This window comes from Rosa rugosa, chromosome 4, assembly GCF_958449725.1.
Source record: "Rosa rugosa chromosome 4, drRosRugo1.1, whole genome shotgun sequence".
NCBI lineage: Eukaryota > Viridiplantae > Streptophyta > Magnoliopsida > Rosales > Rosaceae > Rosa > Rosa rugosa.
Window position 1 is genome coordinate 12,883,776 of NC_084823.1, and position 70,700 is coordinate 12,954,475.

At 37.7% G+C, this 70,700-nt stretch overlaps 5 protein-coding genes, 3 long non-coding RNA genes and 1 pseudogene across 25 annotated transcripts; 5 read left to right on the plus strand and 4 right to left on the minus strand.

Moving 5' to 3' along the window:
• Positions 1–1,721: 1,721 nt before the first annotated feature.
• Positions 1,722–6,784, plus strand: LOC133743115 (uncharacterized). Of its 15 annotated transcripts, none has more exons than XR_009862953.1 (11): positions 1,722–2,173; positions 2,552–2,647; positions 2,733–2,774; positions 2,878–2,930; positions 3,022–3,439; positions 3,992–4,134; positions 4,739–4,819; positions 4,937–5,009; positions 5,199–5,283; positions 6,229–6,435; positions 6,538–6,784. It is a non-coding gene; the product is annotated as an uncharacterized LOC133743115 (long non-coding RNA). The 15 variants fall into 15 exon arrangements; XR_009862956.1 differs by having other exon boundaries at positions 1,725–2,173; positions 3,296–3,439; XR_009862945.1 differs by having other exon boundaries at positions 2,878–3,439.
• A 482-nt stretch (positions 6,785–7,266) lies between these two features.
• LOC133746118 (uncharacterized) lies at positions 7,267–9,675 on the plus strand. 2 transcript variants are annotated; one of them, XM_062174279.1, is made up of 4 exons: positions 7,267–7,687; positions 7,832–7,917; positions 8,011–8,243; positions 8,369–9,675. In XM_062174279.1, exons 1-4 carry the CDS (start codon positions 7,404–7,406, stop codon positions 8,489–8,491), a joined length of 726 nt encoding a protein of 241 aa, XP_062030263.1. In that variant the 5' UTR covers positions 7,267–7,403; the 3' UTR covers positions 8,492–9,675. The 2 variants fall into 2 exon arrangements, with proteins under 2 accessions (XP_062030263.1, XP_062030264.1); XM_062174280.1 differs by having other exon boundaries at positions 7,270–7,687; positions 8,038–8,243.
• Positions 9,676–15,907: 6,232 nt separating this feature from the next.
• LOC133744364 (pentatricopeptide repeat-containing protein At4g26800-like) lies at positions 15,908–18,113 on the plus strand. The gene is made up of 3 exons (XM_062172487.1): positions 15,908–16,096; positions 17,195–17,330; positions 17,884–18,113. Exons 1-3 carry the CDS (start codon positions 15,908–15,910, stop codon positions 18,111–18,113), a joined length of 555 nt encoding a protein of 184 aa, XP_062028471.1.
• Positions 18,114–18,671: 558 nt separating this feature from the next.
• LOC133706410 (uncharacterized) lies at positions 18,672–28,614 on the plus strand. Its single transcript, XR_009844517.1, has 7 exons — positions 18,672–18,883; positions 19,007–19,321; positions 19,630–19,725; positions 19,880–19,975; positions 20,065–20,627; positions 20,859–20,897; positions 28,387–28,614. It is a non-coding gene; the product is annotated as an uncharacterized LOC133706410 (long non-coding RNA).
• A 1,011-nt stretch (positions 28,615–29,625) lies between these two features.
• LOC133744365 (NAC domain-containing protein 83-like) lies at positions 29,626–30,543 on the minus strand. Its single transcript, XM_062172488.1, has one exon. It carries the CDS (start codon positions 30,541–30,543, stop codon positions 29,626–29,628), a length of 918 nt encoding a protein of 305 aa, XP_062028472.1.
• A 629-nt stretch (positions 30,544–31,172) lies between these two features.
• Positions 31,173–35,242, plus strand: LOC133741791 (uncharacterized). 3 transcript variants are annotated; one of them, XR_009862144.1, is made up of 4 exons: positions 31,173–31,227; positions 32,296–32,366; positions 34,210–34,298; positions 34,882–35,242. It is a non-coding gene; the product is annotated as an uncharacterized LOC133741791 (long non-coding RNA). The 3 variants fall into 3 exon arrangements; XR_009862142.1 differs by lacking the exons at positions 34,210–34,298; positions 34,882–35,242 and adding an exon at positions 33,561–33,952; XR_009862143.1 differs by lacking the exons at positions 34,210–34,298; positions 34,882–35,242 and adding an exon at positions 32,822–33,952 and having other exon boundaries at positions 31,183–31,251.
• Positions 35,243–36,560: 1,318 nt separating this feature from the next.
• On the minus strand, positions 36,561–39,005 carry LOC133707209 (uncharacterized; annotated as a pseudogene).
• Positions 39,006–41,559: 2,554 nt separating this feature from the next.
• LOC133745868 (xylulose kinase 2-like) lies at positions 41,560–46,679 on the minus strand. Its single transcript, XM_062174031.1, has 11 exons — positions 46,314–46,679; positions 44,922–45,576; positions 44,717–44,805; positions 44,105–44,169; positions 43,861–43,916; positions 43,228–43,348; positions 43,083–43,157; positions 42,949–43,002; positions 42,426–42,523; positions 42,171–42,345; positions 41,560–41,936 (listed from the first exon to the last, which is right to left on the minus strand). Exons 1-11 carry the CDS (start codon positions 46,370–46,372, stop codon positions 41,707–41,709), a joined length of 1,677 nt encoding a protein of 558 aa, XP_062030015.1. The 5' UTR covers positions 46,373–46,679; the 3' UTR covers positions 41,560–41,706.
• Positions 46,680–48,613: 1,934 nt separating this feature from the next.
• Positions 48,614–58,742, minus strand: LOC133743376 (uncharacterized). The gene is made up of 15 exons (XM_062171288.1): positions 58,399–58,742; positions 58,228–58,307; positions 57,375–57,529; positions 56,826–56,890; positions 56,544–56,735; positions 56,340–56,391; positions 53,192–53,431; positions 52,949–53,082; positions 52,137–52,326; positions 51,895–51,954; positions 51,527–51,781; positions 50,781–51,039; positions 50,488–50,693; positions 50,057–50,107; positions 48,614–49,369 (listed from the first exon to the last, which is right to left on the minus strand). The coding sequence occupies exons 1-15, from the start codon at positions 58,578–58,580 to the stop codon at positions 49,079–49,081; spliced, it is 2,412 nt and encodes an 803-aa protein (XP_062027272.1). The 5' UTR covers positions 58,581–58,742; the 3' UTR covers positions 48,614–49,078.
• Between the last annotated feature and the right edge of the window lie 11,958 nt (positions 58,743–70,700).

The window sequence follows — 70,700 nt, forward strand, 5'->3', positions numbered from 1 at the left end:
GACAAGGTTGGTAAACAGGTGTTAGTGCTGGAGGAGGTGAATGGGACTACTCCTTCAGTGGAGCCTACTGTTGTTGAGGGAGCAGTGGAATGTGACGGTTCACATTCTACTACTGTTTTAGTTTAATTCTGTTTTTGGGTCGCAAAAATCAGTGCTTTAGTTGGACTCTTTTATGCAAGCTTCGAGGTTTCTAGATTTTTGTTAGAATAAAGGTGCTTTAATTTATCAAAAGGTGGGTGTACTCGAGATTTTTTGAGATGTTATTTCTTTAGAATAGGGTCTCAAGAGGTTCTAAGGAACGATTATTTCTGTCGACCCCAAAGGGGTGTTTCGTTTTTGTACTGCTTGCTGAATTATAATGAAAGGGCTGACCTATTTCCATCAAAAAACTACATTTTGGTGTACTTTTATCCATTGGCAAAACCAAAAATTGATTCTTGGAATGGCCAAACAAGTAGACAATTATAAAGATTTTTTTTTAATCCAAATCATAATTTTTTGTTTTTTTGTTTGTTTTTTGTTTTGCAATTCTCAAACAAATAATATATATCGACTAAATCTAATTAAAAAGAGTTGAGCTTAGATCTTAATTAATAACAACTATATCAAAATATTCAATGAATATTTTAGTTAGGAAATTCTAAATCAGACTATTTTTTATGATGAATGTCCAGATACTAAATTTGGAGGTCCAACTAGAACCACATTTTATATTTATTGAGATTACACAATATCCCTAAAGACTTTCTAGGCTTAAAAATTAATCCATGTCGGGGGTTATGTCAAAATGCTTCCTCCCTCTGGCCACCAAGAATAGATTGTCATTTAAACTTGAATCAGTGTTGGCGAGATTTGAATCTAGGTGTGGGGGTTCCACACTTGGGATGCTTTTACCAACTCGACTACTTGTGGTGAAAAATGATGTCATTGTGAAAAGTAACATCATTGTGAAAAGTGATTTTAGCTGTTGTTCATGCTATTACTTTCAATCCATAGGATTTAATGATAACGTCATTGATAACATTAAGCTAGGACTATCTTCGATCTCTTAAATAGATATGAGTTCAGTATACACGAGAAAATATTTAGTGTACCGATATGCACTTGCATCAACAAAAATGTATTGTTAGACAACATCAAGTACAACTTATTATTATTAAAACAATTGCCTATAAATATCAATAGCTAAAATCTGTTGAATTTGCTAGTTCACTAGCACGTACCGCCGGTGCATAGAAGTATTTTCTACTATACACACTTACTTTTGTAACCATTGTCATTAGTTAAATGAAAAGTTCATTTTTGAAAAGAAATTATTTCAAATTAATTGAAGTTTTCTTGTTTCTCTAAAAAACAAATATATTATTCAAAAAAAAAAAAAAAAAAAAAAACAAAGTGACAAAAGTAACAAACATGCTAACATTGAACTGAAAAGTTGCCCAGCTCTTTTCTCGTCAAATCAAATCAAATTAATTGGACACTATCTTTGTCTCAGTCAAGCACTCAAACCAGAGACATATTCTAAATATACGAAAGACAAACTTACTGTTCACACCTGTTCATTTTTTTTTTTGAGAAGAGTTCACACCTGTTCATTGGGTGTGGAAAGGACGTTTTTACCCTTGATTTTCACTCACAATCTCAGGCTGCCATTGCTTTGTACACGTATCGACATCATCTTGGTCAGTCTGTCCAAGCTTCCACGTGTAGTGATCAATTACCATACAGCTATCAGGCTCGGTGTCCTTCTAAAGTAAAACTTAGTCGAGATCGAATATCAACTGATACGCTATTCATCAACAAAACCTCTCCTTGCTTTACTCATTCTGCAATGAGATGGGTTTTTTTGTTGTGGTTGATTTTGAATGGGTATGGGTTTTTTTTGTTGTGGTTGGTTTTGAATGGATATGGGTTTTGATGTTTTAAGGGGTATTTTCTCTTTTTCTCTTAAGTTACAGCCCTGCCAAACAGCTCTAGATATTTTCGCTCTCTTTTCCAAAATCTACGAGTTGGATAGAGAGAGAGAGAGAGAGAGAGAGAGAGAGAGAGAGAGTGTGTTTCTTTCGTTCGCACGAGGAGAGAGAGTGAGAGACGGGGAACGTATTCTGTATCTGCTTAGAAGACGAAGGAATTGGGAGAGAGAGTTCAGAGTTTGCAGGAAAGATGATCAAAGGTAGACTCTTCGCTTTGAGTGATTTCAAAACTTTGCTTTTGACTGATATGGTTTTTGATGTTTGTTTGGAATCTGGAACTGTATGGTTGATTGAAAAATTACAAGGTAGAGTTTTGATTTTTTGTTGTTTGAAAATTTTGGGTTTTGATTTCGAGAAGAAGGGGAAATCTTGGGTGGTGGGTACAAGTGATTTTGTCAGTATGGTTTTACTGATCAAGTTGAAATTTTGGGTGATCATTACACTGAAATTTCGCATTTCATTGTTTGATAACCTATGTTTAATGGTGGTAATATAAAATGTTTACATGATTTTGCTAATGCTTAATCTGCTGGGTATTCTTGCATTGCATTCAAAATGCATTCTTTGTCCTTTTGCAGAGTTATAGAAGTTCTTTGAATTAAGGCGACTCAATTGCAATGGGCATTGGATAGAGGAGTTTGTGTGTTTAGTAAAGCATTGGAATTTCTATCTGGGTTAGTGATTTTTTGAGTCACTTTTGTGAAAAATGAAGCAAAGCTTTAGTCTTTCAGTTCCATTTATGATGTCAAAATGTTGTAGTTATGTACCAGTTTGGGTTATTTGGTGCACTTATCTGTGTAGGTGAGAGTTTTTGTTATCTCTTTCTTTCGTTAATTGAAGCTCATCTGATTTGATTGTTCATGTGTGGAATTTGGTTTTGTAACTTCTCTGTTTATGATTGCAGGGATGGAGCTATCCCCGTTCTCACTTTGGCAATTGAAGGAAACCTCCTTAAAGGTATACAATGCCAATTATATATCGAAGTATACATTTCGTAGATTCATGCGTAAGGTAATTGGGTATAACTTGGTTTACATTGTTCTTTTAGGTTTGAGAGGGTAAAAGATACAGAAATCTATTGTTGTTGGGATCATAATCGTTCATTATGTGTTCCTGCCTCTTACGGGCATATTGATCGTTAAAGGGGTGCTTAAATTTTGCTTAGTGTACTCTGATCCATTATATCTATTTATTCTCCTGATTCTGCACTCCCACCTGCAATGAACATATGTAACTATTTTTTGCCTATAGTTATAAGTTCAGTATTTTATTTTTTTTACTTGCTGAGTGTTTTTCTTTTATTTGTCTGTGAGGATCAAAAGGATCTCTTGCCGCTGCATCTCACTGGGAAAATGCATCAATAGGTATGGATTTCAATTGCTATTGTTTTTGGTGTTGAAGAAGAGAAGTTGGTTTGTATCAATTGTGGCGGACATTGTGATTCTGGACACCACAAGTATAACAAGGTAGTTTCATGACTTCTTTAATTCATCCGGAATGAGTTTGTTCATAGTTTTCTGTCCTGAAGCTTATTGATTTATGTATCTGCTATGATTCTCATATTAGTAGGGTGATTTTGTACTTTGCACAAAGTGTTTTAAAAATGGAAACTATGGGAAGAACAAATTGAGTTAGATTTCAAGTATAACGAGCAGTTGAAAAGAGTGGTAATACTGGAGTTGAGTGGACTGAATGAGAAACTTCTTTTTACTCCTAAAAAACTTCACTTCTGTTCCTAAGAGAAGTACTGTTGATAAGGGGAGCAGAGGTTTAGAATAGAAAATTTGTGTGCGATATTATTTGCTTTCTAGGACGTATTCAGAAAACCCTAGAATTGGAATTTGAAATTTTTTGATTGATTGTGTTCCCTTGGGGTTCAGTTGCTCGGAATTTTGGATCCCACACCTAAATCGAAGAAATTTTTGCATTCATTTCCTTTATGGCATTGATATTCGAGTAATTGTTGATTTGCTTTTTGTGTTATTTCTGGGAATTCTGATTAGTTTGTTTTTGTTTAGGGTTTGATCTTGGAATTTCAAGATGCTGGTCAGTTTTGTTCATAGAATGAATGGACCAACACTTTGTGGAGCTCAGTTCGTAGAAGATGTGCAGACCTTTCTCACACAGATTGTAGCTCTGCCCTCTATTTTCTCCAAGAAAGGTATGCTCATTAAGTTATACTTCTTTCTCAAAGCTGAAGTCTTTTTCATGTTGATCATCGCGGTTTTGACTCCGGTAGTTCTAATCGATTTCCCAAGTTTGAAACTTTGCACAGGTGACTTGCTAAAACTTAATTGGGATTGAAATGAATGAATATATGAATCCAACCTCAAAGATAGCCTTTTTTTTTTTTTCTCTCTCTCTTTTAAATCCTGGTTGGATTATACTACAATTCAAATTAGTTGATCATCTCATACACTGCAAAATATTTTCTCCATCAGATGAGGAAGCCTGGATTTGACGGTAGTCTTTTATCATACAATCAAATTCATTTTGTCATTCTGAAGCTAAATGGATTGGATTTTAATTTGTTTAAATGCACAGTATGGAAAAGCATTTATAGTTTTAAGTTCCGATTATGTGAGATCGACATGGGGGGCCAATGCTTTAAACTCATACCATGCTGCGGAGTTTTGTATTCTGTTTTAGTTGATGATTTTATTGTTAAAAAGAAGATTACAGATTTCTATGGCTACTAATTTGTATAGCTTTTGTAATTTGTTTCTTTTGATGATTTTTGACTTTGGTTTTGTTGTTTTTTATAGAGTACTTGAATCCTAAAACAATTATGTCTAGGGTTGGACTTTGTTTGCAGACTTGCGTTTAAAGAATGAATTTTTCTTGAAGTAAGTCTATTATCAACATTCCTCCCATTATTATTAAGAGCTTAAGAGAAGAACACAAACAATTTGTTTTGTGGATATCTTACTTCACCGTACTAACGAGGTCCTCTATTTCATCAGTCAAGGATGGGATGCTTCAAAATTTAATCCAGCATTACCTGTTGTTCCATTGTGTTAAATACTTCAAATGCAGGTAGTTTTCTTTCTAGCTTGATTTGTTATGTTCCTGTTATGTAGACCAGTTGTTATCTGTTGTTCAATAGTTCAAATTTAATCCAGCATTACCTGTTGTTCAATAACAGTTGTTATCTTTGAATCTCTTATTATTTTTTTTATGAGAATCTGTATTCAATATTTACAATATGACTTACTTATGATTCAGCGTGCATTGGGTGAGGTTTTTGGAGTAGACCAATCTGTTGCATTGAAACTACTGGGATCTGAAAGATCATTCGAACCTCTTGAAGGTAAGGTTCTTACAGAGTCATTTAAATCATAACTCTAAAAAGTTGATGCTGATGTTGTGAAAATAAGTAAAAGAAAGAAATACTGCATATAAAAAAGACTACATGCTCGGACTGAGGAATTGAATATGTGGAGGAAACAAATGCCTCTCTAACCTACCAGTAAGTAACGGAATTACAAGACACTTTCAAGTGTGCATAAAATCTTCACAGTGCTCTTTAAGATTTTGATTCATCACAGGGATATTACATGTTTATTAAGCTATAGTTTACTCCGGGACGGAATTACAAGAGACACTTTCAAGTGTGCATAAAATCTTCACAGTGCTCTTAAGATTTTGATTCATCACAGGGATATTACATATATGTTTATTAAGCTATAGTTTACTCTGGGAAGCTCAAATCATTTATGCCTTCAGTGTAACAAACATAATACAATTAAACTTGCCTTCATTCTCACCTTTTTGTATTGTGTTCCTTGCACTGAATATAATGATCTGAATTAGAAATGAAACTCTTGCTGCCCTGTGGGGTTCTGGTTTGATTTATTGTGAAAGTTACTGTAACCTGCATTGATAATCAAAAGCTATTGCAACCTACCTTTTCTGAAAAAAATAAAAATATTCTACTTGGTTCTTAACTGTACGAGTCCAAACTTTTTAGAATTCCATTGCTTGGCAGGCTCTATTGCTATCAAAACAAAGAAATGTATTATATGGATTGCAACTTTAGTCAATAATATAGCATCTCTAACCCATTTAAGAGCAGGGGGAGATATCAGAAATCATATCAAACGTTTAAAATAAAGAATGCAGGTGCATACTAGCAAAATATTACAATTAAATGAAAGAATGGCTCAGCATAACTAGACTACAAAAGTACCACCGTGTCTTGATTTGGATTTTCATTTCCCTGATCCTAACTATAATTGACAATTTTTAAATATAGTTATGGCTTTGAAGACCAGGGCGACGAGGAAAACAAGGTTCTTAGAAAGTGATTGTAGTGCCACTAATTTGTATTGTGCAGAAAGTCATGATAAAAGCTTATCAAGTCAGGGGACTGTGACATGAGCAATGATCAGACTTTCGTTGCTGCTATAGCTGAAAGTTCTTTTTCTTATAGAGACACATCATCAAATCATTGCTAGAACAGGTAGTTAAAAATTGTTAATTTAATTAAATCGATCGTCTGAGCAAAATTTATATTCTACTTACAAATTCGATGTAATTTACGTTGTTTAAGTTCCGTTTGCAGTGATGCAGCCAACAACCAAAAAGAAACGAATGGTGGAAGAACCAGAAGATTTGTACAGTTTTGAATATGAAAATGTAAACGGATTGGCAGTGCTTTGTAAACTCAAAACAATTTTATAGGCAGGAGTAATCAACAAAATGCCAATATCACTGCATTATATATGACTGATCCTCATTGCTTTGTAAACTCAAACAATTTATAGGCAGGAAACTCTCTTATTTCATCACAATCAAGTCCTTTTAATTCATATCAGTCATTATTGTAAACTGTCCTGCGGAAACTATTCAGTTTTGTGCTGCTTGGTTTACATAAACGTTCTGCTATGTGATGTTATAAAATCAGCAATAATATTGTTTACACAAGCAATTACTTTCTTCAACAATCTTCTAAATCCCGCAGCAAAGCGCGGGCATACTCTCTCGTTACTAGCCTATTTGGATTCTTATTATTACTAGTCTTTCTGCACACCGCATGTTTTGTGCGCGTGCAGAAAGGCTAGTAATAATAATAAAAAATCTGGATACTTTTTATTTAAAAGAATGCCACCTGAATGCCATGTATACCTGACGTCATGATCATCTTAACAAGGTACCTTTGCTTTAAGCAACTAAATCGCTTTGGCGTGCATGGATGCACCTTCTCAATCATTGTTGCTTTTAAGCACGTGCTTGCTTATATATTGTGGCTTCATCAAGCACATATGCATGAGCATCATTCCCACACGTTAAAGCCATAACAAATTGAATTGAAATTAGGCGCAACCTACCTACCTGAATTCTTAGCCTTCCATCTCCTTACTAAGTATACGTTATATATTGGAATTCATCTCCTCCATGAAAACTCAGCACATCAATCACTCTACATAAATGGCAAAAAGAGAGTATTTTTGGGGAATTTACAAATTCCGTAGCATTCTTGGAACAACTCTTCATCGCAATAGAGCATCCTGCACTACCTACTTGTCTAATGGTTGTCAAGGACATGAGGTTTCTGCTCCGACGGCAGTATCAAATATGTTTGGGCATCGTGGTTATTCGGCGAATAATCCCTTAGGCTTGCGGTTATTTAGCAGCACCAACAACAAACCATGGACAAAACTAGAGCAACCACTGCCTGCTACAACTTCTTCTAGGCACACCATTTCTAATTGGTATCAAATAAAATTTCATACATTGTGTCATTGTTGTGCCATGCATTGTTCTTCTAATTTCCTGATAGTTATTCAGTACTGTACGCATGAACTGTGCGTACTTTGAATATATACTTCAGCAGGCACATGTTATTTCAATTGCAGGGTAAGATGGATTTTGGGCTCCCTTTTGTCAATTTTGATTCCTGTTTGGACGCACAAGTACTGGGGAAATCTACAAAAGATTGAAGGTATGTATATATATATCCATACTTTTTAATTGATTTGCAGATTACTGGACTGAATAGAAATGGCTATAATGGATGGATGGATCGAATCTAAAGTGGGAAACTATGGATGGATGGGTGTAGGGGAGGCAGAGGTGGTGATGGAAGAGGTTGACAATGTAGCAAAAGTCGTAGAAAGAGTGGCAACTGTGGCTGAGAAGGTGTCAGCTGATGTAGCTGATAAACTTCCAACTAATCATACAAGACTAAAAGAAATTGCTTTGCTGATTGAACGAGTATCCGAACTGGCTGCTCAAGATGCTCAACTAACACAAGATTTTATTCACAAGGTCTTTATTTTTCTTGGTCATATAATATATGCAGATATCTATAATTCTATATACACTTGTTTATTTTAACTCGTCTCTCTGGCTAGCTAGTGAATTTCATCTTGTCCTTTTTATTAATTATATAGGTGGATGCACTGAAGCAAGACCTGGGAGACTTAAAGACACTGGTGGAGCCAGTTGTTGATAAAATAGAAAACTATGAATTTCATGGAAACTACTCTCCAGTTTCTACAAAAGAACAAAATTAAAGGAAACGTCGTATATATATGCATGCTAGCTACTATACTTACAATTCCATCTATTGTAGTTGTACTATGTCGACTTGCATGGCAATTTAATAACATGTGTCTTTACAACTTTTGCAAGTCCGCTATTTTCCATTAACAACCCTTCACTTACCTACCCTTTCTCCTGATCTCTCAATCTTTTTCCGTTTTGGCCAGAATAGAATTTGCGTTTCTTGGTTAGTTAGTTTGGAAATATTATGTATCTGGGGAATCAATGATCCAGCATTCCAGGTAATTAGTTGTGTTTGTTTTCACATAAGGAATGCATTTGGGATTCAGTTCAGATTTCACACATGGCATAGCAATTGCCCACAAGGAACCAAGTTTTAGTTAGTTTATATTGAAATCCAATTAGCCTTTGTCTATAAGAATAACCATTTTAATTAAAATTCGCCTTTGCATCTACCATTGAACTGGTATTCCCATACATATATGTCCACTCTTACTCGAAGCACAATGAACTAGCATGGTATTGCATTCACCTTAATCATCTCAGCATAACCTGGGAATCAAATGCTATCAACACTCACATAACCATTTTACAAGAGGTAAAAATCACAGAAAACATAGATCAACATCCATCTAAATCATCCCCACTCTTTCATGTTAGGCATTTTACTTGTACACGTGTTCTTCAAGCACATTCTACTTGTGTTATTCAAAGCTACTTGTGTTCTTCCATGTTGCTACCACAAGAATTTGCATTAGTTCTGTCAATTGAGAAGCAAAATTGGTAAGTAACAGAATGCCATATTCAAGTGATCGTGTTTGCAGCTGCAGAAGATGGAATCCATGCCGGTAATTGCTGAAGGTAAGCCAATGTATGTTGTCGAGCTAGTGTGCATATGATTGTGAGCATGAATATATGGTTTTTACAATCATCACCATGAATAAAACCTTTTCAAATATCTCTTTTAATCATATATTGAGAGAAGCTAAGTTCTTGATAGATGTAGTTGCAAAAAGGGGTCAATCCTTGCAAGACGATTGATTAAGGGAGGGAGTATGGTAACAGACTAACAGCTTTACTAGCGTTTAATTTTGATTTATATAGTTACGGATGCCCAAAAAACTTTTGTATTTAGTGTTTTGTAATAATCCTTTTCTTATATATATATAAAAAAAAAACAAAAAGATTATACTTTGACTCGGTGTCTGAATATTGCAATTTTAATCCTTACATTTTGTTTCTCGCGTTACAATTTCATTTTGAAAGTTGATTAGATGTTATAAGATAATGATAACTAAAATGTTTATAAAATAAAAACCAATAAAAGCATGCACATGGATTGGTCCAACGTACCATTAATTATTGGCAACTAGAATCGAACTTTTTTTTTTTTTTTGACCTTGTCAAGGGGAAGATAAACCCACATACCATTAATTATTGGCAGCTGGAATCGAATTTTTTTTTTTGACATTGTCAAGGGGAACCAAAAGGCTTATTAGGTCCAAGATAAACCCCTTTAGGGCATGTGAAATGCTCCAACTGTGCATTGCAGTACAGTGCTTGGTCACTTTGACAGTTTCGGAGTTCGAACCTAAGTTGGAGAGCACGCTCCATTGCAGTGATTAGCTGGAATCGAACTTAAATTAGGACTCATTCACAAGTAGGTCAATACCAACTAAACCAGCTCATATAGGTAATATTTGTTGTATCTATACTATTATTAAGAGAAGAGGGTTTGTTAGCCAAAATTAAAAATTTTGACAGAAATGACCTTAAAAGATTAAAAAACTTTGAGAATTAATTAAATCACAAGGACAATTATGACATTTACAAAATATACTTTTATTATAAAAAAAAAAACTCACAATCCACTTTTTACTCCTACTATCTTCTCCATGTAATGACAGTTTTCTTTTTTATTTCTGAAGAAATAAAATAAAAAATACTTGCACATGCACAAATTTAGCCAAACACATTTGGTGGACTTGGAATTTGTGTGGACGCTCGGTAACCCATAAAGAAAAGAAAAGAAATCCCCATGAGCGACGGTAGGAATGCCGGAAAAGGTACCGTCGCTGATCATCGTGGAAATGTGAGTTAGCTTCTCTCGCCCTGTTATCTCACTGTCTTGTTTGGAAAGCATAACATATAGCTTTCTTGATCGAATTCGAAATTTAACACAGTAGCCACTAGTTAACTTTGTATTAGATAGACAACCTCTATTGTCTTGTTACACTGGGTCTCGTTCAACTTCTGATTTCTACCCTCAGAACCCTTCTATGTTCTCAGCAAGTTGTGATCTTGATTGTTGTTTCTCTCAAATTTCATTTCTGTTACAACCAAACTTGGACAGTGAATAATCAAAACAATGGAGGACAATTCTTGTGCCGATGACCTCAAGAACCATGTAATGAAGCTTTTCGAGGAGGCCACCAAAGGTTTTCAGGGGTTTACTCCTGTCAACTATCTTTATCGCTTTGAAGAACGCCACCTCACATAAGCAGTTAAGGCAATCAGGTTGTACAGTGATCTCATCGACAAGGATTTCCGAAAGGTCTTCTGCAAGTGGCGCATCCGTGGCCTCAAGAAAGAGGCATTGAGGATGTTCCATGCTTTGGTAGATGATGGAGATGTAGACGAGGTCAAGGAGATTGTTAGGCCCACCCTTAATTGAGACAGGCGTAGAATCCATGGTTGCAATACGTACACACCTCCATTATTAAGGCCTACCTCATGTTGAAACTCAATATACTAAATGCAGACAACGTACTGCACTCTCACACAATTCAAGGAAACCATAAGGTATGGCTTATAAAGCCTTACAAAGAAAACTGAAAAGCAAACAGCCTTACATAGAAAACTGAAAAGCAAACAGCACTCTAGAAACATGGAGCATGAAACAAGGAAAAGCAAACAGCACATGGAATGAAAAAGTTCAAACCCACCGCACTACCCTATTTAAGGGAATATTGACATAAAGCAATAACACAAAACATATTTTAATAACCTTGACAGCTCCAACAAATCCTCCCTTAAACTGATGTTCATTGCATCGCATCAGTTTATACCTGGCACCAGACACATTCCAAGCAAGTCTCGAATTTTTTCGAACACCTCTAGCTTCAGTGGTTTAGTCATAGCATCTGCAATTTGATCTTGTGTGTTGCAATAAACCAGCTCCACAGTTCCATCCTTGGTAAGCTGTCGAAGAAAGTGAAAACGTACATCAATGTGTTTACTTCTCCCATGCATTACTGGGTTCTTCGAAAGATTTATGGTTGAGCTATTGTCACAATACACTGTAGTACACCCTCTTTGTGCATGACCAAGCCTTTCAAAAATTCTGCGCATCCACACTCCTTGACAAGCACAGTAAGCAGCAGCAATGAACTCTGCTTCGGTGGTAGATAAAGTAACCACAGGTTGCTTTTTGGAAGACCATGAGACTGCTCCATCACTAAACATGAAAATATACCCTGATGTACTTTTTCGATCATCCACATCACCTGCATAATCACTATCAGTGAATGCCTCAAGCTTCTCTTCACCATTCCTTCTATATAGAACTCCCAAATTGATAGTGCCTTTAAGATACCTGAGCACCCTCTTAGCAGCTTGCATATGTAACTCAGTTGGACTTGACATAAACCTACTAATTAAGCTTACCACATACATGAGGTCAGGCCTAGTTGCGGTCAAGTACATGAGACTCCCCACTATTTGCTTGTACATGGTGGCATCTACCTTCACACCCCCTTCATCCTTCATTAATTTGAACCCAGGAACAATTGGATTCCTCACTGAGTTGGCGTTCTCCATTCCGAACCTTTCCAAAATCTCACTTGCATATTTCTTTTGGCAGATATAAATACCAGCTTCATTTTGAACAACTTCAACACCAAGAAAATAACGCATCATTCCAAGATCAGACATATCAAATTCGTCCTTCATCGACTTCTTGAATTCCTCAAACATATATTCATCATTGCCAGTAAATATAAGATCATCAACATATAAACTAACAATGAGAATTTTACCTCCTTCACTCGACTTCACAAATAGAGTGTGCTCATGAGGACATCTTTCAAACCCTTCTTTGATGAAATATGCTTCAATACGACTGTACCATGCACGTGGAGCCTGCTTGAGTCCGTACAGGGCTTTATTTAGCTTGTATACCTTTAATTCATCTCCTTCCTTCACATAGCCTTGCGGTTGATCAATGAATACTGCCTCAGTAAGCTCCCCATGTAAAAACGCACTCTTGACATCTAGTTGATATACCTTCCAACATTTTTGAGCAGCAAGAGCAATTACCATTCTAATGGTGTCCCATCTAGCCACTGGTGCAAAAACTTCAGTGTAGTCAATCCCATATTGTTGTGCATACCCTTTTGCCACAAGTCTGGCCTTACATTTATCAACTTCACCATTTTCATTCAACTTAGTCTTAAAGATCCACTTCACCCCAATTGTTTTTGCTCCAGCCGGCAAGATTGTTAACTCCCAAGTATGATTCCTTTCAATTGCCTCAATCTCTTGATCCATTGCAGCCTTCCACTTAGCACTCTTGAAAGCTTCTTCAAATGTGGTTGGATCAGTGACAGAAGTAAACATGACAACGTTGTTTGTTTCTTCCTCTTCAGATAACCCTTCTCCGCTCACATAATCTTGCATCCACACAGGTTGCATTCTTGTCCTCCCTTCTTCTAGAATTTCTTCTTCTTCTGCATCATCATTATTCACATTTTCCTCTTCACTTTGAGCAGACTCATTTTCTTCTTCTTCACCATCACTCCAATCTAACACATCAAGCCTCACCTCTTCAGCAGTCCTTCCCCAATTCCAACTTTCATCCTCTTCGAAAACCACATCTCTACTTACCACAATACGTTCAGATATAGGATCATAAAGCCTGTAAGCTTTTGATTCTTTGCTCACACCCAACAACACACACTTGTAGCTCTTATCATCCAGCTTCTTTCTCTTAGCCTCTGGAATGTGAACATGTGCAATGCAACCAAAAACCCTGAAATAGTGAACAGCTGGTTTGATCCCACTCCATGCCTCTTCAGGGGTCATATCCTTCGCTGCCAAGGTAGGGCTCCTGTTGAGAATGTGGATTGACCAATTTACTGCTTCGGGCCAGAATACTTTTGGAACTTGTTTCTCTGACAACATGCTCCGAACCATATTCATAATGGTTCGATTTTTCCTCTCGGCTACCCCGTTTTGTTGAGGGGTGTAGGCTGCAGTCAATTGCCTACTAATGCCATGTGTGCTACAGAAAGTGTTAAACTCTTGAGAGGTGAACTCTCCTCCTCTATCAGTTCGTAAACATTGAATATAATCTCCTGTTTCCTTCTCAACGAGGCACTTAAAACTCTTGAATGTTGTAAAAGCTTGGGACTTCTCATACAAGAAATATACCCAGGTTTTTCGACTATAATCATCTATAAAACTGATTAGGTACCTTTTTCTGCTATTTGACAATGGCTTGATAGGTCCGCATATATCTGAGTGTATGAGCTGAAGTCTGTGTGAGGCTCTCCACATGCTCTTCCTTGGAATTGATTCCCTGTGCTGCTTCCCTACCATACAATCTTTGCATAGCTTGGATGGCATCTTGAAGTCTGGTAAACCCTTCACCATCTTTCTGTATTGAAGAGTTCTTAGCCCTTTGAAGCTTAGATGGCCATATCGACAATGACACAAGTGAGTGTTGTCTTCAGACACTGTTTGGAAGCAAGCTGAGGCTTGAGGCAACATGTTTGCACGTATTACGAACATCCTGTTAGCTGACATCTTAGTTTGCATGATCAAACCTTTTCTTGGATGATAAATCTGGCACATTCCATTTTGGATTAGAATTGTAACTCCCTTTTCTTGCAATTGTCCAATGCTAAGCAAGTTATTCTTCAGCTCCGGGATGTAGTACACATCTGTGAATACTTGTGTGACTCCATTGGCTTGTAGTCTTACATTACCCTTCCCCATGACTGCCATTTTGGAGTTGTTGCCTAGTTTTACAGACTGTCGAAATTGCTCATTTAGATCAGTGAACCATTGCTTGTTGCCACTCATGTGGTTACTGCAGCCGGAATCAAGAAACCAAACCTCCTCCATCTTAGAATTGTTGAGCTCAACGTATGCCATAAGTAACATCTCCTCATTCTCATCGTGCTCTGCATAGTTTGCACCTTTCTCCCATTCAGGGCACTCATGCTGAAAGTGCCCTAATTTGTGACATTTGTAACATTCAACCAATGCCTTATTAAACTGTTGTCTGCCCCTTCCTCTTCCTCTTCCTCTAAAGCCTCCTCTTCCTCTTCCTCTTCCACCAGTTCTGTCTTCATATGTGACTTTCAATGCTTGTTCCTCTCCTCCATGGCTTCGCATTCTCTGCTCGTGTACAAGAAGGCTGCTTTGCAGTTCATCGATGGTCATTGTAGATAGATTATTGGATTCTTCAATGGAGCACACCACATAATCAAACTTGGCAGTCATCGATCTCAGGATCTTCTCAACAATAACCAGCTCTGTCATATTTTCACCGTGAGCCTTCATCTTATTTGCAATTGTGAGGGTACGAGCAAAGTATTCATCGACTATTTCTCCTTCTTTCATTTGAAGCACCTCGAACTCCCTTCGAAGTGCTTGCAATTGAGCACGTTTCACCTTTGTAGAGCCCTGGTACTTCTGCCTCATTGAATCCCATATGTGCTTTGCTGTTTCTTTGTTGAGAATTGTCTCCATAATTGTTCTGTCAATGGCTTGAAATAAATAATTTTTCACCTTCAAGTCTTTCAGCTTTGCATCTTCAATTTGCTTGCGTTGGCCCTCTGTAAGTTCAGCTCCTTCTGCTGTAGCAGGTATCCCATTCTCCACTAAACTCCAGTACTCTTTCGATCTCAGAAAGTTCTCCATGAGCATAGACCAGTGGTCATAATGCCCATCAAATCTTGGTATGGCAGGTTGCACAAAGTTGCTCTCAGTTGCCATGTTTCACTCACTCTCTATCTCTAAGAAAACTACGGTTTCTTAGCTTTGAAACTCTCAATCAGGCCCCGTGAAGGGCTCTGATACCAAATTTGTTGAAACTCAATATACTAAATGCAGACAACGTACTGCACTCTCACACAATTCAAGGAAACCATAAGGTATGGCTTATAAAGCCTTACAAAGAAAACTGAAAAGCAAACAGCCTTACATAGAAAACTGAAAAGCAAACAGCACTCTAGAAACATGGAGCATGAAACAAGGAAAAGCAAACAGCACATGGAATGAAAAAGTTCAAACCCACCGCACTACCCTATTTAAGGGAATATTGACATAAAGCAATAACACAAAACATATTTTAATAACCTTGACAGCTCCAACACCTCAATGCTGGAAAGACCAAGGGAGCTCTCGAGGCCTGCCGTGGCATGTTAGCTGCTGGGGTTGCCCCCAACTCTTACACTTACACTGTTTTAATCAAGGGACTCACTACTGACCCCAACTTTTTTGAAGATGCCAAGAAGTGCTTGCTTGAGATGATGGACAAGGGGAAGCGGCCCAATGTTGCTACTTATATTGCGGTGATAGAGGCCTTTGCAAGGCAGCTGAGGAGGAGGGCAAAGACTTGGTGTGGGTGATGATGAGTAAGGGGTTTGTGCCTAATGCAAAAGCAATGAGGGAGGTTCTAAAAGAACGGCCAACAAATGTAATAAGAAGGGTCATGAATATTGTACTTTCCAAGTTGAAAGGCTGATGTTGTGCTTAATCAGTGTTACGCCAGCAGCTTCAGGATTAGGAGGTTTGATATATGCGAGAGCTAGTGAGGATAGAAAATCATAGTAGGATAGGGTTTCAATCTGGAATTTATAATTGTGATTGTTGACCTTCAAGTAGTCTGTTGTGCTAATTCATGTAGGTCTGTGTTTCTTTTATCCTGGTGTTCTGCATTCATATTTTTCTTTGTAGCCACTATATTATCTGCTTTTCACTTGTTGTATATGAAGAAAATGAATTCAAATACCAGTTTCTTTACTTGCTAGCAAAACCATAGTTTTTTGGTGTCCTGCTTTTGTGGATTCTGAAATCCTTGCAGTTGGTATATTTAATTCTTGGTGCATTCTTCTCTTCTCCTGAAATTTAACGAACTTGTCTTCTGTTGATTAATTTATAAAATTCTTACACTTGATTGATTTGGACAATAATCGTTATTAACTGCTTCAATTTGTGCATGACAATTGGGCAAGGTACATACAGCAGTGTATCCGGAGTACGTCAAAAACTAGGAGGTTTTTTGCACTTAAGAGAATGTCTTTTTGACTGATTTGAACCAGCGAGAAATCATGGTTCTTGGTCGGCTTGATCATCTGAACATTAATCTTATGGAGGGATTAATAACATCTCATTCATCGAGCGGTTGCCGCTAAATGACATCACATTCAATGACATGCATCCAGGTTATATGGAGGTTAGGTTATGCTTAATGTCATTAACAGCTTTTTGCAGAAAAGTATGGACTTTGTCAAAGCATTCTTTTTTCTCTACCGTACAAGCCAATAAATTTCTTAAATATTTATCTTCTGTGGCTTTGTGAAATGGATTGTAGATGGCATTATAGTCTCGACCCTGGGATGTTTGGTTTAATTAGCACTTGCGGGGAGGAGGGTGGATCCTGATTTTCTATTGTTAGTTGTCTGTTTTTGGATACTGGGCTTTAGGATATGTCAAATGGCCTCAGACTTGCCTCTGAGCTTAGTTGCAGAGCTGTGGACGTGGAACCTGAATCAAGTTTTGTTGTTTCGATAGCTTGGAAGAGTTACATCCTCTCTACAGCTTCAGATACAGCTGCAAAGGGTTGGTTGGAGGAATTGAATTAGTGTCCTGCCCATTTAAAGCGAGCAAATCTGTGTTGTTGACTTCCTGCATTCCAATATTTGAGCCACTGCTGCCCGGCGCCAGCAAGAAAAAATGTGTTGCATTTTTGATAGTTAGGTATGTGAAAGATGTAATTGGCATACCTATAGGACTAACCATTGGCACACCTATAGAAGGACTAACCATTATCACTACTAAGGCTTCCAGTAGGTATTAGGCATTTTACAAGGGACTCCTTTTGTGTGCATAAACCTGAGCTGCTATCCATCTTTCAACTCCTAAAAAGATATTTTGACAAGATTACATGTCCATTCCAGAAACTAAGAGCATGTAGCTACTAGTATTATATCTATACGTTTTAAATTTTCTCACCCTTGTGTACTTGAGGATGTCATGAGTAATAATAGCTGATGCAGTATCTTATTGAGGACAAAGTTAGAATTTTCTCACATTGCTGTTGACCAAATTCTTTTTACATCATAAACTTTATTTTGAGAAATCTTAAATCAGTGGATAAAGTTGGTGGCTACAGTTCCACATGCTAGAAGGACCAATGCAGCTACCTACACTACGGTGATAGAGGGTTTTGCAAGGCAGGAAGGCAGGGTAGCTGAGGATGAGGGCAAAGAGTTTGTGGAGGTGATGATGGGTAAGGGGTTAATTGTGCCTAATGCAAAGGCAATGAGGGAGGTTTTAAAGGGGAAACCAACATCTGTTATTCGAAGGGTCATGAATATTGTCCTTTCCAAGTTGAAAGGCTGATTCTTTGCTTCATTGAGGTTGCGCTAGTAGCTTCAAGATTAGGTGGTTTCATATATGGTGAGAGTAGAAAATCATGTAGGATTGGGTTTGGTGCTGTTCTTTATCATTTTGAATGTGACATTGAAGTACTGATCCTTCGCTTGAGGCTATGTTAGCAGCTTCAGGATTAGGTGCTTTCATATATGGGGAGCTAGTAAGAGTGGAAAATCATGTAGCATAGGTTTCAATTAGGGATTTTGTGCTGTTCTCCATTAGTTTGAATGAAACATTGTAGTGTGAAGGCTGAAACTGAAGTGGATAATCATGTAAGATAGGGTTTCAATATTTTGTGATGTTCTCTCTGTTTGTTCATGTTGACATTGAAAGTAGTATATGGTGCTAATTCCTTTATTTTCTGTTTCGTTTACGGTGGTTTTCTGCAATATTGGTTATTGTTATTTTTTCTCAACTTTTTTGCCCCATGAAATTATCTGCTTAATTTGAAGAGATTCTACCCCACCCCCCCCCCCCCCTCCCCCCTCCTCTCATTGTGAGAACAGGTTTTTTTTAATACAACCAATTGGGAGAGCTGATACAACAACTTTAAATGATAAAGAGTATTAGATTTATCACATGGGAAATCATGGTTCTTTGAAGCTTGATCATGTTCACAGCATGAAACTAGAGGGAATAATAACATCTTGTTCTTCAAGTAAAATGTACCTCGTATTGTGGCAAATGGTCTCGCTGGAGTAGTATCTGTTAATGACATAAAGTTCCATGACATGCAGGTTAGATTTTGCATAATTTATTCACAGATTTTGCAGAAAAGTATTAACTTTGTCAAAAGCATTCTTTTTTCTCTGCCATACAAGTCGATTAGTTTGGTTGATAATTTTTTGCTTTTTGTGTAGCTTGGAGTATATGAAGCAACTATTATCTGCAGCCAAGCACTGTCGCTTTAGAGGTATATGCATTGCGACATCAAAGCATCAAATATTTTGCAATGATTGTGGAATAAGTTGGGAGATTTTGGATTGGCAAGTGTCGTAAATATGACTAACAAGCAACCACCGACAACTTAGTGGCATAACCTTGTGGTAGTGTCCTCCTGAACTTCTTATGGGGCCAGCAAAGTAAGAAGTATCCCTGCATATATAGATGCAGCATTGGCTAGTGTATATGCCGAACCTTTCCCAGGGCAGCCTATCCTTAAAGGAACAATTGAGGTGATTACGTTATTAATGTGAATCCTTTTAGTACTCAGACTGGCTTGAACAATACACGGAACTGTATTGGATTATAAAATTTTCAAATGGTATTTTTTTTAATAGCTAATCATAAACACACTGATTTTACAAGTGCAGGACTACCAACCCTTCCCTTGTGGCTATGGTATAATGACTTCAGAGCTAGCTTTTTAATCAGTTTACATATATATCAGTTACAACATTTTATAATGATGAACGATACATTCTCATATGTAAAATTGAATATTTTCTGATTTGATGTTCTATCATGGCTTCATTTCTTACAGAACTTCAGAACCCCTTAGTGCTTGTGATCTATCAAAGTTGCCAAAGTATCTTCCCACCAAAGAAATGGATGCTAAAAGTCGTTAGGGTGAACAAAGGTAAAGCTTATGGTATAATGACTTCAGAGGTAGCTTTTTAATCAGTTTACATATATATCAGTTACAACATTTTATAATGATTAACGATACATTCTCATATGTAAAATTGAATATTTTCTGATTTGATGTTCTATCATGGCTTCATTTCTTACAGAACTTCAGAAGCCCTTAGTGCTTGTGATCTATCAAAGTTGCCAAAGTATCTTCCCACCAAAGAAATGGATGCTAAAAGTCGTTAGGGTGAACAAAGGTAAAGCTTATGGTTTCAATCTGTACTGAGATGGCTTTATTTGTTACACTGTCAAACAGCTTATTCTGCTGAATAACCTCTGTTTTCAGGAAAGAGCCTGGTGCTTGAGCAACAAAGACAGCATCATAAAAACCATGGATATTTATTTGCAAAAGTCAAATATTTCTGCACAACTAGCACCAAAAGAGATCTCTCTCTGTTCATGTTATAGAGGGATGAAGCAATAAGCAAGCTACTTTTGACTGCATGATTGTCCTTGATTCTGCTGGGTGGGAAAGACAATGATGCTAGTCAACCTTCTCGTAAAAATGGTGTTTACCGGCATATCCTTATCCTGTGCGCAAAAGAAAGTCTTCTCTGTAGTGACTCCAAAATCCGGCATTTGATGCTGTTTTGGAGAATTGCAAGTTGAATGCAAACCAAGGAAATTATTTTTCTCTTCTACAGGAGCAAGTGCTTTACATTTGCAAAATGCAAAACGATGGAATTCTGTACTAAATCTTCAGCTTCAAGTGGCTCAAAAAGGTAATTTGGTGTACTGGATAGAACTCCCACAAAGAGTGCTGTTGACTTATCGAAACCAGGGAATGAACTTGCCATGGAAATATAAAAGTCTGCGACAGGAGAAGACGAAGATGATCCAGGAAAGATGGTAAGGACTAAGAAGGATTTTTGCTTAAGATAAGTCATTATATATCATTTTCTACAGCTTACTCAGATTTGTGTGAAGACGAGCATGCTATGTTATTGAGTTTTTGGGTCCGTTATTATCTCAACTGTGTTGGATTGATGAACACATCCCATTTTTGCAATGAATCCCCCTTATGACCTTTTTCACTTTTTGTTATTTTCACTGTAATTTTCTTATCCAATTATTTTGCAGCACATTTACAACAGCGAAATCAACAATCTGGTGGTGCAGGTACCAGGCCACTTGCTTTTTTTTTGTCTAGAAGACACAACTTTACGTTATTGATCACTGAATGACATACACATGCTCCTATGGAGTGTTCAAATAAGAAAAATGTGCTAAAGGTTCTTATAATTCTAGAGAACATTGCTGATCTAAAACAAATAGAATCTTTAGCAGCAGGAAGGCCGGTGACCGAAGTTTTTGGTTGGTTCCAGAGAGTTGAGTCACTAGCAGAAGCTGCACAACTAGAGATAAGAACCTGTTGCAAACTTGGTGGATACTAGAAAATAAATTTAGATAATTTCTGTTAATGGACTCTCCTCCCTTTTGATATTATGAATCCTGTTCCTCAGAAACATGGAGATGAACAGGCTACAGTCATTCTATTATGAGCTAGATTTACACACATAGGAATTAGTCAGAACTACTCATATCCATAATGTTTGTCTTTATGTTGCTTCCCAGATTTAGAATAATGGAAATAAAAAAATTTGTATTTGACTCCACATCTTTTAGTTCCACAAGCATATGCTTTATTTTCAATTAGTTTGCTACCTCATTTAGGAGTGAAATCTAACATTTCCGAAATTTTTGTGTAGCCCCCTTGACTAGACATTCTTAGTAAAAAAGAATTGTTGTAGTATACATGATTATTGTTGTCATAGTTTATATGTCTATTTCATGTATAGGATATATATACTTGAGTATATAGAGAGATGCTTAAGTGTAAAGATAGGTATAGTGACCTATATGATAAGCTTTATGCCAAAGAGGAACAAGCATGGTTATCTCTATCATCACAGCCACAATGCCACATGAGAAAGCTAGAAATGGAGCTGTCATCCAAGTTGTATCATTTCTTTAAGCATTTCACACCTCAATTGTATTCCTATAAATACCTCCTTGAATGAGATGAATAAACACACTTGAATCTCCATTCTCTCTGCAACATTACTCTCTCTATATCTCTGTTAATTTATGCTTGTCCTTAAACACGTTATCAGCACGAAATTGCTCTAGAATTAGAATCGAAATTGAAAAGAGTAGAGGGAGTTCAAAATCCGATCGAAGTCATTTTTCCAAACCAACAAAAAACCTCCAAACCCTAGCAAATATCAAAGCCCCTGATTCAAGAAGCTCAGAACCGGCCTCAGAATCTCAAGAACCGGCCGGAAACTACCTGAACCGGCCACCGGAAAATTTGGAGTGCTGCCGGACCGCTGCCGAGTCCTGCCGAGATCTGCCGAGAAGCTGCCGAGCGAGTCCTGCCGAGAAGCTGCCGAGCGCATCTGCCGAGACCTGCCGAGCAGCTGCGCAGAAGCTGTCGACAGCACCTGCCGAGAGCTGCCGAAAGAATCTGCCGAGCTGCTGCCGAGCCCCTGCCTAGCAGCTGCGCAGCAGCTGCCGAGACACCTGCCGAGCAGCTGCCGAGCTGCTGCCGAGCTGCTGTCGACAGATCTGTCGGGCACTTTTCCGGCGACTTTCGGGACACTTTTCCGGCGACTTTCGGGACACTTTTCCGGCGACTTTCCGGACACTTTTCCGGCGACTTTCCTGACACTTTTCCGGCGACTTTCGGGACACTTTTCCGGCCATTTTCCAGTGACTTTTCCGGCAACTTTTGGGCAACTTTTTCGGTCATTTCCGACAACACTATTTCAAGGTATTCTTTACTAAAAGTTCCCGCTTTTGAGTTTTTATTTATTTTTCTCCTCCTTTTTCTTTTTGGGAACTTACAATTAAAAAGCGGAATTATAGAAATTCACGCTAAACGAACTAAGAGCGTTCGTAGTCAATGAACTAAGAGTGTTCATAATATTCGGACTAAGAGCGTCCACAAGCATCGACTTATGACCCTATTAAACATCATTGTTTTGGTCTAATCCAAATATTCTTGGAAATTGATTTCTTGGTAGCATAGCTCGGAAATCTTATTGTTTTAGTTTTTCGTGGAAGTTTTAAACTCCGAAACTAATACATCTTTTTCTTCTTATATTTCAAGGATGTCGAATGAACCTAGACTCGAATTTCAAATCCTTGACTCAACTGGTTCGGATTACCATAGTTGGAAAACTGACGTTGAGAACCATCTCACATCAAAAGGGATATTGCCCATAATCCAGGAACCAAACGCGGGCCTTGTGTTCCAACGAACACCCATAAAGCATGCACAAGCAATTATCTTGATGCGACGCCATATGGACAAAGCACTCAGATTAGAGTATATGTCCATCAAAGATGCAAGGGACCTATGGGTAGCGCTAGAAGAGCGCTTTGATAATATCCAAGATTCCCTCCTCCCTGACTTGAAGGTTCAATGGAACAATATACGCTTCTCCGACTTCAAGTCTGTTGCTGAATACAATTCAGAAGCTCTTCGGCTAAAAGCCATGCTGAAGTTCTGTGGAAAACCTCTCACAGAAGAAGAGCTAATTGAGAAGACTCTCTCCACCTTCCCCGTCGCAGCAATTATACTATCAAAGCAATATCGCACTGAATTTAATGCTGGACGACTTACGAAGTTCAATGAGCTTATCAATATTTTGTCGGTGTTTGAGAAGCACGACAATATCCTTGTGAAGAATTATAATTCAAGGCCCGTAGGAACCAAAAGCGTTCATGAGGCAAATTATAATGCACCCAAGAAAGGGCGCAAGGAGCGGTACCCTACTAATAAGGGGCATGTATACCCTAATAACAGGGGACATGAAGGACGAACGGGTCCATATAACCGCCCCAACAAAGAAGGCAGCCGCAACTATAGTGCGGGCACACGTGGTGGTAACTACACACGTGGGAGAGGTGGATATAACAAAACCATGGGCCGTAACACTGTGGGCCGTGGAGGTCGCACCATACGTCGTGGTAGTAGCAGTAACAACCCGCCCAGGGAATATCCACAACGTGCACCACCTGCACCTCAAATCAAGGGAGGCAACCACAATGACATGTGTCATCGATGTGGTTCAACCGAGCATTGGTTTAGGCAATGCCAGGCAAGTACTCAACTAGCTGCACGCTACAAGGAGTACAGGGAAACAAGGGAGCAAGAAGCCAACCTTGCTGAAGAAGAAGATGGTGAAGATATCACTCTCACCACTGAGGACTTCAAAGCTGCAGATAAAGAGCACGAGGATGCCGCAGACTTTGATTAGAATAGTCCTTTCTATTTTCCAAGAATGGCAAATGTGCCTTAGTCAAATGACAATTGTATTAAAACTCTTTCTCATGTGGCACATCCAATGTAGTATGATGTCTAGGAAAGTAATTGAGATCGGGGTACTTAAGCGAGCCTCGCTCCACCAACATCTCTCTACTTTCCTGGTCATATTTCATTGGAGTTACCAAACGGATTGAGTAACTACAATTTGTCTAAAGTTTGATTTTATTATGGAATAGACTTTGGAAAACTTTGATGTAATCATTGGCTATTTTCCTTATTAATAAAGTGTTGTTAAATTCCGAACTTTATATAAAGAGCCAATAGTTTTCATGTGGAAACACATTGTGAGAATGGACAAGAATTCCTTTGCATTACCTCTAATGACTACGGACATTAACGAGTATTAGAGAAACTTATGTGTCACTCTAGTGGGTTGTATGCAACCACTATTCGAGCCATTGAATCAAACCATGTCATAAGAGATGACTTATGGGATTCCGACACATATAGGCTTTGGCAAGACCGTTTGGGATATCCAGGTCGTGATATGATGTTCCGTATATTAAAGACTTTACGAACATCTATTCCTCAAAACGAAAAGAAGTACGAACCAAAGATTGGTCCAAAGAGTTACTTCGTTTTGCAAAACTTGCTCTTTAGCAAAGATAGGATCGAGACCATCCTATGCAAAGGACACTAAATAAAATATACCATTCTTGCAAAGAATCCTTGCAAAGAATCCAAGGTGATATTTGTGGACCTATTCAACCAACTTGCGGACGTTTAAATATCTCATGATGTTGGTTGACACGCAAACACACTGATCACGTGTTGTGCTATTATCCACTCGTAAAAGCTACGTATGCTATACTCCTAGCACAAATCATATGACAACGGGCTCACCCCCCGTCATCCTTAGGTCAATTGGGTTTGCCTATGCTAGAGAGTTTACATCGAAGACTTTCGATGGTTATTGCAAAGGGACTGATGTTGGACATCACATTCCCATATACACGCCCAAAAGGTCTCGCGGACATAACTACGATGGTAGTTCAGACATTGGCGATGCGCACCAATCTTTTTATATCCGCTTGGGGTGATGCAATATCGCATACAACTATGCTAATTCCTCTATGACCTACCGCCACTCAATGTATTCCTGCGTTACAGCTAGTGACTGGGTACAAATATTTTGTACTTACGCACATTCGAGTGAGCCATTTATGTGCCAATTGCGCCGCCACAGCGCCTATGGTAGGTCCTTAAAAACAAGTGAGCAACTTAGTTGGAATTGAGACTCCAACAATCGTCCGCCACTTAATGCCCTTGCAAGGCGATCTCCTTACCGTCTGATTTACGGATGTCACTTTGATGAGACAGTCTTCCCGTCGTCAGGGGGAGATAAGAACACGAATGTTCAGCAGGAACGACAGGAATTGTCGTGGTCTGTCCCCACTATGTCTCATCTCGATCCCTATTAAAGTGACGAGATCACACACATTTACTGCAAAAATGCCTGCAAGGAAGGACGTCCCTATAAGAGGACGTAGCGCCACCCTACATAAAGGTAGGCAAGGCGCCAACGCCATAGAAAGTGGCACTCTGGCGTTACAGACCATGGCCCCAGCTAGGATGCGTGGGAAGCCCGTGGATTCGAAGGATATTTTGGCATCCTTAGATCATCGACACTCAACATCCGTCTCATGAGTATCTTCTGGATTATGGTTATCGTTGGGGGACGCCTCAACGTCAGAACCTATTCCTGAGAATATAGAGCTCTATGAAAATTACACTAGTGTACATAAGACGTGGAATAGAAACTCCATCATAATTGATGATGTCGATGCGCATTTTGATGCGCATGAGTTTGTTGAGATTGATGATATCGAACCACGCTCCGTTGAAGCATGAATACCAACGTAGAGAAATTTGGCCTAAATGGAAAGATGTGATCCAGGTTAAACGAAGAGGAAGGTCTTTGAGCCAGTGATGCCAACACCTCCTTACATAAAACCTATTGACTAATGGGTCTTCGTTAGAAAGCGTGTTGAGAAAAAGAGATGGCAATCTCGCCTTATGGCGCAAGGCTTCTCACAGAAAGCCCTGGAATTGACTACGATGAGACATATTCTCTCGTAATGGATGTCATTGCACTCCACTACCCTGTCAGTTTGGTAGTTTCCAAATAACTGAACATGCAGCTTATAAATGTGGTCACTACGTATCTCTATGGGGATCTAGATACGGAATATACATGAAAATTCATAGTGAAACTTTAGTTACCCAAATCAAGTGGCTCTAGACCACGGAGCGCGTTTGCAATAGAATTGAAACGCTCACTAAAAGTGACTACTTGATTGGGAAGGGATATGCCCGCGCGTTTCCATAAACAAGTTTCGGATTCTATCGCGGTTTTCATGTTGGACATGATCTTCATTAGAAGCCCTTAAAGAGTTAAGGGAAACCGCTGAACACTTGAAATCTGAGTTTGAGATGAAGGATTTTTGGGGAACACGATTATGCCTCAATTTGGAACTTGAGCACCGTGTTGATAGATGCTTAGGCATTTTGACAAAGGTCAAGCCTTCAAGCACCCCATGATCGTTCGTAGTCTTGATCCTGAAAAGGATCCTCTTCGTCTGAAGGATGATCAGACGAAGATGTGCAAGAGGCAGAAGTGCGAATAGGCGCATTATTGTACTTAGCTCAATGCACAAGACTGGACATCTCGTTTTGACATAAACTTGTTAGCTAAAGGTATAGCTCTGCGCCAACGCGACACTATTAGATTGATATCTTTCGATACTTGAGATGTACGATCGATATGAGCTTATTCTATCCCTACAAAGAGATGATGGAATCAGACCCATCACACACCAGAAACGCCGCCAAACGCTGGCCTGTGTTTTCTATCCCTACCCCAAAACGACATAAGTGTTTTGGAAGGTTTTGCTGATATTGGGTATCTGTTGACCCATATAAAGGCCTTCCCAAACTGGTGAAGTGTTCACCATGGGTAAAGACCGCGATATCTTGAAGGTCTACAGAATAGACCTTAGTCGCTATATCTTCGAACAATGCAGAGATTATTGCTCTTCACGAAGTAGTTCGTGAATGTATATGGACTGGATCCATAGTTACGCATGTTCGAACAGTTGTGGTTTGAAGTCTACCACAGATGAGCCTACAAGCATTTAAGATAATGCTGCTTATTTTGAAACAAATGAAGCAAGACTGCATCAAAAGCGACAACATCAAGCATAAAATCAGCAATAACAGACTCTCCTCAAAGATCAATCAGAGGGGGAGATGTCTACATATATGGTCTCAAAACGTGAAGAGTGTGTTGTGCTCTTTTTCCCTTTCGACCGAGGTTATTTTTGTCCCACAAGGTTTTTATTACTCGGCAAGGTTTTTTAATGAGGCAACGAGATAAGCACCACGTTTGGGAAACACAAAGAGATGTTGAAATCAGGGGGAGTATCCAGATGCATACCTACTTGACCATCGTGTACTCTTTTTGTCCTTCGTCCAGGGTTATTTTGTCCCACTGGGTTTTGTTACCTGGCAAGGTTTTAACGAGGCACATCCTTAGCATGGTCGCCCCACTTATGCTACATCCTGAAGATGTTTTGATTCAACATATATGCGTTGTGCTCTTTTTCTCCTTCGACCAAGGTTGTTTTTTCCCACAGGGTTTTATTACTTGGCAAGGTTTTTAACGAGGCAATTTCGAAGCGCACGGCCTAGACAATACTATTGACATGAAATATCCAAGGGGGAGTGTTGTAGTATACATGATTATTGTTGTCATAGTTTATATGTCTATTTCATGTATAGGATATATATACTTGAGTATATAGAGAGATGCTTAAGTGTAAAGATAGGTATAGTGACCTATATGATAAGCTTTATGCCAAAGAGGAACAAGCATGGTTATCTCTATCATCACAGCCACAATGCCACATGAGAAAGCTAGAAATGGAGCTGTCATCCAAGTTGTATCATTTCTTTAAGCATTTCACACCTCAATTGTATTCCTATAAATACCTCCTTGAATGAGATGAATAAACACACTTGAATCTCCATTCTCTCTGCAACATTACTCTCTCTATCTCTCTGTTAATTTATGCTTGTCCTTAAACAGATAGTAAATTAAATATTCGAAAGGCATGGGTGGAAGCAAAGTCATAAATCACGTAGCACCATGAGATAAGCTTTGCTATTCTGATGGCTTTATACATCTAGCAACTCGTAATGTTGTGTTTTAAATCACTGTTCCTTGGTCTCAGTTTACATTTTTTTTTACTGGTCTTTGAACTCTCTTGTTGACAGGGTATATCAAATCCCTGCAATCAGAAGAGATGCCAAAACAGCCTTCTGGACATCCAAGCTTCTCTAGTTTATCTTTGTTGCAGTGGAAAGGGCTCTTATTCTTCTTTAAGTTTTGTACTGCCATGCCAAACACATCTTCGTGTTCCCCAAGTTGTGTTACAATATTACTGGCATTTTTTTGTTGCTACAGATGGCTTGATTCCTTTATGAAATTCAATCTTGTATTTATTTCTTTCCAGTTGAAGAGTGAAATGGTAATTCATTTGTTGTAGTATGGCGTTGAAATGCTTTTTTCATCCCAAGACGTGTGATTGCATTATTTTGTATTAATAGAGGTATCATTGCAAGCACTTGATATGTGCTCAAAATTTTAATTTGCTGCTGTAAAATGTCATTGTTATGATGCTATTACTCGGAACACTTTATAATAGAAAGATTCAAGATCCATGGCTTGCAAAAATAAAATGGTATCCAATTTTCTGGTACTAAATCAGATATAATGATGCTTTCACCATCGTAATCAATGAATGGATCGGACTTCCTACTTAAACACTATGAGTCAGTGTAATCCAACAAAGAGGTCTTGGCCTAGCCACTGAACAGAGAAACCTTAATTTCATCCATATGAAATGTAGCACCTAGCACCTCAATAACTACCATGAAGATAGCCCAATCCAGACATGATCAATTAATAGAGGATCAAGTGCAATAACTAAATAGATAAAGAACGAACAGCACGTGAAAAGTTAATTTCATTTAACAAAAACTGATTTACAGGATTATAGTGTACTACCAATTATTTGGTTCTGATCGATATCAATAGATCTACAGGAATAACATAGAATCTAGCTAAAAGACCTAACTAAACCAATTGCTTCATTCAAAAGAGAATTGAGATGGAAGAATTGGCCCCAATAGTAGTCGTTAGAGGGGGAGGCAGAAGATGGAGTTGAAGCTAGCCAACAATACAGTTAAATTCAAATCAAATGTCTGACAAAGATGGGAACACCAAACTTAAGGGAAAAAAAAAATCTGAGTTTTATTGATTTTGTATAGGGATATGCTGCTGTTGGCAGCTGTTACAATTGCCGGCCATAAAAAGCAGATAAAAATAAAATGTACGTACATAATCAAACAACTAGTGTACGTGATGATTTACAGTGAAATGTCCAAAAATCCTGTTTCAGAGATTGAACTAATTTAACTAAGGAGCTAACTAGGCAGCTATACTTCATGATTCTAATCTCCAATTAGCAGCTGTGGGAATGATGATGAGAGTGGTAGTATATCAGCTGTATCGATGTCATCCCCTCTCGACATGAACTCGTCTCCAAAGTTGTAGTTGCTGAATTCATCAGAGTTGATGTACGCATGATCCATAGGGATAATGAAATCATCAAAGGCAAAACTAAATGCTTCATCTTCGCTGCTGACTTGTACCTCACTAATAACCGACCCATTTTGATCTATAGGTTCTGAACCAATATTGTGAGATACAGGGGGTACATTTTCTTCTGAAGGTTGTTGTCGCTTCGCTTGTGGCTCAAGCAACTCTTCTTGCTCCTTGTTTGTGTTCTCTCCATCATCACAGGCACAGGCAAGAACCTCTTCCTCTTCACGTTGCTTTCTCTTCTTTTTGATCTTGGTTTTGGGTTCACCATTTTTTCTTAGCAGACAGAGAACATAGTCTTTCACCGCCTTTTGTTTATTGTCTGTGAGTGATGGATCAAGGTAGAACTCATACAAGATCCAACAACCGTTGTGCTCGGATGCTTGGTTCTTGTAAGTAAGTCTTTTCTTCAAGCCAACCACACGACCAGTCTCCAGAGATTTTACTGGCTTGCCGGAGTCGTCGCCCTTCCAAGTGCCATTGCCAACGGTCCGGCGTATGCGTGTGTTTGTGGAACTCATCGTCTTGTGTTGGGTGAAGAAGTAGATGTCCTTGTTGAGCCTCAAGTCGTTTGGTCTTCTGGTCTTGTAGGCGTCCCATATCTCCCAAGGTTCTTGGTGACCGTAGAGGTCGCAGTCGAACACCAGGCTGTTTCTGCCGGGCACCTTCTCTCCGCTCAACATGGGCTTAAGGTAGAAGAGAACTAGTTCGTCCTCCATGGGGCAGAACCTCTCTCCAGGAAATTGATTGCCTCTGGTCTCCTCCATTGCAAGATCTTGCTGCATATATATATTTCTTGCTTTTCTTGGTTTTGGAAAGGCTTGTTTGAGGAAAGAAGATATGATCGAGTAGCTACGGTTTCGATATATCGATGGATGGATTTAAAAATACTAATGACTAGGGCTTCGGTTGAGTAGTAGGGTTTTGATGGATGATTAATAGAAACTAGGGTTTTGGATGAGGGGAGAAGGTTTCAGATGGTTTGGAATTTAGAGATGGTCCAATTTATAGAAACTAATGACTTGGAGTCTTAAGTAACCGACTTGAAAGTAGGGTTTCCAAAGCGCGTGGACTGTTCACTGGCGATGCGTAAATGACTATTTTGCCCTTAATTTTTTCTTTAAGTTACATCCCTGCCTTTCAGTCAGTCATAAACCCCCGCCGACAGGAGAATTTCGCTCTCTCGCTTCTCCTTATCAACTTGACAGTGGAGCAACTGGAGGGTTTGATTAGATACGCGGCGGCAAGGAATATTGATTTCTGTGGCAAAGGGATTGATTTCCGTCTCTAACCTGCATTTGATCACTCGGCACGAGGTTATTGAGCTTCCTCGAAGAGAGACGAAGCTCGAGCTTTCTGGAGATCGGAGGCAAATCCCTAAAGCATAGAGTCGTTGCCCAGTCAATCCGATAATAATAAGCTTGGATTCCAAAGTTTGAACCTTTAATCCGGTAATTCTCTCACCTAATTCTCAGGTCTGAATATTGCATCCGACTCTGAATTCGAGTTCCTCTGGGTTTTGTTTAAAGTTGTGGTCTTTGGAGGAAATTGGTGGTTTCGAATTTCTGGGCTCAGTTGTTGTGGGTTTTGTTTAAAGTTGTGGTCTTTGGATGGGAATTGGGGGTTTCGGATTTCTGGGTTTTTCCATTGTTTTGTTTTTTTTTTTTTGGTGAAATTGGGTTTTCTGTTTGATCCTCGATTGTGAAATTGGGTTTTGTGTTTGGTTTGTTTGATCCGTGGGTGCTTGGTAGAGTAGTAGTGCCTCTTGCTTGCAATTCATCGTTTTACACCCCTTTTCTTTCTGGATTTCTATGTGTTGATTGAAAAGAGACATTACGTTGTTGAGTTGAGTTGTTTTGTTCTGTATTCGTTATGCAAGTTTGTTAAATTAAGGCTGTTCAATTGCAATGGGTATTTTTATTGGATTATATTTTTTTCTATTTTATTTCTCAGACATAGACATTAGATAGTGGCTTCCTTGATTGGGATGAATTTTTGTATGTCTTCCTTGATTTGATATGATTATACTTCAAGTGCTGGTGTGAAATTGGAATGTGTGCTGCTGCTATCTGTTTTTGTTTGATTTATTTTTATTTTATTTTATTGGTCTGTTGATTTTGGAGTTTTTGCTCGAGGTAACTTTTCTTTTGCTGTTTTCTTTGTTTAGTGTCTTTTGGTGGTGAATTTTTTTCCCCTCTTTTTTTGATGGTGAGCTGTTGGAGTTTGGTTTTCTTAGAGAGGTTTTGGGTTTGGTTTCATAATTGTTGTGCTCTGAACCATATTTAATAGTGGATTCTGAGTAAGTGGGGATCAATGAGATGTGATCTTCAAACAGCTAAAGCATTAAGAGTCATCTTAAATAGTATAAGTGAAAATTGGCTGTCAGCTTTATTTAAAACAACAGAGAGAACAATTTTTGTTTTATGGGAATTTGTGACCAAAGACAATGTTGGGAATTTCTGATGTTAGAGCTAATTTTTTTTATCTCTAAATAACTTTTGATTTTCCATAATTTGCAGTCTTTGTAAAGTCTGAGGCATTCAAATAGAAAAGGGAAGAAGGGAAATCAGTTTCATCTCGAATTTCATAGGTGAGACTTCAATCTTTTATTCTGTGCCTTTTCTCATTTAAGTTTATTTCTCGCTTTCAAATATGATCAAGTAGCTGGTCCTGTGTTAAGTTGATTGAGTATTCTGTGCCTTTTCTCATTTAAGTATATTTCTCGCTTTAAAATAGGACAAGTGGAAGTTATTTGTGATTTTGTGAGAATGTGATTTGAAATTCTTTCTGGGTGCTGTATTTGATGGGTGAAGGATTGGAATAGTTGATGATAAGGAATGAGGTTTTGAATCATTTTGTGATTGCAGTTGATGAGCCACGGCATCCTTTTTTTTTTTTTTTTTTTCCCCGGCTCTCTCTTCGTGCTTCTTTTCCTTAATCATCACTCCTTGATATTGATCGTTGAAATTAAACCAAGTCGTTTTGTTTCTATGAATTTTTTTATTTTTTGATTCGTGTTCTTTCTGGGAATTATTGAAGAAGTAGGGATTTAGACCTTCTTGGCTTATTTCTGAGGATCGATGACTTTTTAGGGGCAGTTGCTGCAAGTAGTCCTAACTTTATTACTGGAATCCTCTGGTAAGTGCTATGTTTTGTAGAATTCTGTAACTTCTTGGCTTATTTCTGAGGATCGATGACTTTTTAGGGGCAGTTGCTGCAAGTAGCCCTAACTTTATTACTGGAATCCTCTGTTAAGTGCTATGTTTTGTAGAATTCTGTAACTGCTGCAATTAAGTTACCTTCTCAGCTTGGTTCTTTTCTTTGTATTAACATTTGGTTGATGCCTCATCATGTGCACTTTTGTATACAGTTAACATACATGTCCCTTAGTAGTGTCATTGATGCCTTTTTGTTAATCTTCCGCAATATTCTTAATTTCAAAGCTTAATTCTATACATGAACTTCAGTAGTTCATTGTTGTTCCCTTCTATTGCATTCTTCTTTTGCTGATATTGATATGAGTTACAGATTCATACGTAGTGTTTAATTTTCAAACGAATCTATGGGATATTTATAGTCAGTGAATGCTGTTCTGTTGGGTTTGTATTACCTAAATAGTGAAGTGATGCATAATAATGGATTTGATATCATTTAACTGTATCCTTTATTATGTATCATTTCACTATTTAGGTAATCAATTTCCAGTTTCCAATTGGTTTCCTCCTCTTAGTAAATTTTTGGATTTTGAGTATGAATTTTCCTTGCTCTCGATTTTTGTTTGCAGATTTTGAAGAAATTTTATAAGCAGTGTGATCCTGGTCAGTGGTCACTGTTTCAGTCTCCTTTTCTAAATTTTATTCCCTGCTGAATTACTATTTGTTGCTGCACCACTTTTTGTATAGATAGAACTGCAGCAAACAATGCTTTTGGAGAGACTCATGACCAACTTTTGATAGGCTAACACCTTTTGTATATATACACCTGGAACAACTATTTTTTAGAAAATGTTCCAGCAGCAATTGTAACCAAGTTGACCTTAAACTAAGATAGCCTATTTTTTGAAAACTACTATAATGGAAAATGTTGCCAGTAGAAACGTTAATTCATCTTTTGTTTTAGATGATCTGCAGTGATGATATTGTACTATTTTGTCATATTGTACAATTTTGTCTGAGATCCTTGATTTATAATGTAGCAATGGTCTCAAGACAATTGAAAACAATTTTGTCATCCTTTTAAGTTTAGTTCTATTACATCTAGTTCATTGATAATGTTACATCCCGCAGCAAAGCGCGGGGACTATTTCCAGCGTCTTCATAGTAATCTCATATTCTGCCTCTTATTTGATCGTGTCTTCTATTTTATTCTTATTCTGCCTATTAATCTTATTTGATTGTATATATGTATATAATACGTCCAGTGTTTTAATCTAGAATTTCCAGATTTGCATTTGGAATCAAGGAGAGGGAGCCAATTGTAGTTTGAAACATTAGATGCAGCAAAGTCAGAGAAGAAACTAAAGGTAAGTATTTAATTTTACTTGCAACTTAACCTATTGTATATACTGTCCTTCTCAATTATTTATGTTAGGAGTTAAATATTGGCGAAAGGAGTAAGGAATCAGTAGTTGTGCTAACATGAGTTTCATTATTTTGATTTATGTTTCGCAAATTGAGATATTGAAATGGATTTGCTTCTTCTTCTTATTTAATTATGACTAAATATTTACAAAATACTAATTCCCCTCACACTGTTCATCGATTTAAGTAAGCCAACTCTATTGCATTTATATTGAACAATTTAAACCCCTGCTCCATTTTCATACTAGAAAATGAATGCTTATCTTGAACCTGGAATCTGAAATCTGAAATCAATAGGAACATTATTGCGTTTTTATACAATAGGAACATTAGCATAATAGTTTTAAGTATAGCGACAAGGTGGTCACCATATATTATATCTTCCCCCATTTTTTATCTGCAGTGCCTATATATTTACTCTTATGACAGGTTAGATCAGAAATTAGTATTGTAACAATTGACTACTTTAAGTTGTTGATAAGAGTGTGTGTGTGTTTTTTTTTTTTTTTTTTTTTGGAACCGCAGTGTTCTGTGTACAGAAACTACTTCATAAGAAGACATTGCTTTGTTGGATGCAAAGTCCTTTCAAAAGGTTTGTTCTGCTTCAAGTTGTCAACAACCAAGTGAAACATGTAATTTTCTCTCCTGTAATTTTTTTTTTCCCACCTTCCTTTGTTGGTTTATGCAATCTGGCCTTTGTACAATTGTAGATAGGATAATTGTACAAATACTTCTGATGCATGACTTACTTCATACATACTTCTGATGCTTGGAATCGAAAAGGGATACCACATTGTTTGGTCTTTATTGCGTGTATTGATTTCTATCTATTATTTTTGAATTGAATTTTACAATAGACCAACTTTTTTAGACCCACTACTATGATAAGATCATCTTTTGTTTTAGATGATCAACAGTAATGAAAACAATTCTATCATTTATCAACAGTAATGAAAACAATTCTATCATTTATATCCTTTCCTTTTTAAATTTAGGGAGTAAGAAAAAACATTATGGTTACGATTCACATCCCGCGGCAAAGCGCGGGCATTGTTGCTAGTAATATATGGTTTCTGTTTTTTTCTTTCCTCGATCAAAATACAAGGCTTTTTATCGTTCTATAGTGCTCACGCTGTGTCATTTTTTTAGTAGTATAGGACGGATTAGAATGGTAACCACTGTACTAGAGAGAGGCCGTTGGTTCTTGCAACATACTTTATAAATGGTAAATTTTTGGGAGCATTTCAAAGAATAACATTAGATAAATCACTATGTGACCCCATGAAAACATTTATTAAATAAATGTGGCTATAGTGTCTGAGTTCTTGACAAGCAGTGATCCATTAGGAAAGACCCCTCTCCTTCTCTTGCAAAACAGATGACTATCACAAGGGGCAAGTGAAATTACCAGACTAAGACTAGTGATTCATTATTTGTTTATGGGCTGGGGGTTATTGCATGCTCGTGTTTTGCACTGGGAAAAATATAAAGGCCTCTATAGGAGGGAGAGTTGCTTTCCTTACCAATGTTCTCGAGCTTCTTACTCTCCCGGAGGCAAAAAGAGCCGGGGAGGCCCGCCTTTGCTTTTCTTTTTCATACTGAACAAAATTATCAGGGCATGAAAGAATTTTTCAAGAGCACACCGCAGCTACGACCTTCTTACTCATACTTCTTGGCCTAACGAAAAAATCATAAAATAGCGTCACATGCATGCCAATGACCTCCCTACTCAAAATTGCCCAATGAAGCAGATAGTATGTAGAGGTTATAATTTTACCAATTATCACCAGCGTGCCCTTTAGTTTCGCCACTAACTGGCAGTGCTCCAGAGGTCCTAAACCAACAACGCCGTGAGGCTCTTGGAGCAAACAAAGAATGAAGACACAGGCAACAACTCAGTTCTTATAATTTGGCAACAACTCAGTTCTTATAATTTAATTTTACGAAAACTATGTCATTTTGTGAGAAGTATATTGCGTCCTCAAACAAATGCATGTGCAAATATTGTGAAAATAATTCCTGGAGTTTTTTATGACCACAAAAAATCTAGATCCATAACGAGAGTGAGTTGCTTTGCTTGTATCCAATTTGGACCTCTAATAAGTAGACTTGTTCTGTTTATTGCCATAAGAGCATCATGGTCACAGCAACTTCTGCAGTAATACCACTAAAAAAGAACGCCTTTTGAAACAGAGAGATTCTCTAGATATGCTACTTTGTTACAGGGTCATTTTTCTTTGATGGAACTGAAGCCAAGTGGTCACCAATCGTAAAGATTTGCATCTAGGAATTCTGCCCCATCGGCTTAGGGACATTAAGTTCTGCCTTCTTCTTTAACCACCTGCAATCCGTTAAAGAAAATCTCGTTATCATCAAACCCTGTACATTGACCAACATTGTAGTTAAAATAAAAAAAGAAAATAAATGTAATCATATAATTCACAATTCATACAATCTCAGTTACCTGAACCCAAGTCTTCAGCTTCATCAACTGAAAGTTCTAAAAGCCTCGAATTATAAGAGGGCGGATCAAGTGCCTTCCAATCAGTATTTTCATTGTCTTCTAGGTACATTTCGGTCTCTGTTACCCAGTCTTCAACAATGCTAGTGTTGTCAAATGATATAGGATCCACATACTCATGCTCTTACGAACCCTGTAAGAAAATCGATTAGCAAAAGATTAACATTTACAAAACACATATATAGAGCCTATTGGTTTCTACTTACATCTATCTTAGTTGCAAGTAGTACTGAACAAAGACAAAATCACTCAGCCGTTCATGCTCTAAGCTGTTCCTCGTCTTGTGCAACTGGTCAAAAGGAATCTGATTCTCCTTGCACTGAATTAAGCTGCAAGTTTGACAGAGAATACGAACTGCAAAACATACCATATTTGGGCAACCACCGCCATATGTAGACCACCATTCAGCTGTTTAAACAAACAGAAGTTTTAAAGAAATAAGCCCAAAGATGAAATACCTACAGTCAAACTACAATGACATAGGCAATGGTCTGGCTACATTTAAGTATCTATCATTCTATCGATTAAAATTATATTAGCACACGGTTCGTGAAACTATTTTCTTGAAAAAATACATATGCTTCTTTAGATATCTGCTGTACAGTCCAGCAAATACAGAAACCATGTTTTGGAAATAGCGATGCAATCTAACTAGATATCCTCACCGGGAAGCAGAGTGTCTCTGGCTCTAATGGCCAAATTCCTCCCCAGATCTCCAACAGCATTTTTGTACAAGTTTATCTCTTTGCTGATTTCATCTTGAACTTTTAAATCTGGAACCAATTTCTCTATGCAGTCAAGCATCTTTGACATAATCACCTTGTGCATTTCTCCCTTGATGCTATAGAAAAACTTGGGATTAAGGTAAAAACCAGCAGCATGAAGAGGAAGATCCCATAATTTTTGCCACCTGTAATCTATAATATTCCAATAAGCCATATATTCTTCTTTCTTGACAAGTTCTCTCTTGATTGTAATACATATCCCATTGCTGCCTCCTTCTGGCTACCAACAATTCTCAAAACTCGCAATAGTGGATTTGTTAATCGAGTAATCATAATGCACGAAGACCAAATGTGTGATTACTTAATACATCCAGCATTGCTGATCCTTCTGTTGTTTGAGAATAAGGGCAGCCTTCCCATTCTTTTGAAGCAACCATAGTCTGCAAATTAAATTTAAGGTCAGCCATTTGTTTCAAAGTCATGAAATCTGTAGCAAACCGAGTTACTCCCAGCTTCACAATGTCATTTCCAAAAGTATACCTCCGCATCATATTCAGAATGACGACGTGTTTATAGATAAATGTTGTAACAGATCTAGCCTGTTCTATAATAGATTTTATCCACTCAAGTTTTCCAAAATCCTCAAGTATCAAATTTATGCAAGCAGCAGCACAGGGAGACCAGTACAGCATAGGGAATGTATCCATCAACCTCTTCCCAGCAACAACATAGTGCTCTTCACTATTTGTAATTACTTGCAAAACACGCCCAACTTCAACTTCTTCCAACACTTGCTTAAGAATCTCATACAAAGCATCTGGAGAATTTATAAATGAGGAAGCATCCACAGATTTCAAATATGTTGTTCATTTGGGACTGTACACTGAGAAATTTAGCAATATTCTACCCTTTTCGGAGTTCAATTGGTTTACTAGAAAAAAGCAACCATTCTGTTCCCAAGTATTCATGTGCTGATGAATATCATTCTTTACTTCTTCAACCACATTATTTCATATCCAACCCCGAAGATCATGATACGAGGGTGGTTTACTCTCCATTCCCCCAGAAGCAATTGCATCAATCATTGGTTGAAAATAAAAGAGTTCTTCACGGCATCCAGAGGAGCCTGAATTTCATATAGAAACCGTCCTATTGCCATATGAATCTGCTGACAGTTCGCCTTTTCAACTTCACCATTACTGCCAGCAGTGCCAGCATTGGCAGCCATTGATCCATTTTCATCTCTTACCCTCTTCCTGTTTTTCCCGTTTGAATTACTTGTGCCAACTTCTGCTTCATTTTCAAACAAATCTGAATTGCGATGACCAACTGATCTTCCTTGCGTGTTTTTTGTAAAATGGATTGTCTACCTCACTACGAATAGGAGCTGGGACATAACTCAGTTTTGTAGCATTAGCATTAGCAGAACCAGAACCCAAACCAGCAGTAGTAGCTAACTAGCTACAAAAGAAGTTCCACCCCTCCACCCTACTTGTCTATCAACACCCTCCTCTCGATTTTCCGAAAAACTGAAATTCGGTACTCCAACTTTTCTCCCTACAGCATTACCCTTATACGAGTCAACTACTGCAAGAGGCACAGTAGTCAATCCCTCTAGAACATCACTCCTAAAACAATCAGCAATCTCAAGAGGCACATCAGTCAGATTATCACCAACCCTAACCCTAATCCCATTATCAACACTCATTCCCACATCTTCCTCTTGATTCATCAAATTGGGCCCTCCAACCTCATTTTCAGCAAACACATTGTCTAGTTCACTAAAACTACGATTCGGGCTCGCACCCATTTGACTCTTTCTGTGCCTAAAAGATGCAATTTTTTCATCTAAGCACTGCAACATGGAAACTCGAACATCAGGAGGGACCTGATCACAAATGGGACCATTTCCTTTTCTACCAGCAAGGTGAAATTTAAACCTATTAATCCCTCCACCCTGAAACACTTTGCCACAATATAAACACTTGTTTAACTCAACTTTTGGGTCCCCAGTTTTAATGTAGATTTGACAGTGTTTCCATCCTGGGTCTTGTTTCTGTGGGGAAATAGCTATCTATAAAACTAGGAAACTAAAGGAGAAGAAAATAAAGCCCAAAAAAAAAAGCTAGGAAACTAACTAGAGAGTCCTCCAACTCCGAGAATTTTATATTGCATGGGAATAAATTGGGGAAATTACAATACCAATAAAAGCTAGCATATCATTCTCCTCTGTTCAAACATACAAACAAGCAGACACCTCCGACTCTCCTAAATCTTGGGTTTAATTAAGTTAATCATATGCCTCCCATCAATGAAGCATGCATTCAGACGAATAATAAAATCAACTCTATTCTTAGTAAAATTTTGAAAATCATGAAGAAGCACATTTCACTACTCCTACCTAACAATTTTATAATGTGACTACCTCTGCACAGGAATGATCTACATTCAGGCACTTGGGGAAGCTCCATGCTGTGGAGGGTCATGTGGGATTTAAGAGACCATGAAAGAAAGAAGCAAGCTAGGTAGATTAAGCATATATGCTGATATGTATTTTGCAATGCCGGTCTTGATTTGCTTTGCTTTGCTTTTCAAAGTCATCTTCATCAAATTGCCCGCATGATCCAGCACAGATAAGGACTGGTGAAGTAGGCGCCCCAACTGTGACCTTTTCCACTTCCTTTTCGTGCTTCATGTTGTTAGTATAGGAACTTGTATATGTTGGCATTCCCTTTATACAAAAGTAAAACTAGTGTGTCCTAGTTTAGGAATTGTGTATGAGAAGAATGGAAGTGAATTTCAAGCTTGTACAGCAAGTCAAGACCCTAACTTAATTGTACGACACTTCGAAAAGTAACAGATCAGTTCACCATGGATCAAATACGAGTAACAAATTAAAGGAATTTGAGACCAGGCCCTCTTCTTTATATGCTCGAAGTTCATCCCTGGTCCATCACTTTCATCAATAGAGACAATTAGAAGAGAACCCATAAAGAACTAACAAGCGATATACTCCTAGTGTTGTTTTTTTTTTGAATAACTCCTAGTGTTGTTATAAACTTGGGGATGTGTAATGCAAACTGGTGAGTATGAAAACACAGCATTCTCTAACTCTAACCTAGTAACCTGCTGTGGTGCTGCTGACCATCCTTACAGAAAAGGCACAATTGAGCTGATCCACCAAAGGCTTATTGGAGTCCAATGATAAGATTGAAGAACTACCAGTCTTCCAATACAAATAGCAGCAAGTTTCCCAAAATCTAAATTGATTTCAAAATTTTATCAAGTGCAAGATCGAGAGCTTCTACCCGCATCAAGGTGGGTAAATATACCATTAACCGAGGGGTCTCGGTAAACGCCATCTTTTGTGTTGCTGATGGGGCAAAGCAGCGTCAAATTGGAGAAGCTATAGTAGAAACAACATTCACATTGAATGTTGAAGTTCACTATCTAATTTAGTTGAAGTTCACTATCTAATTTAGTTAATGATGAACTTTCAAAAACTGAATTGAATGTTGGATTTGGGCTTCATTATTAACATTAATGTCAAGCAAGAACCATAACTAGACCTGATTGTCACCCAGTTATGCGCATATTTCTGATTTTCTGAGTAGCATCAATAAAACAAATAGGTAAGCAAAACTGCAAATGCCTGGGTCTGGTGTCACGCATTGGAGTAAGCAAAACCAAACCCTTAATAATATTGAAGAAAATCGGAAGGTTTTTTGGTACACTCTTTTACTGCCTTCGTATAGACCAATGTATTTCATTGTCTGATTATATACTAGAGCCATTTGCATGTAGATTGAAACAGAAATGAGTTGACAATGTTGTATTAATTAAACATGAGGAACTCGAGCAAACTAAACAGCTTCTCGGCTTCTCCCGCTAAAACCTTTTTCTATTTCTTGTGTTTAATACGTCACATGTAATGGATCTTTCAAACACGCAAAACCATAGACTATTAATAAATTCAGAAATTTATATTTCAAATATCATCAATTAGAAATTATGAAAGATCAGAAAATAACTTTTGGTACTTTACGCAATGCAATCTGAAGAATCCCAGTTTCCAGACCAAAACACCATAAACCAACCGAACTATTAGAATCGTCCCAGTTTTTGAACTAGGAGGTTCTCTATTTCAAGTCTCTTCTTCATCATCAACCCATACTTGGGGACCAAATGTGTCTCTGGAATCGCCGCTAGTCTGCATTTGAGAGATGTCTTCTGAATCTTATCCCCGTACACGCAGGAGAAGGGCACAAAACTACCCTTTTTGCTGCATAGCCAACCGTGAGCAGCCCTCAATGCAGCTCCTAGAGAAGCCGAATCTGTAAAGAAGACCAAGTGATTACCCCATCAAGCTAATAATGAATGGTGTAAAACAAAGCTATAATCAGCATAAAAAAGGACGATCCATTCGATCCATGAGATAAACTTGGTTGAGAAGTAGTTTTAGTAATGAACTAATGATGTACACATTTGAGTATCCTAGATACAGATATAAAGAGATTTGGCACTTCATTTGAAAATAGGAAAGACATCAAAAGGTGTACAACGCTTACCAGGTCTTTCAACTGTGTAGACCTCACATCCAAAAATATTTGCTGCTATGCCCAGGATGTGGCGATTTACAGACCCACCTCCAGTAGCTATTATTCGTTTTGGAGGGGAAGGCATTCCAAATCTTTCTGCATGACCTCGAATTGACAGGAACTGTCCCTCTATTACTGCTCGGCACTGGCAAAAAGTCTTTCTTAGGAAGAGTTATGTAAGATATCATCTACCTATCTGAACCATAACCATTTATGAGTACAAACCTCAGCAGAACGGCCAAATTCCTGCTGCTCTTCACGTACACTCACACCCTCCAAAGTATCACCCGTGAAATTTTCGAGAACGTACCAATGGTAACCAACTGGAAGCATAAACCGAAGTTATTTCTAGCTTCTTGCTTCTTACTTCTTACTTTTGTGATAGAATTATAGAGCTAAATAGTTAAAAGGCTGATTAAGCATGCAATGCAGAAAGGTTACCACCTTTTTCAACAGAAAAGAAAAACAAGACCACAAGCAAACAACCATGGAAGCCACAGTGTAGAGTTAAACCTCCCTTATAGATTTGATTTTTAGCCTCTGTTTCAGCCTATGTAATTCCCAAAGAAAAATTAAGAACCAGCCATTTAGTCAAATTAGGTTTGGCACAATTGTTATTAGGCTGAAACCGGAGAATCTTTTAGAGAAACCCAAGACAGGAAATAAGGCTAATCACAAAAATATGCCTAATATGGACAGACATTAGCGACGAAATTATTAGAGAAAATAATTATGAAAAGAACCCAACCTGGAAGTGGGGGAAGAATTTCATGCTCTTTGTAGTAGAAACCCATCTTCCCATCTATAGCAGAAACCACTATGTAAAATGGAGAATAGATAACAATAACTCCAGAAAGAAAGAAGCTCAGATAAGACCTATACCATTTAGTACTGGCGTATGTGTAAGGTTCCCACTGAAATCTTCCCAACAACCACGTGCATGGCGGTTGCGAATATCTATAACAGAGATTCAGGTCATACTAGGAAACTACAAGGTATATTGCAACTTGAATTGAATCTCACATACCTTCACGAGTTAGAGACCCATTCTTGTAACACAACATTACCATGTAGCCTTTTATGTCAACAGGATTAGGGAAAACATGTCCCTCCAACCCAGGATGAGGATCATCAGTAATCCCAAAGACCTGAGCAACAGCAATAGGAAAATTACAACAGAGGAAATCACTAAGAATGCAGAGACACAGAAGCTTAAATAGTCACTATAAGGAAACACTTGAAATACTGATCATGACTCATGAGATATCATACTTTTACTGAATGAAACTTTTAAAAATACATTGCCCTATGCTCTAAAAGATAATGCAGTTGGCATGACAATGGATCCTGTGAGGTAAATTTGTTTTTGTTTTTGTTTGTTATTAAAAGAGGAGGAAAGAAAATATGACAGACAAAAGAGAGATGAAGGGGAGAGCATGAAGACATAGAATAACTTTAGAAAACAAAAACTGAAAAGCCATTTGAAATTGCTTTCATATATTTTTATTAGTATTTGTTCTCCTTCTCTCAAACAAGTCTCATCTCTCTTCTATCGCTCTTATTATTCTCCACTTTCATTCCTTTAATTACAAGAAAATAAGAGAACAAAAAACAAAGACTTTAACCCAAGCAGACCCTAAGAATTACTACTTCCACTTACAGTGTCACTTGTGCCAAGACTCAATCCAAGATCCCCAGGGGTACTTAGTGTTAAGCCTGCACATCAAAGGTGCTTGCACTGATAAGTTAAGAACCAACCAAAACATAGGAAAGCCTCTACCAAATGAAGCATAAACTACAGCAGAATTTTAAAGACATTCACCAGTTCATTGGATAATTAGAGTACTAGTGACGTGAAGAAGTGATTTAAAGGATCCACTTAGGAAAATAAGAAAATCAGGCACCTGCAAGGCTGTTAGGGTTGTCTCCTGACCACTGAATAACCAAGCAATTCTTGTTGAACTTATATCTGAAAAGAGAGACTAAGACAGTAAGTACACATGAATATACAATTGGTGTCTAAAATCACGACAGAGAGTAGTTCTTTTTAATATAGAAAATTATTGCCTGCATTTTTTATAACGACAAACTCCCTTTTCATCCGCATTTCCCAGCTTATATTTTGAAAGGGAAATTCATACAGGATACAATTATTGCATATTAATGAGTCACAACCCTAAGACACAAAGGAAAAACATAAGAGTATAAAAGCGGACTGTTGCGTTCTTCTTTCAAACATCAAATGTACTCCTCATTATCTCAATACCACATTTTCTTTATGTTACTAAAATTTTAAATCATCATCGACATTCCTTATGGGTAAATATGAGGGATCAAGGGGAAAAAAAAACGACAGTGGTGACCCAAATCCATGGGGTAGCTTCAATTTTAAAGGATCTATAACCATAATTTCTAAGGGTGAAATTGCAAGAACATAATAAACGACATCAATAACCTCACAACTGCCTGAAAAAAAGGAGAAAAGAAAAAAGAAAAAAAAAATAACTGCCACTAACCTCTCCGCAAAATAGGGGGCAATACGACCAGCGACAGCATGTGCAGGGGCCAGTTTTCCAAGTTTTTCTGCCAGGCCAGGGGCAGTAGCCTTCAATAAACATACACCAAGAAAATTAATTAAATTGGAACAATGATTACCAGACTCAGCATGATCACTGAAAAAAAAAAAAAGAATAATAAAAATTTCATGTTAAAATGACAGACCTCTAATACTATTTCAGACCAGGCCCTTTTCTTTATATCCATCAAGTTCATCCCAGCACCATCAGTTTCATCAATAGATGCATATCCCCCGATTAGAAGAGATGCCATGAAAGAACTAACAAGGGAGATCCTCTCAGTATTGTTATAGACTTCAGGATGTGTCTCGAATATTTTCTTGATCTGTGGTCCTGTGAACCTTTCATAAGCGCGTGATCCTGTCAGTTTGGATAACTCCAATGCTCCACCAACAGCATTCTCTAATTCTTTGCACTGTGCTGTGGTGCTGCTGTCCATCCACACCGGCGATTCCTTAACAGAGAAAGCATCATTGAACTGATGCACCAATGGCTTCTTGGGGTCCAAAGATGATAATATTGAAGAACTCCCATTCTTCCAGTAGACACTCCCATGTTGCTGCCCACTACCAGAAACAGCAGCAATCTTCTCAAAATTTAAATTAGATTTTGAAAGTTTATCAAGTACGAGATCTAGAGCCTCTATCCACATCAAGGTGGGTGAAACTATTCTCCCATCAACCGAGGGGTCTCGGTAAACTCCATCTTTGGTGTTGTAATGGGGCAAAGCAGTGTCGTATTGGATAAGCTCTGTCGTAACAATGTTGAGATTGGAGTCTAGCACAGTTGCCTTCAGCGACCTTTCGAGTACAAAGCAAAACAAATAAAAATCAAGTTTGACCCAATTTAGATACAGAGCATCAGATCTCATATATAAATCAAATCATCAGGAACAAAGAATAATCCCTTAAACTGCAAAGAAAAAGATGATCATGCCATTTATTGACCAGGCAAAAAAGGGTTCCCATTCCCACATCCGAAAAGGGCAATTAAAGGGACTTCCAAGTCTCTCCCATACCTACCTATTCTTATAAAAAAAAAAACAAAAACTCTCCCATACCTGTTTCCCATATTGTAGAAAACATTATTCTTTCATATTTTGAGAAGGGCTGTCTCCATTTGAAAAGGAACTCCTAGACTCTGTTATGGCTAATGTCACATAGATTTTTACACACATGTACCATTTGCATTTTGACTGTGCCATTACATTGTTTATATCTAAATGTGTGTGTGATCATATTCAAATCAAAGAAATATAAAGAGCATACAGAATCATCAGTTCATCATTAACTTTACTGTGATTGTAACTGTGGCATCACATTTGTATATATCTACTTGCATTTGTGATCATATTGAAAACAAAGACATATAAAGGGTATACAGAATCATCAGCTCATCATTAACTTTACTGTGAGCGAAACTATGAGAACCCAGAACCATAAACAAACCAAATTTCAAATTGGGGATGTGGGCATGTCTGATCTCTGATCAGAAACAAATGAAAACCAAGTAGAAGAGTGAGGGATTGATAACTTACTGGGTAGAGCTGTCAAACCCAAGAAAGTAAGAGTCTTGAGGCAAAGAATAATCTGCCATTGCACCAAGCTGTGATTCACAGTGAAATTCAAGAAATTGAATAATAATATGCAAAGTTATTCAGGAACGGAAAATTTTATATAAAGACTGTATTAAATAGGGGATTTTGGATAAGGATGAAAAAAGAGATTTGGATGATCTCATTCGGATGAATTTGGATAGGATTGGGAAGGAAACCCCGTATTTATGGTTATAGTTATACTGGGAAACTGGGAATAATTTTGACAAAAATATGAGCGTTCAAGTTTACGTTAACTTCTGTTAGACGCTTTTGGATTAAAATAATCACTGCAACGAGATATTAGGAGAAAGCCAGAAGGGTATATATTAAAGTCTAGAACTCTGGAAGGGCTTATTATTCGAGAGTCCAGGATTATTACGTGTCTGTCGTAGCAATCATCATGTTAGAAGAAATTAAAATTCGTGTGCGTCTATTGTCACCCTATCATTTTCTTAGTTCAGTCTACAAACATTTGAATTATTAAAAGACTATATTACCCAAGTGTAAAATGACTACTGAGTATATTAATTTTCTAAAATCTAAATTTGTAAAGGAAAAATCAATAAATAAATAAATAACCAATGAAGTAAATAGAAAGATTACTTAATTTCTCATTTGATAACATTAATCTTCATCTTCTCCACCCAAATTTGCATTTATTACTATTTTTTTGTCTTTTTGTTACCTCTTCATCATGAATTCGTTATTTAATTCACAAAATCATTAGTGTTAACTACATCAAAATCTTTGCAATACCTATATCAAAATCTTTTTTCTTTGCATTTTTATATGAAATTTTGTATAGTAAATTAGATTATGATTTTGTTAGATCCCTATATTAAAGTCATATAAAAATGCTAGAGATCCCAAATTTTTATTCAAAATTTAGATCCCAAATGATGTGGCACGCACCATGTTAGCATTTTGCCTTAAAAGTATATTGATGAGGTGGAATTTATTCATTTTTTATTATATTATATTCAGCCTAAACAAAAAATTAAATTTAATCCCTTATCATTTTATGGGAATCGCCTCCACAGCTCCACCCTCACCATACCAATTAATCTCCAAACTTGATCCCTTTTTGCTATTGCTATTTCAGATATCTTGTTGGAGGTTCAGTTCATTCACCCATAACATGACATAAGCAAAAGCTGCTCTCTCTCTCTCTCTCTCTCTCTCTCTCTCTGTCTCTCTCTCTCTCTCTCTCTCTCTGTGAAGTTTTCTGTTGCAAATCTCCGCCATTAAAATGTATTAAACCCTGCATGGTTAAGTTCTTCCTCTTGTCCATCGTGATTTTTTTATTGATTGGGTTTTGATTGCAGCACTAGCACTTTAATATCAGATGATTCACATCCCTTTTCCTATATTTCCAATGAATGATATGAGACATGAATCATATTCATGTATCCTTGCTGGTAAATAGTCTAAATAACATAATTATCAAAATATGGAAAATCCACCTCACTAGTTTTCTAAACAAAAGCTGATGACATAGCATATGCCACCTCATTTGGTATTAAAATTTTGTAATACTTTTTGGGATCTGTAGCACCACTCTTAATATATTATAGTTTTTTTATTGGTATAAATTAAATGTGAGATTTTCATTAAAAAAAATCTCTGTCATATAAGGATATTCTTGGAAATAGAAATGGGTTACATAAGTAAATTTAATAATTGAAATTAAAATGTAGGGTGTAATGAGCAACTAGGGTGAACAAAGAAAAAAGTATGGTGGAAATAGCTGCACCCTTAAAATTCTCGTACTATATCTTGTCCTCGACTACGGATACATAGGACTACATGATACACTAGAAGTGTTCATTATTCAGAGAGTCTCGAAGTACCACATGTTCGTACCAGTAGCTATTCTGTTAGAAAATCAAAAACTCTTGTACTATCATTTGTCCCAAACTACAGTCTACAGATACGTGATAATGCGGGATTACATGATCAAACTTCTCCACAAGGAGTAAATGTCAAAGTAACACTAGTGAATTCATTTCTACTTATTGTGTTGGGAAATTAATTATTTAGTTAGTGTTTAATCTAATTGGTAACTCAAATCCGCATCTTTGTCAATTCAGGACGGCATCTTAGCTATTGAATTAAAAAAAAAAAAAAAAAATACCCACTATGTTTTTCTTCCGTTATGTCATTTTGGTATTGCAAGAATCTCGTGAGTTTCTTCTGGTCTGTCATAGTCGGAAATGAATCTCATTGATTATATCATAGTGGAAATTGGTAAAAAAAGACTATCAAATATTATTACTGCACACTAAAACCATTCCGACCTCTATTGTCTGCTTAGAATACAGGATAACCGTAATCACAGAATCTAACTATCCTATAATATAAGGGAGAAAAAGAACAATTACAGCCTCTAGAACATTCACTACAGGGAGACCTTGATTATCAACCTTCGGGTAAGCACAAGCCACACGGCTGGTGGCCACTTCTAGGAACTTCACATTCAGCTAAACAAGTACAATTTCTACCTGCAAAGTGAGTTCGGTTTTCTAAGCTGATAATGTACAATGGTTGATGTCTTCAAGCAGCTCATCCTCGATGCGCAAAAGGGCATGGCCACTGTTGAATACTCCACCTCTGAAAACCCTCCTCAGTTGGTCCTTGATTTGAAGGAGGGAGATTCCCAACTAAAGGGTAGGCTAGAGAAGAAGACAAGTTGACGGCAACAGGTATTACCGAAATAGGTCTGGGAAAGACCACATGAGGAATCTTGCAAAAATGTCAGATTCCAAAAAATCAATATGGGCGGCCCTTCCGATGAATGAGTTCAAGTTCTTTCCATATGAAGAGGTGTCAAAGTTGACGTCACAGCGCATGAACACTCGATTCTCCAAGCGAGGAGACCGTATTTGGTCCAAGCAGTCGTTCAGCATTTCCAAAAAAACTTTGCCCCTTTTGGAAAAGTCTAATGAAGCAGCTTGGCACATATCTATTCTGGCAGAATGGTAAGGAACGTAACCATCCTGGGAAACACAGACCAATTAATAACAGCAGGGGGAAATATTATTAACTAATTGTTAAGTAATACACTTCCCATGGGAGTAATAACAAAGATTAGTGACATTTGAACCAATAAAACAATCATGAGAGAATAAAATTACTATAATTGGAATATGAATCCTATAAAAGTTCATGACATTCTACGTATTCCATTTTGGCCTAAATAAATCACAGCATGATTCATCAAACTTGAAAAGTGACTATGAGACATCAGAGTAAATAAATGAGAGGTGGTGTGGCGCCTGTAGGTTGAGTAAGGAGTAAGCCTCATACCTAAGACAGGACGAGATTTACTGTTATAAATGTCAAAATCCTAGCATAGTTATTACGTATTGAAAAAACAAAATGAATTACAGAAGCTTTGAAAGTGCCAACTCCATAGAGTGATGCTTACATCAGCGAAGGTTTTTGATTGGCAACAAGTTTTTATTTATTTCAGTGTGGATTGAATTCAATGGGTTGTGGATGACAAAAGTAAAGACGGGTTGTTAGTGATTGTAGGTTCTCAAACACAGTGTCTCACATTAGGCTTGAAGACAAACAGCAGAGAGATATAACCATATAAGATTCTATTAGGTAAGTTGCCAATTTCATCAAGTAAATATTTGTTTTCAACAAATCCATAGGGAAGGGAAGAGAGAGAAAGATACCTGTGGTGAAGACAACAGGATTATATGCTTGAAATTTTCTAGCGTCTTCTTCTGCGAGAGAAAAAAAAATACAACTATTTAGAACTTAAAAATTAAAAAGTCACATTTGTTGAGATTTCTTTGACCCTCTTCTGATTTTTGTGAAACGTGCCATAATTAGGTTTATTTGAACTGCCCCATATTGTATTGAGTAAGCCTGATTCTCTTTGTTTGAGCTTTGATTCCTCAATTCACTATTTTGTTCCTTCATATACCTCCCCAGAATGCAAAAACTAAAAGCCAGATTCACAGATTTGATTACTTTTCCCAAGATGACTAACACTTGTGAAGTCATGAGGCAACCATCCAACGGTTGAGCCACAGTATCTTTCAGAAAAGAAAATGATTATACTCCAAAACAGAAAGTATACTCCAAAGATTTCTTTCATTACCTTACAGAGCTGGTAAAAGAATGTATTTTGGAGGTCTGGATCATCTGTGAAAGTAAGTTGATGAATGCATTGAGTGTTCTTGAGCTTCTTCAAAAGCCACAGCCCAGAGTTAAATAAAGAGTTTGAACTGTATAGATACCCCAAGTGCGGACCCGATATAGAAACATATACGTGTAGGAATCTAAGGTATGGCTCCATCATAGCCTCTGCAAAAACAATGGACGATATCTCACACCAACTGCAAATACGGCAAAACATGAAATCCAAGAACATGAAATCCAGGATTTCATTACCTGTTAGTGCCGTTCTTATTATGACATTTCCAATAGAATGTCCCACAAAGCTAAGCTTAATATCCGCTAAGCTTCCAGATCTTGAAGCTTTATCCATTTTCTTCTTAAGGAAAGTAATAACTTCCTGAGCTAACCTTTGTCCCATTTCTCTGAAATCACTGGATGTTTTGTCTTCGTTTGCCTCTGACATTAGAAACTCTGCCTTGGGATCTACCAAAAGCCATTGATTTCGAATGAGCCGTAAATCCAGATGATGCCCCTGAAGTATGAGAATTTTAATAAGTATCCACTTATCCTCTATCTTATATAACAATGCAGTACAAAGTGCATATCAGTAGACTCAAAAAGCTGTTCCATCAACTGAACTGGTAAAAAGTTGTACAGTAGCAGAGAAACATGAATGACCAACAATAAGTATTTTAATCCATAGATCAATAAACTACAAACATTTCACACCGTTTAGGAGCAAAAATACAGCTGCGTAACATAACTAAAACATATGAGCATCATCTATAGAAAGTTTTAGAAAATTTGTAAAAATAAGTCACTACAAATACTTGGCAAGTTTTCTCCTAGATTGGCATCATGCCTAATTAAGGTAAGCTGCATCATTAGAGTTTTATCAAAAGAACTTCCATAATAGAAACTGTTTACAAAGTGAAACTATCAGAGAGGGTTGCAAAGAAAGAACAGAAAAAACAGTGAAATATATAACTTCATGGACGCTGTAAGAGAGGAAAACTAGCCTGAAAGCCATGCACAAAGACAACAATCTTCAAAACACGGCCTTTCTTTGAGGAGCTATAGCCAGATTGCTTGTTTACAGATTCTGACCCATATACACTTTGCAAGCCAGGAGAATTTAACACATCCAAATGTCTCAAGTAAGAATTTTCACTATTAGTACGCCTAGGTGCATTCAAGACACGCTCCACAATAACAATAGGAATGCTTGATGGATCTCCAAATATATGCAAGTCTTGAATTGATCGATTGTTAATCTGCATTTAAGAAAACAAGACTAGCTCCTAATTACAATAATTACAATAATAAATTCCAAATTTAAAAACCATAACATGGGGTTTGATGTGAAAGCAAAACTGCAAAAGCTCACCTTCATTTGTGCAATACTTCGTCTATGAAGCTCAGCACGGGTAGCTGCAATCTGTGCAGGCTGTAGACAACAAAGTCAGGTCCATGAAACATGCATTGAAGAATCTATATTTGGTCACAAGTACTCTATGCCAACTGGCAATAAATTATGTGAAGGCCTAACCCGTATATTTTACTTAACTCAAACACGTTGGACATATTTTTTGTTTGCCTTTTCAAATCATGTGAATACTGAATACTTACATCATCATTCAGCTTCCACAAACTTGGAGCTCTTCTATGGCCACCACTATTGGAAGAATCATCAAACCCGCTATTTAGAAAGTGATGAGGCATCTCAACCTTAGAGTAAACCATCCATATTGACCATTCAGCTCTTCTATCTTTAGCCCATGTGTCACGCAAGTATTCCAGTATCTTCGTTTTGTTAAACCTGTAATGAATAAATATCACCATACAAACAAGCGCAGATGATCTGAAAAATAAATCAAAGGAGCTAATTTTCTTTTTATGTACAGTGTATATGAATAGAAAATTAATCATATCCATACTGCAGCAGGTCCATCCCAAGCAATTTTTCTTCAATGGAACTCAAGACTTCCCATGAAATTCAAACACACACTCTTCCAAGCATATGACACCCAAGGAACAGATACTGTGTTGTTTAAGTTGTCTCACGCAAAGTAACATTCAAACACTATTGAGATATATTCTTCAAAAAAATTTTGAACCAAGCGTTCATTTATCAGACTAGATCAAGAGGCAATCATTAGTCTAACTATAATCACGGATATGCTTAAAGTTGTTTGCATTGTGTTCATAATACATATGACCATTTCTATGGGTAAAAAACGGTGTACTCTTGACCAAGATTGTCAAAAATGAAAACCAAAGAGGTGATGTTATTAGCTTTTCTAAACCACATAAGCAGCATTGAGTATTACCCTAACCACAGGGACACTATAATTTGTGTAAAAATGGTGTATGTATTTCAAATTTTCAATATAACTATCAAACAGTGAAGATAATTGTAATGGTATCAGACAAAAGCAAACCTGTGGAATTGCAAAAAAGTATTCCAGAGATATAAAACTTGATCTCCCAATGAATTAAAAGAATTCAGTACGGCACCCCTTGATATAGATTGTGGCAATTCACCAGTTCTAGAATCTGATGCGCCATTTGCTTTCTATGAAATAAAAAATAGATGAAGTTCAGTAAAAATGTTAAAAAATGTTAAAACCACAGAAACTTCAAATAAATATATCAAGATTATGCTGTATGAATTAAGCAAGGACCTCAAGACCATTTTGTGGCTTGCCTTGTCCTGAAACTTTGTCATCTGCTGCAACCAAATTTTCTTGCAGGAAAGAATCATTCGTATAATCCATTTTAGAAATAAAATCAGTCAAATCAATTTCTTGGTCAAGAGCCTTGCTAAGTGTCTGGAGCTCTTCAAGCAGTATGCTACGAGCAGCTAACAATGATTTAAGAAGCATGATGCCATTAGAGTCTGCACTAGCTACTTGACCTGCTTCCTAGTCAATCACAAATTTTCAACTTTTAGCACATGATAGAACAGTACTTCAAGAGAGATGGAAAACAAGATATAAACCATAAATTCATATTGCCAAAGAAATAAATACAAGTTCAGTCATCTTGAGGACTAAAGCATTGTGAATAGCAAGCTAAAAAGATGTTCAAGCATTATATAAAGGAATCTAATGCATCCAAAATAAAACTGCAACATAAGATGCATTCAATTCTCACTCTAAACATATAAAAAATCACAATTTGACTAAAGAAGAAGAAATTTCAGAAAGAAACAAAGCCTCCCCAGACTGAAACAAAACAAACCAAGAAACAGCTTAGTTAAAGATAGCAAACAAAGTTTAGTTCAAGATAGCAGACAATCTGAGTAGATCTCTTTCTAAACTCTGGTTTACATAAAGAGCGTTTTTATGTAATCACTGTTATCCAAAAGCAGATGAAGTACTTCGGTTAGTACCTAAAGGGTAAAACAGCAGCCAACAATTTTCTTAACCTCCAACAAACAAAGTTTAGTCTTTTTTTTTTTTCTATATTAATATCACCTTTGCAGAAAAGAAATGTGTTCTTTTCTACCATATCCGAATTTCAAGATAACATGGTATTTTCTAAATCCATGTCATACCCATGTTAACTGCTGTTTCACCCCATATGCCATGTCTGTGTGCTCTAGTATTATGTGGAGGCCTTGTACTACTGGCATCCTGATCTAGCATGAAGCAATACTTCAAGTCTCACTCAAGGTTCATATCATAAATAACCCTAGATTATTGAACAAATTAGGGACACTGTAATTTAAATTTGGTTGTACTTTATGCTGCTATGAAGTCAAATTTGAAACAGCAATGCATACACAATCACACACACGAGCTATAATATAAAACATAACATGTGCAGAAAGGCGCACAGTTGCTTTTTTTTTTGGGTCCTTGACCAAATGCCCCAAAATAGGATAAAATTATCCCACTTACCCCAGCAACAAAATTTTATTCTCACTAACCCAATTTAAAATAAAATGTCAATTTTAGCCTTAACCTAATTAACAAACTACATTTTATGCCACTCATCTCTCTCTCCCCCAACAACACGACTCTCTCTGTTTCTTTCTCTCTCTCTCTCTCTTCCCCTCCGATCTTCACCTCGCCGGAGTAGAATTCAGGCCTATGCGCTCTCTTCTTCATGCTCTACTCCAACCCGAGGCGTTCTTGGACAACCTTAGGAGTTCCAGAACATGGTGGCGAGGATGAACTCGGTGACCATGACGGCGCCGAGCCGGATTCCGAAGAGCTCCTGCACTCGTCTCGCGTTTTTCATGGACCGTTTTGCGAGGACGGCGATTTTGATCCAGAAAGGGTTGGCGAAGGTGAGGACCATGGAGTTGGGGCCGGCGTCGTTGTTGGTGGCGCCGGAGACGAGCTTCTGCGCCGGAGACGAGCTTCCGCGCCGGATAGCTTTTCCAAACCATATTCTGATTCCTTCGCGCTGTCTCTCTCCGCCGCGCTGTAGTCGAGGCTTCGGAGACGAGCTTCCGCGCCGTAGCCGAAGTCGCTGAGGTCGGTGCTGCACCAGGTTTCTGGTTGAACGACTTTGGCGTGCAGATGAGCTGCTGATCGTCGAGGTGAACTGAAACCGGGTTGGGCCTGGTTTGGTAAGAAACTTTAAACCCATAGCTTTTGGGTGTGGTCGATAGCTTTTGAGTCATGGCTTTGTTAACACTGAGGTTGGGATTGATCTTTCTATAGAAAGAATTTGAACAGAGAGATCAACCTAACAAAAGCTATTTTGGTATCCTCTACTTAAACCAAACCCAACTGAAATCACCACTAATGAGAATCAAAGACAAATTAAAGTGGTGTTTGTAGCTTCTCTTGCGTGTGGTCAATGGCTTTTACATTAACCGAGAAGGAAATCCGAGAAAAAAATAAGAAATGTTTATTAAAGGTCCGATAGATTACATCAATTTCTTTTTTCTTTTTCTTTTTTGTAAACTGTGGGCAAAAATCCGAAAAGGAAAAAAAGAAAAAAAGAAAAAAAAAAGTTGTATTGGGGGGCAATAGACGTCTATTGGGAGGCAATAAACGTTTTAAAATTGATATAATTTCTTCGTTTTTTTCTTTAATCAAAGTTTTATCTGTCTAATTTTAGAAATATTAGTTCCTATTCCGGCTACCAAAAGTTCTATTGGGGGGCAATAGACGTCTATTGGGGGGCAATACATGGCTGATAGTCGTCTATTGGGGGGCAATAGACGTCTATTAGGGGGCAATAGACTATCGGGGCAATAAACGTCTATTGGGGGGCAATAGGAGGCAATAGAGGTCTATTGGGGGGCAATAGATGTCTATTGGGGGCAAAAAAACCTTTCCGGTGAGATTTTCAACAAATTCCGGTGACCGGAATCCGGCGAAAGTTAGCCGGAATCCGGCGGCCGGGGATCGGTGACCGGATTCCGGCGACCGGTGACGGGCTCCGGCGAAGTCTCCTATGGTTTCTCTCTCATCCATTTTCTCTCTCTCTATAACTAACAAAGGGGTGAGGGGTAAAATGGTATTAAAAAAATTTAAAAACAAAAAAAAAAAATCTTAATGGGGTATTAGGGAAGACTCCCTTAGAGTGTATTGGGTAAGAGGGAATTAAAAAAACTTAATGGGGTTAGTGGGAAAAAAATCCCTAGAAATGGGGTAAATGGACAAAAACCCTATTTTTTTTTTCTTGTCATGGTATTATGTAAAGGCCTGGAAAAGCAATATGGGAATAGCCAATGTATTGATCAAAAACACATTATCTAAAGCATGAGAGAAAAAGAGAAGAATAGATGGCAAAGATTCTAAACTGAAAAATCTTTAGTTTTCCAAAGTGCCAAGAGAAATGTCTCGTAGAATTCAATGTGAAACATACTTGATTTGACTCAGAAGTTTCTCCACCAACACCTTCAGCAATGCTACGATCACTGAAAGAAATCAAATTACCAAAGTTAATAAAGCAAAAGTTTTACAGACAAGAAATAGTTTCAATATCTTTAGAAAACTACTAACTTTCCAGAAAAGGAAAAGAATGTGGAATTCTAAACCACTTGAGAGACTAGATGAATATGTGACAAACCTGGATACCTTCGATTGATGTTTGTAAGGAGCTTTTAGTAGACTGATGTGTATACTAACATCAACAAGCACTGAATGGAATGCATCAAAATGAACAGGGCAATATGAATGCAAACCCAAAAGAGCTTTAGGAGGAATTCGAAATTCATGGACAGCGGCAGGGTTAGCATCCAGAGCTGCCTGCAAGTCAGACCTGCAACTTGTCCCATGCAAGTAATGACATCACTTTCAATTTGTGAATCATAAGGCATGCAAGAAAAGAATATGAATTATGTGAACTCACCTATTTCCCGATATGGGGGCATGCATAAGCTCAAACTTCAAAAGAACAGCAGATGAGGATAGACCCTGAAAAGTATATACCCCATTAACATCAAAATTTATGAACATTACTACATACACTGGGGGTGGGAGGGGAAGTCCGAAATCATAAAAAACAATCATTGAAAATCTAATTTCTTTTAAAAACAGGATTCTTTTACCTTTACTAATTTTTTTAATTTCCTTTTTTTTTTTCTTTCTTTTTTTTTTCTTTTTTTTTTTTACAAAATTGAACTAATCATGTCCTGTTAGGCAATAGTAATGCAAATTTTAGTGAAAAAAATACACTAATATCATTAAGATACCTAGCAAAGGATTTGTACATGTAGATTGGCACCAATTATTATTCAAAGAAAAGAAAAACCAAGATGAAATTAAGGCTACTTCTCACATAGCATAACCAACACTACCATCTTGAATAAATTCCTTGCAGATGATTTATTACTTAGCATGTCACACCCACCCACACACGAGCAATACATAGAGGCACACAGAGTGAAAGAGAGATAACCTCATTTCCAGCAAGAGACATATTGAACGATATCATGATTGATAAAAAGACGTCCTGCCTTGCATATTTGATACGAAAAGGCTGAGTTGAGAAGCTGTTGTCTGTATCATCTATCCTCCATACTCCATATACATCATCAGAACCAAGATCGGGAGCTGCCAGTCAAACCATTTTATTATTTCAAAGATCTTCCCTCTTAATTTTTGAAACAGATATCAGTTGAGTGCAGTACAACCTTATTAAATTTATATTTGACTGAAGCATAACATTTATCTCTGCCTAATAACAAGAATCAAAGAACCACTCAATCATTTACATACTATCAACGAGTCCATCCCATGAGTGGCAGTAATAAAAAGCAGCTATCAACTGATCTATATGTTGAACCATTCTATTCATTTACTCTTCTCTTTTTCTCACTAGTTATGTAAATGCCAAGGATAAGCTACATTTATCAGTTGGAAAGTGATAGATAAACCCAGGTATGTCAAGCAGAATTTCAACTTTACACCGTCAATCCTCATGCATCCACTCAAACAACCAGTGAAAAGTAGCACGTAAAGTTTATGCTTCCACAAAATAATCTTCTCCTAAAGAAGATAGCAACCAGTTTTCAATAAATTCAGAGAAGCTTGAAAATATTGATTAACAGACACATATCAAAATTTCAAGTGCAATTTCAGATACAATAAGACCAAAGGTTTCAACTTTAATACAAAAACAACCACCAAGCAGCAATGTCCATACTTTATATACACAAAACCTAGATGGGCACTTTATGATTTCAGTTTTGACTGAAATAGTAACCAAAAGACAAGAACTTTGCTCCACAAATGTCATTTCAAGATGGTACCTTCATATTGAACAACTCTTGCTGGAGTGCCCATAAAGTCACTGTCCTCCCATCTCATGGTGATCTTAATTTGGTACCATCTGCAGCAAATTGAAACAAAAACATAAAGAAATTGGGGATTGAAATTCAAATTTTGGAAATGGTAAATGAGGAGGAGGAGCAGGGACGGACCCTTGTTGGAAAAGATCGAGATTGTGGAAGCGGTGAATGTAAATAGCGATCTCCTGAACAGCGTCCAACATAGCCACCGGCGGCCTGAGTTGAGGCGGAGGCAGAGCCGGGTTGGCATCTGCCAATCGCTTTGATGAGGATTTATAGGTGAGACCAACCAGCCATCCTAGATGCCGAAACATGCGTCTTTTACGATCCACAAAATTTGCATTACTTCCCCCTCCCTCCGATCAAACTTTCCACTTCCAACTCCCAACTCTGGGGCTGCTCCTATAACACAAGGTCACACACACTTACCAAATATTCTTTTTTTTTTTTTTTCTTTTTTGAATACTGTATTATATTCCATGGTGCTCTCTTGTGCATACAGTTGGTGAGTTGGGTGTTGCTGATTTATTTCGCTTTTTTTTTTTTTGTTTTAACAAAAAATGATTATCATTTTTTCTACTATCATTTTCCTCGTATTTTCGAAATCAGCCCATCTTTTGTTCTTGTGTAATTCAGGTTTTTATCGCTCTTTGGCGGGAGGGTGGTTGAGTTATCTCCATTTGTGGTAAGGTTTTGGTGCCTACTGTGATGGGTCTTGGGGCTCGTTGTGGTCCTATAACACATTTGATGTGGGATTTGGTGTGGCGGTCTCGTCGTACTATATGTTGTTGAGGCACTGTTTTGTGGCTGATTATGAGATTTAAGCGATGTCGGTGGTGTTTGCTTATTGGTGGATCAGTGGTGATGGGGTGTGGTTTTGATCGAGCTAGGTGGATTCCGATTAGGGATTTCAATGGTCTGGTGTGGCTGTGGCATTCTCGGACTGAAGATTCTCAATCCCTTCCTGTGGTGATGGGTTGCTTAATTGGTATGGGATTTTTTTTTTTTTTTTATAGGTTTGTGGGTTGGTTTTCTCTGAGGAATGGGTTTGCGGATTGACAATCGTGGTGTGCGGTTTGGCTTGGAAGACCCGGATCTCAGGCTTTAGCGGTGTAGTTTAAGGGAAATCGGGTTAGAGTGTCAACTTTCTGAGGTTTTTGGGAACTAGAGTTTGCAGGCTCCTTCTCTCTACGAGGGTTCGTGCAAGAAGAGTTTCAGAGTATTTGACACTAGCGAGTGCAGAGTATTTGACACTTGAATGTTGAAGGTTTGATTCTCATTTCGTGAAAGCGAGGAATTCCTTGGCGACTTACCATTAAAAATGTGATTTCTCGGAAACCTTTTGATGGTACTAGCTTGTATATGTTCGACCAGACACTTTGTACTAATATCTTTTACTTGTGACTACTAAGATATCAGTGGAACTTGAGCCGGTCACTAGTCCCTAAACTGCCGCTTGGCGTCGTGGTCACTAGCTACCATCTCTCCACGACTTCTCCACCTCTTTTCTACACTTGACGTATTATTTTGAAGATGCTTTTTACACACATCAAACAGTGGTGAATCCATAAAGAAGTCCTTACATGCTAGCTTAGGCTTTGAGCCTCAACGGATTCATTAGCTTCCTTCCTCTCATTTACTTTTATCATGTTCAATTTTATATGTTATTGTGTTATGATGATGAGTTGTGAGTAGTGGACTTGGTTGGAGGCTAAGCATATTAATAAAACTAAATTTTAATTTAGTACTTCTTATTAGGGATGGACTTTTGTGTACCGAAAAACTGAAAACCTTTTGAAACCGTACCGAACTGTGGTGGAGGAACTAGAACTAGACTGAACCGGCCAGTCGATACTGGAAACCCAACAAGCTCCTCTGGCGTCAATTTTTCGTTCTTTAATTGAACAAATCGATAAATAATACCCAAACCGAACTAGATATGTATTATATAATTATAACTTACTTAATGTGTCCATTGGTACCATATTGGTTATTGTTTTAGATTTTAATTGATGTGAAAAGTTTCTAATGGCTATTAACTAGTTCTACCATACATAGATTAGAGCATCTCCAACCATTTAGTCTAAAGCCAAAGCCATAAGCAAAATTTCACTCCCCTAGTGTCATTACTATTCATTCAATTTTTGCATCTCCAACCATCGAGTTTCGTACCATGTAGGTGATAGAGAATATGGTCAATGCTACTACCTAGTCGATGGGATCTACCCTAAATGGGGATCTTTTGTGAAAGCAATTAGAAATCCAATTACGCCAGAGCAAGCTCATTTTACAAAGATGCAGGAGTCATACAGAAAAGACGTGGAGAGGGCATTTGGAATTCTCCAAGCTCGTTTTGCAATAGTAAGAGAACCCGCCCGTGGATGGGATAGAGAGAATCTCCAATACATCATGATGACCTGCATTATTTTGCACAACATGATTGTCGATGATGAGTGTGAAGAAGATGAAGAGTCGCCTTCTGAGCTTTTTGACCTGGGGGGCGTGCATGCACATTTGAAGAGCTTGGGCTGCCGTCGTCCTCTAAGTTGATAGAGGTAGGAACACTTGAGCTACCGACATTCATGCCCGGAGGATTGCTAAACTTTTTTGTATTCTTTAATATTGGCCAACAATGCTCAAACGTAAACTCCTCTCCTTTAGCTAAGGTACGATATATTGACTTAGCTTGTAATTCCTATAAATAAGAAGATATTAATCATGTACTATATATATTTATACGAAAGTCAATAAACATAACATGCTAAAATAACGGTAAAATTAATTTTAAAAATAAGAATTAAACGTCAAGAATAGTGATGATTACCTCGTCGGTGGCGTTATCACCACTTCCTCAAAGAAGTGCCGCTTTGTTAAGAGCTTGACGCCATCTTTGGCATGCCGGTCTAATCTTTTTCCAACGACCGTCACACCCTCCTCCCAATCTAACCACGCCTTCGGGAGGCTTGCAAGTCTCGTATACTTCATGTATACGCTCCCACAATCTTTGTTTCTCTTGATTAGTACCCTTAGAACCGTCTTCACCAACGGTAACTACAACTACGCACAAGGCTATATCTTCGGCGGCCTTCCAACACTCTTGTCTTGGGTTAGGCATCTTCTAAAAAAATTGATAGCTAGCTAGATGAAGAACAATGGTGAAAAAGAATGAAGTTTGGAGGAGATTGGAGATGTTTTGGAGTGAAAAATTATGAAGAAGAGGGTTGGTATTTATAGAATTTGTTAAAGTTACTGTTCCAACGGGCAAAAAACATTTTTCTGATTTTTTAGAAATTTTTTTTTTATTTTTTCAAATTTTTTTTGGTTTAAAACACATTTACTTTATTATTAACCGTTGATTTTAATCCATACAATTTTTTGCACGGTCAGATTAGATATTCAGTAAATATATATATTTTTATTTATTTTTAGAACCAATTAATCTCGACCTTTCATTTTAAATCGAATTAATCATAGCTAAATCTCGTCCGTTGGTTTGAGGACCGTTGGAAGCCCCAACGGCTTCTGTCACTGGAGGGGCCCAGTGTCGGCCACGTTACTGCGCGTGTAAGGCGCGTTAAAGGCTGACTGATCGTTTTTTTGTCCTTTTGCGCGTTTATGGGATTCAGACTATAGCTGCGCGTTGCCTCTATCTTCCTCTCACCACCCATGTGCAGCTGGGGCCCACCCTCTTCCGTCCTCAGCCAAAAAGACTTTTGTTCCAGCTTTCTTCGTCATTTTAGCTCCACTTTTGACTAATAAGTCAAAATGGCTAAGGATTGGGAATGGTTGGAGATGCGTTCCGGAAAAGCCAAAGCCATTTTGGCTTTTGACCCTTACCGTTGGAGATGCCCTTAGCATGCGTGTGATTTTTCACACCCAAAAGCATCTCACTTCCCCTCTCCTTATTCACAGACAAACGCTCAAACCAAATTCTCTTCTTAATTTCTTCAGTTGAAACTCATCCATCTAGCTCTATCTCTTTTCAACGCCATTGAAAATTTGAAAATTAAAAGACTCAAACCAACTCACATCTTAATTTCTTTTCATCATTCAAACTTGCTAAATACCTTGTGCAAAATCAATATCAAGTAGACCACACTAGGATAAGGATAATTGATTAACAGTCGAGAACACTATTGTTCTCATCCCAAAACCCTAAGTAAAGCCAGCGGTGGTTGTTGAACGATCGCTCTTCGTCCGATGGTGGCCCTGGGGATTGATACAAGCAGTCGGAGAACTCTTGTGCGGGGGCCACTTAGGTTTTTTTGCAAGCTGGTTTCTCGCTTTCTGTCTCTGGTGTCGCATCTCGGGTTCTGGTGGCTTTGAGTTGCAGGTTCGGTGGGCCTTGATTTTGGCTTCTTCGACTGACGATGATTGCAGGGTTTTGAGTTCAAAATCGGCGGTAGCGTAGGTTTGTAGGGTGCTGGGTTGAGGCGGGTTCGTTGTGAGGCAGGTGGTGTGCTCTGCGGTGTGTTGGGTCATAGCGGGTCTGTTCCGTGGCGGCAGGGATCACGGCGGAGCGACGTCATGTGAAGCTATGCTAGAATTGCGCGGGGTTCAGGGTTGGAGATGGATGCTGGGCTGGAGCCAAGCCCAGCCTGCTGGGCCTTTTGAGTGGGTTTTCCTTTGGAGTTTCTCTGGATATGTTGGACTGGGGTTTTTTGGCCCTAAGCCCAACCCTATATTTTTAGCCTTTGTCTAATTACAAGAAATTCCTTTGTATTAGGAACCTAGATTTCTATTGCCTCCGGCGTAGTATCAGTGGAGGATCCCCACTACCTCTACGTATTTGATTGTCTAATGAGTAAGTCTATTTCTATGTACCACTGTGGGTACTACCACTATCTTCTTGTCTGTATATGTCCTTAAATGCCAGCGGAAGGGTATGTAACGACCTATTCTGGCTTGTGATGAATATATTATAATCAGTGATGAATTGATTCAAAAAAAAGTAGACCACACTAATGTGAATATGATAGGAGCATATTTTTATTATTTAACCTTATTTTCCTTTGTTAGTTTATTTTATTTTTAGATAATTTATTTAATTGTGTGGTTATTAGGTTTTCCGAAGTAAATAGGCAAATGAAGCTAAAAAATGAAAATTGCGTGGAATGCTGATGTAATAAGGATTCTTGATGGACGCTACCGCCTAGTGGCAGGATGAGACTAAGTGTCGTCGGATTTCCTTTTCGGCGGCAACATAGGAGGAAAGTTGTGCTAAAGCAGGTAATTATGCTATGTTGTACACGGGGTACATATCGAGTTTTCTTTCCGCTATGTCACTGCTATGTTAAAGCAAATGGAGTAGCTATTGCACTCTTTGCTAGTTGGTGTTTGTTAGAATACAAGTCTCCTGTAGAGTTTTCTGATATTATTTCGGAAAATATTCTAGATGCTTATGGTAATCAGGGGTTTAGGCTCTATGTCCCCCCCTTGTATTCGACAGTTTCATTAATCAAGGCTTGAGGGTAGCCGCACCAACCCTTTATTCAAAAAAAAAAAAAAAAAAAAAAAAGATGGAGATTTTCTCAGCAAAATTAATGACTCGGCAAGCTTTCATCGGAAGAGTGATGTCATTTGTTGCCGAACCAATTAGAAAATTGCATTATGACTTTTCCTTGAAGCAAGGAGTTAGAGATCGATAAGGAAACAAAATAGAAGAGTCTTGGAACAAAATAAAAGGCCCTTGGATGTCAGAATCAAACTTTAAAACACACAAGAGAAGCAAAAAACCATTGAAGCAACTCAAGGAGAAGAAGTAGAACCCGGAGCTCTGTTTTTGATCAATCTCAGCCCCTTGACGATCGATTGCCAACCCTATTTTATTTCATCTTTTCTTCTCTTCAAAACTCATGTCTTCTTTTTATGTGTTCCAAACATTATGAGTAACTAATTTTCTTTAGTTAGCTAGGGGCTACTAATTTAAGCCCTAGACATGATGTAAACCATGATGTTGGCATTTATATAAAATGCTTTCATGATTTCAAAAATTTATTGGTTTATTCTTTTACCATTGATTAACTCTGTATGTATATTTATTGATGGTGTGCAACATTGGTATGCATGCTAGTTTATATAGGTATGAGTGTGTGTATGATCATCCAAGTTTGCTTGCATTTTAGAGTAGCTATAGCAATTGAATGACTTGAGCCCCATTCTTATGAACCAATATCTAGGTAGATAAGAACAACATCATTATCGTCATTATCGACATTTCCTACCTTTATTCGCATCATTTTTTTTATCTTAATGACTTCTATGTGAGAGCTGTGCGAGAACATCACTCTAGGTTTCATGTTAGAAGCTAAGTTAGGATGCACACATCATGCACTTAACGTGCATATCAAGTATAAAAGGTAGGTTAAGTTCAACACATCATTGGCTTAGCTTGAGTAAAGATATCTAAATGAGAAGAAACATATTAGTAAATACATCATAGGTGTAGTCATTGTCTAGTGGTGAGAAGTAGTTCTTAGCTAGTCTTTTTTCTTATTTGATTTTCAAAACCAAAAATCAAAACCCTAATAATTTTTTTTTTTGTTTTTTTTTTCTACTATTATTTGTTTTGTCTAATTTAGTTAACATAGTATTTCAACTCCGACAAATCCATCTCAACCCTAAAGTAAATATCAATTATTTAACGCTAGCTAAGTTCTCTCCTCTCTAGGGCTATGTGAAAGAAGTGAGAGGTCACCCATCGTTCAGCTTGAGCAAGAGAAACCCTAGTACGTGGTTGTTGCATACGCCATTAGCACTGGTTACCCTCAAACACGACTATGGGTTGGAGATTATTTCCTGATTTATTCAGATCTATGGAGGAGATGATAACTAAGACTTTCTCAAGGAAGATGGCGCCGTGGGACAAAAGCACAGTGGTGGTGATCCCAAAAGAGAAGATGGAAGAAACCGTACCGGTGGTTCTTAGTGGGGAAGTGGTGACCTAATAAACTCTACTGGAAGGATTTGCTAATTAACACAATGAAGGGGTTGTGGCTCCTAAAAGATGGTCCACCTGACTAATCTCGAATTACGGTGGTTCCACTAGAGGGGAGTAATCACATCTTGTTCGCCTTCAAGCATGTGCATGATTTTAAGTGGATGGTGAAGGGGAGCCCATGGTATTTTAAGTGGACGATTTTAATTTGATTCCTCTTCTCTAAACTTGATGAGTCAGTAATAGAAATTAAGATTGAATATGACTATGTATGAAATATGTTTCTTACACATATTTGTAAGTTTGTGTTTTTGAATTTTTAGTAGCCAATGTAGACCAGGCCATTCTGGCTGAGGAGCAACGCATTGTCATCATATGATTCAACCATGATTGGGACGACAACTTGCATGCATATGGATGAAGTGCAAGCATCAGTGGTTGCTCTTGAATGACAAATTGGTTTGATGGGCTGATGGTAGCGATGTGGGTTCTACAGACTCGAATAAGGTGGGAGTAGTAATTCTAATACTCGGTCATTCATTTTGTGAAGCACTTGGTGGGCACTCAGCAATCATTGAAGCTTGGCCAGGTTAGACTTGTTTCTCTCTTCATTTGTTAATCAATTTCTGGGTTTCTACTTTCATATGTATTACTCAAATGGAGATATGTTCTTGCTTTTTATGAGCTGTACGTATGACTCATCCACAATCGTGTTTTTTTTTTTAGAAACAAGTACATTATGATTGACCTTGGCGCCGAGAACAACATCAAGATTAATTGGGCTCTCAAGGACAAGAAAGAGAATGAACTCTTTGTGGAGACAGTGTACCATGGTGCAGGGAAGGGGAGTGGTCTAGTGATTGCTCCCAAGAATTAAAATTGTTTTTACATTTTAATTGGAAAGTGGAATGAATTATATATGCAGAGTAGCTTCATTATTGAAGCACTATAAAATATTTTAGGGGAGTGAAATCCACACTTCCCATTTTACAATCCACACTCCATGTATCCTTTTTTGATAACTTAAAAGGGAGTTTCTATTCATACCTCCAAAATTAGTATTTTGACCTCTCTCTTTTGCCAACTAATAGTTGACTCTGTCAACTCATATTAAATTACTAGTAAAGACACAAAAGAGGGAAACAAAGAGTTGTTTGTTGTCAGACTCAACATAGAGTTTTTTTTTTTTTTTTTTTTACCATGTTGAATGCACTAACCACCATTCAATATAGCCTTGGTCTTTGGTTAACCTCTAATCTTACAGTTTGCATCCAACACCGATTTGGTCTGCTTGTTTTAGTTAGTAGCTCTTTACTTGTTTTTTATTTCCGCTCACATGTACATGTCCATAAGTTAGGACTGCGACTTAGAGAAGCTAGCATAGTAGAGATTTCACAAATCTTTCGATAGGATAGGGTATGATTGACATTTGGTCAGATACCCGGCTTAGAATCTCAGCAACAAGAGGAACCTATCATCCTAGCGGTGATACGACGATAGAAAACAGAGGTATATATAAAAGATGATTATTGAAAAAAAAAATTAACAAAATGATGAATCTTCTATGAAATCTCACTGAAAAATGATTGTAATATCACTCTAATATCAAATGTCAATCATAATCTGTCTTAGTTCATTTATATGTATATTAGAGGGACAAGTAATGCTATGGTTAGGTGTTTTATGCTAACTGTGTGAACAACTCACTTATGTCATATCCATATATTCCAACAAAGAAAGATGCCACTAGCAAATCTTGCGAAGGCTGGGGAGTTGTAGTCATTCATCTAGCTGTTGATTTGTTTTTCACTTCGGCTTCCATCTTGCTTTTGTTTAGTTTAACATCGACTGTACATATATAAATCTCGTTTTCTTTCCTTTTACTTGTTTCCATAATGGAAATGTCGCTGCCAGAGTAAATGAGAAAGCAAGAAGAAGCAAATGAAGTAATGATGAAGAAGAACACATTAACAAAAAATGGTCTTTTACATTGAGTAATTTGGAGGTATGAATAAAACCCGAAAAAAAAAAAGAAAAAAAAAAGGTCTTTTATTGATTTTATTGGACAATGAGTATTGTGGGAAAATTAGGGAGGTGCATGTACATAGCAAATTGGTTATTTGTAAAAGTAAGTTGGAAGTCTATTAAGTAGGGAGGTCCAAATGCCAATTTTGGAAGTATGAATAGAAACTCTCTAACTTAAATTTTGTCTTTACTGACTTAAATTTTGTTTTTTATGAGAATTTTGACCAAATAAGGAAAAAAGGAGTGTGGATTTCACTCCCCATATTTTAATTTTAGAGGTCTTGACCTAATGCCCAAATTTAGGCCAATATACTCCCATTTAACCCAGCAAGAGATTTTAATTCTCACTCACCCTAATTAAGAACTAAATGACAATTTTAGGCTCTGATAAATTTGAAATTACACCCACTGCAACTAATATCTCTCTCACAGTTTTGGTCACCAACGACCCCTCACTCTCAGATATCTCTTTGCTTTCTCTCAGCAATGGCACTGCCAACTTCATATCTGAATGAAAGGCACCCCACACTCTCTCTTTCTCCTAATTTTCACTTGGACCTTGTCTTATTCTTCTTCTTCTCAAAATTCTCCTATCTCATTATTGCTCACTGCATTTTCTCCCATCACTAGCTTCAAATCCAAAGCCAGATTCACCTTTTTTTGTCTACCTAATGGCAATCAATGAGGACTTAGACAACTGCGGAAGCAGAGATGTCGCGCTCTCATTGCAGGCGCAGCCTCGTCACCAACAGCAGAAGCTTGAGATCTATAGCGAGGTGCTGCGAAGAATTCAGGAGTTCAATTATGAAGGGTCACCCATGTCTGCATGGTATTGTTTATGCTTTTGATTCTGGCCACAATTATGGGGGTTGCTTTGGTGCGACTCTGGCTGGAGGAACCTGTGGTTGTTAGGGAGAGGTTGCACCTTGATTGCACCCAAGTTCATCCACAGTGTTTATGTTCGGAGGATTAGGATCGCTCTAGGGATTAGCTGTTGGGAGTGGTACTGCTGACCACTTCAAGATTATTAGTAGAAATAATAAGCGCATGCGTATGGGGTTTTCTATTGGACACACTTTTTACTATGTCTCTGGAGCTTTGATGCCGGATCTGATTTTAATAGGCACATTAGGGTGTTTCAGATGACTGCAAAAGTATTATCAACTAATGGTTATGTGATTGTAAAGTCAAGCCAACCATGTATGCTACGATTTAGAAGCCTCCCAATTCGACTCATAAGAATATTTCTTATAAGTGTACCTCCGATACTGGGCATTTATGGAGAAACCCAGAAGATAGCAGTACAGATACTGAGGCACAAGGAATTGACTTATCCAAGAACTCAAGTAATAAGAATAAGAATTAAGTCCAAGAGCTGGGCATTCTATGTCTGGGCCTCTTTGTATTGTTACATTATGTTCCTCATAACTTATGTTATACGTACAAGGCTTTTGTTACTTAGACATTTGAATGGTTGGGCTTGGTACGTTGTTTTATGTACAAGGCTTGTAGATTACGTTTTAATTTCTATTAGACAAAGATGACCAAGGGGAGATGTCTTTTTGTCATTATTTTGTTGTCCTTGACAACATTGAATAAAGCTTAGATGCTTGTATAAGAGTAGATTTCAGACATAGAACCAAAATTTATTGACTCTCAATAAAAAATTTATTGGGGGGCAACAAAAAAAAATTTGGGGGCAATAACAGTTTTTATTGGGGCAATAAATTTTTGAGAAATTGGTCCAAATAGTACCTACACTATCTCAATTTATAAACTTCAGTACATCAAGTTTCAGAAATGTCAGAACGATACCTGAGATTCGTACCCCGACCAAATATATGTACCTGGGGCCGTTAGCTCCGTAACGGAGCTTGCCACCTGACAAATTTAGGAGGGTACTTTCATCCCGCCAAATTTGGTTGCCAAAATTCCCTCCAGAAATATTTTTGAACTTTAATGACCTACTTACTACCAGTTGACCAAGTCATACACTTCTAAATTGCAGCCATATTTGAAGAATAAGGTTATTGACCAAACTATATCAGTTTGGTACATGATGTTTAGGGCCCGACACAGGATAAGTAACTAAAATGCCTAATTCTCCAACTTGACAAGATCACAAACACAACCTGCATTTTCATTCATTTCCAAGGGAAATTCAACATACAAAAGTCCTAGTTTGAGCAGGCATTAAACAACAAAAAATCAACAAGTAGCAAGCCAAATATCCACAAAATAAAGTTTAAACTAGTTTGATGTCTAAAACTGTCTGGGATCCTACAAATTTACTCAGCTGCACTATCTACTGGTGCAGGGGCATTTGTAGGTCTGGGTTTCCTCTGAGCAAGGGATTTGAACTTTCTGTGTGTGAAACCAGGTCTGGAGGAGATTGATGGAGTTGCAGTAGTCAGTGATTGTTGGCTTGGCACATATTTGATGTGCTCATATTGTCATATATTTTTATGCCTCTTAATCTTGGTTTTTATGTTTAGTTCTCCTTATTTATGATTCATTTACATCTTTTAGTGTTTTTGTAGGTTTGTTCCATAGAAAGAAGAAAAGAAGCCAAAATGAGCTAAGTAGGATTGAAAGACAATGTGCAATCTGAGACTGGGAATCTGCTTGTGCAGAACATCCAACTTCGCCGAATTACTGGGAGTTACCCAGATCGAATCAGACAATGAGCCTTATATCATTGGACAGCTACGGATGTCTACTTTCTGTAGAATTTTACGGATCTCGATTTCGATACTTCTGGAGAAATTTATGATTATTTGAGTGAAGATAGGTCAGACAGGAAATCTGGTCGGGAATTTACAACCATTCGTGGAGAACTCAAGTTCTGTGGCACAAGATCATCAATCCTAATGTTTTAAGGAAGTTAATTCAGATGAGGATTCAATGATGAACTTATTCCTACTTCTACAAGAGATATTTCAAGGTTTTCCCATTCCAAATGAAGAAAGGAATCTAAATCCAAGTTTTACAAGGAAACATGAAGCCAAAGATGAGCAGAAATCTTCCTTATATAAGGGAGCACGAATTTACATGAGAGAAGAGTCTCGGGAGCACAATGTAGACGCCTAAGGAGCAGAGACGACTCATCCATCTTCCCTTTCTTTTCCCCTTCCATTCTTTTTATGTTTTTCCTATGTTTTATTTAGTTATATTTTGTTAAACTTTTTCTAGGGTTAAGATGATGCCCTATCATGATTGCTTATGTATTTTGATGATTTATTGATGGATTTATAGTTTCTTTATGATGAATTCTTAGTCACTATTTGAATTGATGCTTTATGTTTAAGTTCTTTGATTGATCACCTTAGGGCTTTGCATCTAGTAATTAGAAGATGAATTTGAGGCGTACCTGCAATATAATTCAAATTAGCTTCTTGTGATTAAGAGTTGTGAATTACATTATTGTCGTACCTGAAGTAATGGTTTGCATGATTCTCTTGTTTTCTAAAAC

Coding starts and splice junctions, on each gene's coding strand:
- LOC133746118 (XM_062174279.1), top strand. CDS start 7,404: ATGGCAAAAAGAGAGTATTTTTGGGGAATTTACAAATTCCGTAGCATT. Junction 7,688..7,831: donor AGGCACACCATTTCTAATTG/GTATCAAATAAA, acceptor TTTCAATTGCAG/GGTAAGATGGATTTTGGGCT. Junction 8,244..8,368: donor CACAAGATTTTATTCACAAG/GTCTTTATTTTT, acceptor TTAATTATATAG/GTGGATGCACTGAAGCAAGA.
- LOC133744364 (XM_062172487.1), top strand. CDS start 15,908: ATGTTAGCTGCTGGGGTTGCCCCCAACTCTTACACTTACACTGTTTTA. Junction 16,097..17,194: donor CAAGGCAGCTGAGGAGGAGG/GCAAAGACTTGG, acceptor ACTGGGCTTTAG/GATATGTCAAATGGCCTCAG. Junction 17,331..17,883: donor TTCAGATACAGCTGCAAAGG/GTTGGTTGGAGG, acceptor TGGTGGCTACAG/TTCCACATGCTAGAAGGACC.
- LOC133744365 (XM_062172488.1), bottom strand. CDS start 30,543: ATGGAGGAGACCAGAGGCAATCAATTTCCTGGAGAGAGGTTCTGCCCC.
- LOC133745868 (XM_062174031.1), bottom strand. CDS start 46,372: ATGGCAGATTATTCTTTGCCTCAAGACTCTTACTTTCTTGGGTTTGAC. Junction 43,917..44,104: donor CAACCCTAACAGCCTTGCAG/GTGCCTGATTTT, acceptor TTTGATGTGCAG/GCTTAACACTAAGTACCCCT. Junction 43,349..43,860: donor GTCTTGGCACAAGTGACACT/GTAAGTGGAAGT, acceptor GCTGTTGCTCAG/GTCTTTGGGATTACTGATGA.
- LOC133743376 (XM_062171288.1), bottom strand. CDS start 58,580: ATGTTTCGGCATCTAGGATGGCTGGTTGGTCTCACCTATAAATCCTCA. Junction 57,530..58,227: donor AAGAGTTGTTCAATATGAAG/GTACCATCTTGA, acceptor TTTGACTGGCAG/CTCCCGATCTTGGTTCTGAT. Junction 51,040..51,526: donor TCTTTGTGCATGGCTTTCAG/GCTAGTTTTCCT, acceptor CTCATACTTCAG/GGGCATCATCTGGATTTACG.